This window comes from Pristis pectinata, chromosome 27 (genome assembly GCF_009764475.1).
Source record: "Pristis pectinata isolate sPriPec2 chromosome 27, sPriPec2.1.pri, whole genome shotgun sequence".
In the NCBI taxonomy this organism is placed as follows: domain Eukaryota; kingdom Metazoa; phylum Chordata; class Chondrichthyes; order Rhinopristiformes; family Pristidae; genus Pristis; species Pristis pectinata.
Window position 1 is genome coordinate 20,576,988 of NC_067431.1, and position 55,221 is coordinate 20,632,208.

The following is a 55,221-nucleotide window of genomic DNA, read 5'->3' on the forward strand; positions in this document are numbered from 1 at the left end:
GGCCAAGGGATAATATATTTGCTGACAAATAGCAGTTTGGGATGGGGCCTCACTTTAACATTTCACCTCAAAGGGTGCCATACAGCTTAGGTGGCCAGTCTCTGCAGGAGGACTTAAACCCACAGTCTCCCAAATGAAGCTCAAGAATACTCTCAACCACAGAATATTTCTGCAACAGCAGGGGAAGGAGCCAATCACTGTACCTTCTCAGGGAGAGTTTTAAAATAGGGTTTACATCAATTACAAGAAACTCATTGTACCATGGTTTATGTTTTAGCCAAACTTTCAAGTTTCCCAACTTGCATTTAAAAATATATCATCAGCTATTTGGATCAGCCATTGTGAGAGTGGGAATCTGAGGCTATGGCACAAGAGGCTTCGGCGAGGAGGCATGGGTGAGTAGCAGGTATGAACAGGTAAGGATTTTTTAAAGTAGTTAAATAAAAAGACACTAAATTACTACTAATTAAGTAAAGTAGGGATGCAGGATCAGGTGATGTGTTGTTGTAGCTGCATGATGTGGGAGCTGGTGGACCCCTCTGTGGTTCCTGGTGACCACATTTGCAGCAAACATTGGTTGCTTGAGGAACTCAGGCTCAAAGTTGATGACCTGGAATCTGAGCTTCAAACACCGTCACGCATCAGGGAGGAGGAGAGTTACCTGGACGGTAGTTTCAGGAGACAGTCACACCCATCAGATTAATTGCTTCAAATTTGGTCTGTGGTCAGGGACAAGAGGGTGTGACTGTGAGTGAGGCAGATAGGGGAATCCAAGAGGTAGTGCTGGAGGAGCCTCAGCCCTTGAGCTTGTCCAACAGGACTGAGATTCTTGCTCCCCATACAGATGAGAGTGGGGGCTGTAGGAAGGATTAGCAAATGAACCATGGCACCGTGGTTCAGGGAGCCATTCAAGAGGGGACAGAGAAGAGAAATGTAGTTGTAATTGAGGATAGTATAGTCAGGGAAATAGACAATTCTCTGTCGCAAGGATCGAGAGTCCCGACGGCTGTGTTGCCTGCCCAGGTTCGGGACATCTCATCAGACCTGCAGAGGAATTTGGAATGGGAGAGGAAACATCCAGTTGTCGTGGTCTATGTAGGTACCAACGATGTAGCTAGAACAAGGAAAGAGGTTCTGCTGAGGGAATTTGAGCAGCTAAGGACTAAATTAAAAAGTAGAACCAAGAAGGTAATAATCTCTGGATTGCTATCTGAGCCATGTGCAAATTGGCACTGGGTCAATAAGATCACAGTTAAATGCATGGTTCAAAGATTGGTGTGGGAGAAGTGGGTTTGAATTCATGGGACATTGGCACCAGTATTGGGGAAGGAGGGAGCTGTTCCAATGGGATGGGGTCCACCTGAACCATGCTGGGATCAGGGTCCTGGCGAATTGCATAACCAGGGCCTTGGATAGGGCTTTAAACTAAATAGTAGGGAGGTGGGTTCAACAGATTGGAAAAGTATGGATAACGTAAAAGGGAAGGAGAGTGCAGGAGAGGTTACTGAAGTCTCCAGAATAAAGAATAAGACAGAAAGTTTAGAAAGGGATAAGGATTTAACTTCAGGCAACATGGAGACAAACTTGAGAAGAAGGGTGGTGAATTCGGGACTGAAGGTGTTATATTTGAATGCACACAGTATACAAAATAAGGTAGATGAGCTCATAGCACAGTTAGAAATTGGCAGGTATGACATTGTGGGCATCACAGAGTCGTGGTTGAAAGAAGATCACAGCTGGGAACTAAACATCCAAGGATACGCATCCTATCGAAAAAAAACAGGCAGGTGGACAGAGGGGGTGGGGTGGCTCTGTTGATAAAAAAATGAAATGAAATGAAATTAAATAGGATCAGAAGATGTTGAATCCTTGTGGGTAGAGTTAAGGAATTGCAAGGGTAAAAAGACCCTGTTGGGAGTTATATACAGGCCTCCAAATAGTAGCCAGGATGTGGGGTACAAATTACAACAAGAGATAGAGACGGTAGCCTAAACTTTCTTCTCTGTCAGTTAACCAATAGCCTAGCTATGTTAATATATTAGAGTCAATAAAATAACCCTTATCTCCTGAATAACAATTTACATAGTACCTTATGAAATGCCCTTTAACCTTTCTGTTCTGATATCATTTTTATAGTTTTGATTTGCAACAATTCCAATAAATCATTTTTTCTCTTTACTGGAGACCAGAATGTTTAAAGTACTCCATCACTTAAAGTAATGTTAATGAAAACGTACTCTGCTTTGCAATTAACTAGCTTCAAGAAATTCTCTCCAGAGTAACCCTCCAGAAATTAATGGGGTGCTTGTTTAATTTATGAGACAATTTGTTACTTGGTTAATTGATTTTGGTTGATTAATAATATAGTGCTTGGTTGATTGGTTGCATTACAATTGCATGGATAAGTTTATTGATTAAATTAACAACTTTGAATGGTTAGTTGGTTGAATGAGCAAATTCTATTTATAAACAAATCTGATAAGCACTCTGTGATGTTAGCCACCATTTGAAGAGGTGACTGAATGTGAAAGGTCTTATCTGTTCAAAGCATGAATAGCTTCTTGTCCCACCCACCTATTTTTAAGTTTGTTCTTCTTCCTGTCTCAGTAGCCCTTTGTTAATGTCATAAGATGCATGTGGTTTTCAAAAAAAATCTTTAGGTAAGAGTTACTGGTAAGTGAAAAGAATTTTATTTATCCTTTCCCCTCTCCCCTCCTTGCACCATGCAACTACTTCTTAAAATGTCACTTACTCCCATGGGTTCAATGAGTGTTGGATTTCCCAGTCCCTGGCCACTACCAATCACTTCACATCTAAGCCTATGCAGTGATATAATTTGAACATCTTGACTGCCTGATGTTTACAATCTTCCACTTTTCACAGCCTCGAATGACAGACCATTCCAATGTTACATTCTGAGACAAGCAAGTTAAGTGTTCCAGGTAGGCTCAGTGCCCTACAGGATTGAAGATTGTAGGTTTGCACTTAAAGGGTTGAGTGCATAAACCAGTTGTAACCTTCCATTGCAGTAGTGAGGAAATGCTGGAGTATTGGGCATATTTGAAGTCTTTGCTTTTGTTTTCTTCTAAAGGTTCAAATGCACCTTGAGGATCCCATGGCACCACTGGAGGAATATTTAAATCCATGTGCCTCCTTCCTCCAGCTTGAATAGGGGGAGGCTGTTCTAGCCCTTAAACCGGTGTCTGTATTCTAACTCTATTTGGTTGCCATGACTCTCTAATCTCTGGCATCTTTACCAACAAAAAAAATCTCTCAATCTCTGATGTAAAATGATTATTTCTGGTTTCTCTGAAGAACTGTTCCTAATTATTCCCAAATGGGATGCAGCCTCTTGGCTTCCACTCTCACCACCAAAAGCAGGTTTAGTGGTTGTTGATCTGGTTAGTGTCTGGAGATAAAAAAATGGCTGCTTAGTTTTTCTACAGAATCTTGGTAACGATTATGAATATATACAACTCTCAGCAGATTGTTCAGTGCAAGAGCCCCAATAAAAGTACATTATACCTCTATTCTAAATATATTTGTTAGTTTATTGAACTGACATGTTTGCAAATTACACCTACAGGCCCTGTGAGACATGCTTTCTGGTTAGCAGTGGTTGGATTTGTCATCAGAAACTAGAATTTGTCGAAGTTAGAGTTGTATTTAAAGGCTGTACAATCCTGTTTGTGGGAATCATGTGACCAGCTGAGTTTTTTTTATTGATGGGAGCTTCTCCCTAAACTAAAATTGGCACAGTAGTGTTTTTAGTGAAATGCAAAGAAAATCATTGTCCATTGTATCCATGAAAAATCAGAATCAGATTTATTGTCACTGACTTAAATGATGAGAAATTTGTTGTTTTGCAGCAGTAGTACAGTGCAAAGATAAAGTTACTATAAATTACAAAAATAAATAATAACGAGGTAGCATTTATTGACCCTTCAGAAATCTGACGGTGGAGGGGAAGAAGCTGTTCCTGAACCATTGAGTGTGGGTCTTCAGGCTCCTGTACCTCCTCCCCGATAGTAGTAACGAAAAGAGGGCATATCCTGGGTGGTGAGGGGAGAAAGGTGGGACTCTTAAACACAAAATAAAATGTCCTGCACTGACCTTTGATTAATATACTACAGAATGTATGTTTACCTCGAGTTTAAATTGTGGCAAAATAACTTTTTATTCCATACTGTCTTTGATTCTCATTGGGTCATGTTGATGCATAATTTCCCTCCTTTTTGTTTCATTGGCAGTTTGGTTTTGCAATTGCATAAAGCACGCTGTCTGCAGCAAATGTATCAGTGGAATGTTGTACATCTGTCATCTCTGCAGAGAGGTGGAGTGAGATGGAGACACTGTTACCTGTGTTTTAACAACAAAAGTCCACCTGCAGACAATGGAATGCAAACGACACTGAAAAGGGAAGACCGGCGGCAGGTAGAGTGTACGGGAATGATGCCTTCGTCACTTTTGAAAAATGGCAGAAAGATTTATGTGGTTAGGAATCAGCAAGGAAGCATTAAATTGGGCATTGGTTGTAGAAACAAACACCCAAACCTCTTTGCTTTTAAATGTGTGTTGAATTTTCAGAGGGGAATATTAATGTTGTGCTTGGCCAAACTCCCTTGCAGGGTGCGCTTATAAGGAACATAGGACAGTACAGCACAGGAACCGGCCCATGATGCTTTGCCGAACTAATTAAACGAGTAATTAAATGCCTAACTAAACTAATCCCTTCTCTCTGCACAATGTCCATATCCCTCCATCTCTGCATATTCATGTGCCTGTCTCAGAGCCTCTTAAATAGCTCTATTGTGTCTGTCTCCACCACCACCCCTGGCAGCACATTCCAGGCCCCCACCACTCCCTGTGTGCTTTTAAAAACAACTTGTCCAGGAAATCTCCTTTGATACAATGATTGGTGGAGGTAGAAGGGGATTAACCTTGTACCTTTCATTAAAAGTTATATCCAGTATGTGGGTAATAAGATTGCATTTGAATGGGTTTTTGAGAAGTTAAATGGCCACTTTTGTTTCCTTGCTGATTTATAACCACATAAATCCCCAGGATGAAGTGGGGAGAAAGTGGCCTCATTAAACGTTCCCCCAGCAAGGTCAAAGGAGTGACTTCATAAGTGGACAATCACTTGTCGCAGTTTCGCTTTGGACTCTGAATTGCGTTTCCCAGGTGGCAGGGGATCCATTACCACAGCCCCCATTCTTCAGGGAACAAAAACTGCAGGAACGCTGGAGGCATCACGTTGATCTTGGTCTTTGTCACTTGGCACATAGGAAACCAAGAGATTCTGCAGATGCTGGAAATGTGGAGCAACGCACCCAAAATGCTGGAGGACCTCAGCAGGTCAGGCAGCATCAATGGAGGGAAATAAACAGTTGACGTTTTGGGTCGAACCACCCATCAGGGCTGGAGAGCAAGAAAGCAGAAGCCAGAATAATAGGGGAGGGGGAGGGCCACAACCTGGCAGGTAACAGGTAAGTCCAGGTGAGGGGGGGGGGAGGTAAAAGGGAGTGATGTGAGATGCTAGGAGGTGATAGGTGGAAGAGGTAAAGGACTGAAGACGGAATCTGATAGGAGAGGACAGTAGATCATGGAATAAAGGAAAGGTGGTGGGCAGGTCGTGAGGGAGGGGGAGGGGAAAGAGAAGGGGTGAAGAGACCATAGGAATGAGGGAAAACAAAGGAGTGGGGTGAGAGGAAGGAAAACAAGGGAGGGGTTACTGGAAGTTAGAGAAATTAATGTTGATGCTGTCAGGTTGGAGACTACCGAGATGGAGTATGAGGTTGCTCCTCCAAACTGCGTCTAGCCTCAACATGGCGGTAGAGGAGGTCGTGGACAGAAGTGTCAGTGTGGGAATGGGAAGTGGAATTGAAGTGGGTGGCCACCGGGAGATCCTGGCTATTGCGGTGGACGGAGCAAAGGTGCTCGAAGAAGAGGTCCCCCAATCTGCGTCTTACCTCACTGATGTAGAAGAAGTGGCACCGGATACAGTAAATGACGCTGACAGATTTGCAGCCGAAGCGCTGCCTCACCTGGAAGGCATGTTTGGGGCCCTGGATGGTGGTGAGGGAGGAGGTGTAGGAGCAGGTGTAACACTTAGCACTGTTGCTGGGATAAATGCCATGAGGGTGATCGGTGGGGAGGGGCAAGCGGACAAGTGAGTCATTGAGACAGTAATCCCTGTGGAAAGCGGAGAGGGGAGATGTGCCTGGTGGTGGGATCCCGTTGGAGATGGTGGAAGTTGCAGAGGATGATGCGTTGGATGCAGAGGCTAGTAGGGTGGTAGGTGAGAACAGGGAACCCTATCCCTGTTTTGTCTGGTGGGGGGGGGGTGTGATGGAGTGAGGGCAGACATATGGGAAATGGAGGAGATATGGGTGAAGGCTGCACTGTTAGTAGTGGAGGGGAAACCCTGTTTTCTGAAAAGAGGCCTGGAGTGGAAAGCCTCCTCATGGGAACAGATGCAGCGGAGGAACTGGGAGAAGGGGATGGCATCCTTGCAAGTGACAGGGTGGGAAGAGGTGTCATCAAGGCAACTGGGGGAGTCAGTGGGTTTGTAAAAAGATGTCAAGGTAACGGGGATTATCTACCAACCAAACTGAACTTCTGTCTTTGTATCTCGACTCTATTTTGTCCCCCTTGGTTCAGTCACTTCCCACCTACATCTGTGACACTTTGCATGCTCTCCATCACTTTCAGTTCCCCAGTCCCCACCTGCCTACCTTCCCCCTCTCACCTGGACTTGCCTCTCACCTGGACTTGCCTCTCACCTGCCAGCTCGTGCTCCTCCCCCCCCGCCCCCCCCCCACCCTTTTATTCTGGCTTCTCTCCTCTTCCTTTGCAGTCCTGATGAAGGGTCTCGGCCCAAAATGTCGACTGTTTATTTCCCTGCATAGATGCTGCCTGACCTGCTGAGTTCCTCCAGCATTTTGTGTGTGTTGTACCTAGACCATTTGCCTCATTTATGGTTGTTCCAGCTCTTTGGTATCAGTGGGTTAGTACTCAATATACCACTCTTTTGCTTGGCTCTCCAAATTTTTCCCATTTTAGTATTGAACCATTGTCTTTTGAAAGTTATTATTGAATCTGATTGCACTACCTTTCCAGTTCAACACAGCTGTGTTTTAAATATAACCTTCTCGTTTTCTGGTTCATGCACCAATTATCTTCAGTCTAAGCCCTCTGGTTAACTGCCCTGTTGTCTGTAGAAACAGCTTATTTCTGTTTGGTTTGTATCCCCACAGGAGGATGAGGCTAATTCCAGCAGCCCTATTTGCCACCCAGCTGTGATTAGATGCACATTAGGTTAGATGGGGTGTGGGATAGATGTCACAGGGTCTGGATATCTCAGTACTGCAGTGCGTTTACCTACAGCGTTCAACGTGAAATGTGACAGCAGTTTTACTGAATCATAAAGGGGAAAATAAAACAATCCAGAAGCACTCTGTAGGACATTAGTGGAAAGGTGGTGGTTGACTTAGAGATTTTGTAGATGGACAAAACCTAAAGAGATTCAGAGAAGGGGAAGTGGGGGAGAGAGAACCTGGCTCTGCTTCCAGACGGCTGTCAAGTTCCGTTCCATTGAATACGTATTTGTCTCCAGGGCAATAATGTCTGGTTGAGTCAGGTTCATGCTTTGACAATGGCATGGCAACATTAACCCTTGCACTGCTGTTACAGCTCACTCTGAGAACAGCACTGAGCAATTTCCCAATCTGTGTCTCTATGGCAGTGAATGATTGCAACAGTGGGGTTTCTTTTCATTATATTTTTTCATGTACTTAGTTGCTTCCTTGCCTCCAAGTCAGAAGATATGTACACTTAAAGGAAGACTTTGCTTGTAATCAAACAACACCCCTAAGTGTTTTGCAGCTAATGGCATAGTCTTAAAATGTGGTTACTGTTGAAATATTGGAAACATAGCAGCCAATTCATGCTGATTAAGGACCAATCGTCTACTTTGGGACAGTATGTAAGGTATAAATATAGTCCAGGCCACCAGCGACATCCCTGATGTTGTTTATGATGTTGTGAAATTCTGTACATCCACTTGAGAGAGCAGATGGGGTCTTAGTTTGCTGAGGCATCTGTAAGATGGCAATTTGGACAGTGTTGCATGTGTACTGTCTATATTTTGTAGGTCGTCTGCTCCCCTCCCTTCCCCTCTGTGATTCCTGATTTAACGTGAATGTATCCAGGAGGGGTAAAACTGATCAAGGCTTGCAAAGCAGCACAGCTTGGTATTACTTCAATAAACAGAAAATTCTGGAAACCCTCAGCAGATCTGGCAGCATCTGTGGAAAGAGAAAGTTCACATTTCAGGTGTGAACCCTTTGTCAGAATGTTCCAAGGAAAGGTTTTGGATCTGAAATATTAATCCTTTCATTCCACAGATGCTGCGTGACCTACTGAGGTTTCCAGCATTTTTTGTTTGTTTTCAAATTTCCATTTGCAATTTTTTTTCCCTATTTGGTATTTCTTTAATTATATATTGTACTTGCATATACTAATCTGCAATTCTCTTTAACATATTACTCATCTGTGTAATTCCATTAAACTCTAGATAAACCATACAGCACAAAACAGGCCCTTCAGATCACTTGCCTGGGCGATCACTCGAAGGAGTCTGTTCCCATGCCTACAGGTGATCACTCTGGTCTGCAGTGACTTTGCAATTGCCAAAATTTGCCCTGAACTCTCATCTATAAACTCAAAAATCAGACACAACTCACCTTCTGATTGTACCTTCTTTATCTGGACCTGAGTTTCTAGGTCTTGTGAACGAGTCCATTGTCATCACTGAAATGTCATTTTGTTTGACAGTCAACAATTATAACAAAAATGGTTTGGAGAAAATCTGAGTTTATTGGCATTCTGCAAGGTTGGTGAATGGATGTTAGTCCTGTGATGATTCTGATGCCCTTATAGATTCAAAATCTGTTGGTGACAAATCCAGATTTGGTGGAACCACATTTGTTACTTCTATGTTGACTTGTGAATCTTACTGACAGCTACACTACATTTCAGTGCAGCAAACACAGATAAATTCTCTGAAGTGCATGCCATTGTGTTGTCTGTTCCTTGGGCGAGTGAAGTCCATCTTGTTTGATTCTCCAAATGAAAAATTCTTTCACTTATTAAAAAAGAACTTGCTTCTTATGGCATGTTGGGGTATGAAGCTTGGCCAACTTTTGTTTGCGAAGGGCACAAGCCTGCCTTTGCATAGCCTGGTTCATCTTGGCTATTAACTCCAATTATAGACCCAGGTCTCTGAAGTGGGGGCATGAAACCAAAGTCATTTGACTCGGATTGAAAATGCTATTGTTAACCTCTGAGTCACTGCTGCGTCTGTTCTATTTATAAAATGTTTCTCTACCTGTGGCTACACGTACATAACATGTACTTTGTGTTGTGCTGCAGTGGGTGGGGTAGGAATCCAGGGCTGTCTTAATCCTGGCGTACTGTCATGTTACTTGGTATACTCTGCTCACCTGGGCTTTCCTGCAGGAGTGTGACATCATCTTCTTGTGCTGGAGCTTAGTACGAAACTTCCTGCCTGAAACTTGGAGGGAATCTTTTCGTCCTGAGAACTTCTGCAGTCGCAATAATGGTTAAAAAGTCTCGAAAGGTATGTGGCAGCTTTCTTGTTCTTATCACTGGAGCAGGTTAAATTGTCTTTCGTTTATATTTTTTCAAATGAGCTCAAGCTTGTAGGAGACCAAACACCTACGGCAGTCTGTGCTTGCTAATTCTGTCTCTTTGTTATCGCGCAAGATGAGAAGGTGCAGGCTGGTTCTGGATTGTTGCTGCTTTAAACGTTGATGTGTTCCAAAGCATTCCTGAGTCATTTTAACTGGGTTTTGTGAAGTCAAGGATAATATTGGCCTTAAGTCAACAGCTTCCTCCTTGCTGTTAGTTCAGTGGCAATTTGGACTCTTAATCATTAACCTGTCTTAATTCACCTTACACTTGCTAATTCTTGTCTTGCCCTTGCCCCAGGTGTGGATCCAGGTACTTGAGTGATAGACCATGGCCTCCTTAGGTGGTACTTGCTTTTGTGTGTTGGTTCTATCATGGAGGTTTTGCAGCAGAGCGTGATGGACTTATCGACCTCACTTACAGACACGGGATGCAGATGGTCATGTGATCAGGAGGAGGAGACCTGGGTGATTCTGTTTACCCTCCACCTGGTCAGTGTGGTACAATGGGACTGACTGGTCAGGTGTAACATTGAGACGTGTATCACAGGCAGTGGAATATAAATACACATGCCAGCAGCAACCTGCAACGAGAAGCAGCGGGTTAGTATTTCTGGGCGTAATCCAGGAAGGAGATTTACCACTGGGACCCCAAACAAAACAGAATAGATGAGAGAGCAGGGGTTAGGGAGGCAGTGAAGAGCAGGGGATTTTAGAGAAACTGAGTGAGGGCTGGTAAAATGGTGACAGTGGGGGATGGGAGCACATCGATCTGAATGGGAGGGGCTACTCTCTTTAAAGGAGTACACAAACATCCTGTATCCCTGCCATCCAGATCTCCTGACACTCCTCTAGTGAACAGCTCATCGCTCTATTCCTGAAAGCCATTTTAGTCCCTGTGATTTCCTGTTGTGGCTGGGTACTGGCTTGTGTGCAAAATAAAAGAAAGACTTGCATTTCTATAGCATCTTCACAGCCAATGAAGGACACCATACTGTTGTGATGTGAACAACGTGGCTGCTAATTTGTACGGTAGGTTGGCAGTAACATATTGCTCAGATAATTTGTTTTAGTGATGTTACATGCAGACTTGTATTTTTCTTAGTACGCTGGGGTAGCATTGAGAATGACTCATGGGGCCAATATTTATCCTTCAAACATCGCTAACAAATGACTAATGTCATTTATCATGCGAAACAAAAGTCTGTAGATGCTGGAATCTAGATGAGAAACAAGATGATGCTGGAGGAACTCAGCAGGCCAGGCAGCATCCATGGAGAAAAGCAGGTGGTCAACATTTCTGTTCAGGACCCTTCAGGACTGAAGATGAGGAAAGGGGAAGCCCAATATATAGGAGGCAAAAGCAGAGCAGTGATAGGTGGACAAAAGAGGGGAGGTGGGGTGGGCACAAGGTGGTGATAGGTAGATGCAGGTAAGAGATAATGATAGGCAGGTGTGGGGTGGAGGGGAGAGCAGATCCACTGGGGGACGGGTCAAAGCTAAGGAGAGAGGAAAAAAGGTTGGAAAAAAAAGGCTAGGAAAGGGAAGAAGCATGGTGGGGTTGGGGCTTGTAGGGAAGGTGTGGGAGGATTACTTAGTGGGAGAATTATTCCTAGCCTATTTTTCCTACCTCTTTTCCTTTCTTTCCTTACCTTTGACCCATCCTCCGGTGGATCTGCTCTACCCCCCTCCCCTGCACCTGCCTATCACCATCTCTTACCTGCATCTACCTATCACCACCTTGTGCCCACCCCGCCTCCCCTCTTTTGTCCACCTAGCTCTGCTCTGCTTTTCCCTCCTATATATTGGGCTTCCCCTTTTCCTGAAGAGGGTCCTGACCTGAAACGTTGACCACCTGCTTTTCTCCACGGATGCTGCCTGGCCTGCTGAGTTCCTCCAGCATCATCGTGTTTTTCATTTATCATGCAAACTTGCTGACCTTTTTGTAATATTACCAAAGCCTGTACTAAGTTGCCCTGGCAAAAGTGAGCAAATAGTAAAGAAATGGGCTATCTTTTAAATTAATAACATTTAAGCATAAAAAAGGAAACTGATCAAAGAAATAACTGAAACAACTTGCATTTGTGCTGCAAATTTAACATAATAATATTTTCACCAAGAGTGTTGTCACAAATAACTTAATACTAAGCCATGTAAGTAGATACTGGTGTGGCATTCCAAACACTTGGTCAAGGACAGAGGTCTTTGGAGGAAGGAATTCTATTGGACAGATGGAATTGGGTCTGTTCAAGAGCTAGAAGAGCATGCTTTACTTGGAGGGTTGTAGAGTCTTTTGAGATTGCAGAGAGTGGGAAGGGATTGACCGTAGAGGAAGCTAAAAGCCAGGAAGATTGTTTTAAAATTGTGGTTTTGCAAGACTGGCAGCCAGTGTAAGTAAACAACAATATAATTCTGTCTGCCAAGCCCTCTAGTCCCTGGCAGTGCCCACCAGTTCTTAGAGTTGCTGTCTGATTGGGCCAATTGCTGGAAGTTTCATTGCCTGATTTCTTCCCTCAAATTACTCCTCCTCTACACTCCTGACACTGTTTATCCTTCAAGTATCCTACCTCCACAGTAATGGAAAAATAATCCAATTGGATCACCTAACCATTAAGATTTCAAAAGAAAAAGCAAAAAATATTTTTTAATGCCCTCTGATTTTTTTTCTTGCCCCCTTCCCTGCCCCACCACTTCCCAATTCCAGCATGTTTGTTGGAAGGTGTCCTGGTGAATTAATCCTGAATTGCTGGAGGGTCCAGGTTATTTTATGAAGGTTTTCCACAAGATGTATAAAGGCCCAAACAACCTGTGGTCTCAGTCACACACTCCCTCTTGCTGGCCACTTGTGCAGGGACAGAAAGATGTGCTGTAACCAAGACCTGAACTCATAACCTTAGCACTCCTCTGTCGATATTGTCCTGTACCCTGACCCATTGTGTCTCTGTACAACAGTTGCCTGTAGCATTTCTTGGGATTTCTTTGTAGACTTTGTCAGGTTTCTGTAGCTGACATTTGAGCATCTCCTCCAGTTGGGCTTTTGGTCAACAATGGGTTCTCCCTTTCATTGGGATTTGTAAATGAAAAGCTTTTGTTTAAAAACACAACTAGTTCACTAATGTCCTTCATAATTAAAAAAAAACAACCAGCTGCCCTCAAGCAGTCTGGTCTTGTATATGGCTCCAGTCCCAAACAAAAAAGATTTCTGAGCCACAATGTTGTATGAAACTGCTGTCCTAAATCTCAATTCCTTGCATTTACTCTTGTATCCATGGCCATTCATTGGAATTCCGTCAAACTTTGGAAATCTATTCCCATTGATTTTGCTCGAATTAATCATTTAAGCTCTTAATTTTTTCCATACACTCCCCTGCTCTAATGAATCCAGCCCTAAATTACCAGACCCTTTTTTATTTCTCCTTCAGACTGGGCATGGTAGATGTGAATCTGTTCCCTCAACATCCTTCATACAGTGTGGAACCTAAAAGTGTCCGTTCTCCAACCATGTACTGTCCAAAGTGCTGTATTGATTCAACAATAGATTTTAGCTTTGATAATGATACAGGAAGCTATTCAGTGAACACTGGCTCCCACTTCACTTCTCTGTACCCCTGCAGTTTATTCTCTCACACATGCCCATCAACTCCCCCTTGATTTTCTTTGCCAATAAATTTACCAGGGAGATGTAGAAGAAAACAAATACACGGAAGGAACCCATGCAGTCACAGGGAGAATATGTAAAATCCACACGCATTGCTTCATTGTTTTAATGCAAAGTATCCAAGATCCTGGGCTACCTCTGTGGGAATTTGGATAGACCTGGTGGAAGAAGGGAGTCGGTTTCCCTGCATTGTGTATTGAAATATGTGAATGAAATGATTTTCCATGTTATTTGTACATTGTGTAAATTGTGAGAAATTAATGATTAACACCCTGCGTTATCAAATTACTGAATTACCTGCAAAGGAACTATGTAATATGCAAATTTGGATCACGAGTGGAGGGGGATGGGAGAAGTGGGAGAGGAAATACTGGAAAATAAATGTGGTCAGGCAACTTTCAAATATCAGGCAGCTTCCACCAACTGCTGAGTTCTCGAGCCTAAGGCATCTTTTACCTGCTGCTGAGAAAGATCTTGAAGCCGAGGAACTGCATTAATGAAAAGTTGAGGTATGGTTGTAAACTTTTGCAGAGAGGCAAACTTTAGCCCACTGAGTCTGTGCCGATCATTAAATACCCTTTTCCAGTAATCCCATTCTGTCCTCTGCACATTCCTGTCAACTCCTGGAGATTCACCCACACATTTGGCCAATTATGAATGTCCTTGGGATGTGGGAGGAAACCAGAGTGCCCAGAGGGGACCTGTGTGATTGCAGGGAGATTGTGCAAACTCCACATAGATACCACTGAAAGTCAGGATCGAATCTGAGTCACTGGAGCTGTGAGGTAGCATCTCTACTGGCTGTTACCACAGCTGCCCCAGTTTCTTGGAGAGCCTGGGACAATCTGGATGTTTGGCATCCTCATACCAGATGCTGGATGTTGTAATCAATTTGTATGCGCAGAAGCAACCTGACACAATGCATGCTCTTGATAGGAAGAGGGCAATACCTGGGAATCCGAGATTATTTAAAACCATGTGAAGTGAAACTCCAACTTTGCAGCTGTGTAAATTGAACTCAGAACTTGGGTTAGAACTTTCAACTTTCTGTCTGATGACACTTAATTATCTTTCACAAACATTAAATCTTTGTATCAACAAAGACTGATCAGTGCAAGAGAATGCAACTGCAACCAACAAGGTGCTGGAAGTAAGTACTCAGTAGGTCAGGTAGCATCTGTGGAGGGAAATGGACAGTTGACCTTTCAGGTTGAGACCAGCAATTGCTTTATCTTCTTTCTTCCATTTAAAATGCATTCTTTGATATATTTAAGAAACGTGTGTCTATTTTCCTGTCTGTGCTTAATCCAAATGAAATCTGTACTAGAAATGTTCAAAAGACATTGTATGTTCTTTGATCTGAAATGCTTTAAGGAGTGCAGGTAAGTGCCTGAGAACAGTACAGTTTGGAGAGCTTTCCCAAACTAGCAAAATCTCCCCCTGAGGGTTTTTGGACAAGGCCTAATTCATGCAGATTGAATCTGAACCCAATACAAAATATGCTCAATGGAAGTGCTCACGTTGTTTTTGGCATAACCCTCTTGGATTTAAAGCCAAATGCAAAATTCATTAGCAGGATGTTTTTTGCTAACCAGACAACTTGGGCTTAGATAAATGGCCAAAGAACTGGAGGTGAAATAGGGAAAGCTTCTCATACCATGAGTTATAATCCACAACTCAATGACTCTGTAGCTGAAGCAGATTGAATGGTAACGTTCAGTTGAATGAAAGCTTGAAGTGTTTGGGGAAAGAGCTGAGGTGGAGGTGGCGGACTAATTAGATCGTGCTTTCAAAGAGCTGGCACATGTACAATGGGCTGAATTGTTGCTTTCTCAGCTTAATGACACATTTCCACTGGTGAATCTCAACCTTGTCAAACGTTTCCTCAGTGGTTCAAGCATCTCCAATTGATTATGTGACAAGGTTGTAAAGTGGCGCAGTTAATTTCGATGGTTTAGGTTATATGTCAAAGTGCTTGGGCAAAGTCCGGAAGTTAATGCTCTACAGGTGCGAAGAAACCATAGCTTCCTCATTCAAGCCCTCGATGCAGCTGGTATGGTTCACCTCCGTGACATTTAAGTGTGAAAGGAAAATATTTCTTGTCTTTGCTTTATTAAACTTCTGTAAATGAGGAAGCAGTGATAAAGCAATGGCAAGTTTGGAATTTCAAAGGTTTCAGATCGTAGAAGGAACTAAGGTTTTAAATTGAGGTACTGTACTAACAAGCAAAGGGAAATTCCGAGGAAGGCCATCTTCTGTGGTGATTGTAAGTACAAGTCAGGCAAGCTTTTGTTCTTGTAGATACTGCAGAAGTTTTGAAAATTTTCCAAATGTGGGAGTAGAATTCAAATCTTGAGCAGGGGAATAGCTGTGACACTTTACTCTGTACTATTGTTTTTACCTTTACTGCATCAATGCACTCTGTACTAACTCAATGTAACTGCACTGTGTAATGAATTGACCTGTACGATCGGTATGGAAGACAAGTTTTTCACTGTACCTCGGTACAAATACCAATAACTGTTCCTAAGAATTGAATTAATATGGAATAATTTGGTTTGGAGTCTGTGAGCCTGAGTCTGAGAATCAGATCATTTGTGTTTCTCAGTTATCTTGAGTGCCGCTTTCTTCAGACCTAAAGCATCGCAATACACACTGTAGTTGGGTAACAAACGTCTGAGTTAAGGACACCTGTCCATATGACTGAGCTTTCGTAATATTAAATTCAAAAGTCTGACGTATGTACATTCATCCCAACAAATGGCAGAACTAGTTTCCTCCCTCCACTTTTAGTAATTCTTTCTTATGAGTCTTGAGTGTTTTGATGCCATTCATTGCAACATTGTTGAGGTATGGTTACCATATCCAGTGATTCTTTTTCTTGTGTGTGTATTTTCCAATTTATGGCCAAAATCAACTTGAGGTCTGTAAAAAAATGAACTATTTGTAGCTGTGGACGGCATGTAGCTTTATTTCATTGGTCAGTTCCACCGGGTTAACTTTCAGAACCCAGTTCGATGTTACTGAAGTCAGTTTTGAAAGGGGCCAGTGCGGAACTCCTCACCTCTGGACTGATGAGGCTGTGTCTTGTAGAAAGATTGGAATCCCTCCGGTAGGACATGGATGTAAGGGGAGTAATGATCTCACTGATCCTGTGTCAAAGCCTCCCTGTCCGTGGATGATGTCACAGCCTTCTGCTTTGACCCACTGCTGGTCCATACATTGAGTATCTTTGAACTGGTCTCAGGAGCCAGAGTAAATCACTGCAAAAGTGAGGCCACATTCTTTGGTCACTGGTCTGACTTATCCTTTATTCCCTTCACCATCCAGTCTGGTAAATTGAAGGTGCTGGGAATGTGATTCAAAGGAGCCAGGGACACACAGAATTGGGTGGAACATGTTGCCATGGTGAAATGGAAATTGGGAATGTGGGTGGTGCTTCCTCTCAATCTCTCAGTTGTGGGGGGTGGGGGTCATTAGGGGCAAGATGCTCTTGGTGTTGCTGTACATGGCACGGGTCCAAAGCACCTTTGACCACAAGGAATATCCTTGAGGATCTGTAGGAGAAGGAGATGGTTCCCTGAGCAAACTGACGGTTACTTGGCAGAATTCTTCATCACCAGAGGTTTCAAACAAGGACCAAGACCTTAGTTGGTGATGAGAAGGAATCTCTCTATCAGGCCAGTCATGCATAGCTGGAGCCTCAAACCTTGTGGTGTAGGTGAGACCATCATCAATTTCCCTTTGGTGTGTTTGCCCTGAAGGAGTTGAAAGGGATGCAACAGCCTTTGTTGACAATCATCCAGAGCGGCTGCATAACACGGGACTCTGTATCCTGGCAGCAGCCCATAAACCATTGAGACAACGTCAACTGCTCCAGATGATCATCAACTTGATGGATGTCCCCTGGTCTACCTGAAACTTGCTGGGCTTCTGGTACAAACCTTTGTCTACAACAGAATGCTGCAGGCTGGCATGTTCCATGGTGCAGGACTGCACTGAGGGACTATACTTGGTGCAACCACTGCAAAGGATCTACAGGGAAAGCTCTCAATGGTGTTTACCTCCCACTGGACAGGGAGGGGTGGCCCTGTGTGAAGCTTGTCACCGATGGAATGCTTATGATGAAAGAAATGATCCCATGTTGGCGGCACGGTAGCGTAGCGGTTGGTGTGACGCTATTACAGTGCCAGTGATCGGGGTTCAATTCCCGTCGCTGTCTGTAAGGAGTTTGTGCGTTCTCCCATGTCTGTGTGGGTTTCCTCCGGGTGCTCTGGTTTCCTCCCACATTCTAAAGACGTTCGGGTAGGTTAATTTGGGGGTTTAAAATGGGCGGTGCAGACTTGTTGGGCTAGAAGGCCCTGTTACCACGCTGTAAACAGAACTTAAAATTTAAAAATTTAAATATAAATACTGAAAGCATGTGGAATGATATGTTTGGTGCAGTAAATTCTTGTATAGATGCAAAGTACATTTTTGGAAAACAACACTGGGAAGTATTGAACAATTCGCATGGTTTGGGGAATGCTGCCAAAGTCACGTGGACAGTCTCATTCTTAGTGACAATAGTCAAAGAAATCTCAGCAGTTTGTAGGTCATGGTAGGGAGGAGTTGAGATTGGTAATGGAGGGAAGGTCCAGGGATTATATTTGATGTTGTTGTGGCAGGGGAGAGCAGTGTTGGTGATATAATTTGTCAAAGTCAAGTGTTGTGGGTATTAAATGTATTGTGGGTCAATGTGCTTTGTCTCCTGGTCATAACAGTACCATCAAGGTGTGGATGGGGATGTTGAGTGAGCAAAGGGTTGGCCTACTTGCACTTTCTACTGAGCTCAAACCTGGAGAAGATGTGGTCCAGTGAATAGTCTTCAAGGGACCCATATCCCTGCAGGAGAGGTGCAGCAAGATTTTCTGGTGAACGAGAGGACAGTGTGAGATATTTAGAAATCTGGAACTTGCTTTCATGTCGTATCTTTCACTATCTCTGATGTGCCACTTTTATGGTACTTAAAGCACAGTTACTTGTATTATGGGTAAACTTGCAGTGTCACCAGGTATATCCTGTACTTTGTCTTCCTCTGGGTGTTGACCTACTGTCTTTTGTGCATCTGCTGTTTTCAGAATCTTCCATTGCAGCAAGTGTTGTCGAAATGGCGGAGCAGAGTTGAGTAGAAAATGCATGGCCACGTTTTTAGGTGTGTACTGGAAATCGTAGATCCTTTTGTTCTTTTCTCCTTTAAACCATTTAAATGTGTACTGAATTTGATACTCGTTATGTGGTCTCTTTTTATATTGGAGAAACCAAATGTAGATTGGGTGACCAATTTGTGGAACAGCTTTGTTCAGTTGGCAAGGGCAACCTGAGCTTCTGTGACTTTAATTCATTGTTCCACCCTCCTGACTTCTCTTTGGTCTCCCTCATTGGTCCAACAGTGCCCAGTATAAATTTGAGACAAGGCATCTTGTCTTTTGGGTATGTGCTGGGAAGGTCACTGATCAAGAACTGGGAAGGTGGGCATGTGCAGTCTCTGAGTAGCTTAATAGGAGGAAACAAGGGACAATGAAGGTTGAAGTACTGGATGGGATAAGTATTGTAAGAGATATTCAAAGATGCAAATCCCCTTAATATTTGCCAGAACCAGATGAAATGTGTATCAGGTGATTAAAATTGTAGAAGTCTTGGCCATTTCTTAGTTTGACCTGACTACTGGAATAGTAAAATTACTCAAGTGACATTGTTTGAAAATTAAGTAATTCCAGGCCAGTTAGCTTAACTTCATTAATGGAACAATTCTCGGAACCAATTCTCAGTGGCAGCACAAACCTTCACTTAGAAAGACCCATATTAACCTTGGGAAGCCTGCATGGATTTGTCAAGCAAAGTCTGACTAGTGATTTGAATTTTTTGTCGAGCAACAAGGAGGGTTGATGGGGGTGGACATCTGAGATGTCCAACTTCTTTTCTAACCAGGGCTTCCCCACACCACTCCCCCCCCACCGACAGTGGTCAAGAGAGCTCGCACCCGTATCTCTGCCATTTCCCACACCTCTGCTCTCACCCCCACCCCTCCCAGACTCAACATGGAGTAGGGTCCCCCTTGTCCTCACATTTCATCCCACCAGCCTATGTATCCAACACATCATTCTCCAGCACTTCTGCCATCTCCCATGGGCCCCCACCACCAAGCACATCTTCCCCTCCCCACACCTTTCTGTCCTTTTTAGGGACTGCTCTCTCCACGACTCCCTAGTTCATCCCTTCCCACCCATCCCGCTCCCATCCTGGGAACTTTCCACTACCTCCTTGCCAGAGGTGCAACACCTGCCCCTACACCTCCATCCAGGGACTCAAACAGTCTTTTCAGGTGAGACAGAGATTCACCTGCACCTCCCTTAATATCATCTACTGCATTCAGTGCTCCAAGTATGGCCTCCTCTACACTGTGAGACCAAACGTGGACTGGGTGACCATTTCGCAGAACACCTGCACTCTGTCCATAACCGTGACCTGTGTCTCCCCATTGCCAGTCACTTCAACTCCCTCTCCCACACCATCACTGATACGTCAGTCCTCGGCCTCCTCTACTGCCAGGAGAATTCCAAGTGCAAACTGAAGGAACAGCACCTCATTTTCCGTCTTGGAATCTTGTAGCCTAATGGCATGAACATTGAATTCTCCCACTTTAATCTCCACCCCACCCCACCCCCCCCACCCCCATGCTTCTTCTCTTCTTCCCTTTCCTAGCCTCTTTTTCTACCCTCTTTCTGTTCTCTCCTTGCCTTTGACCCATCCCCCAGTGGATCTGCTCTCCCCTCCACCCCGCACCTGCCTATCATTATCTCTTACCTGCATCTACCTATCACCACCTTGTGCCCACCCCACCTCCCCTCTTTTGTCCACCTATCACTGCTCTGCTTTTCCCTCCTATATATTGGGCTTCCCCTTTTCTGATCTTCAGCCCTGAAGAAGGGTCCTGACCTGAAACATTGACCACCTGCTTTTCTCCACGGATGCTGCCTGGCCTGCTGAGTTCCTCCAGCATCATCGTGTTTTTCATCTAGATCCCAGCGTCTGCAATCCTTTGTTTCTCCTGATGGGGGTGGTGTTTTTCAATATGGACTTCAAGGCTTTAGACAAACCCCACATGGTAGGCTAGTCAAAACAAAAACATGGGCATATGGGATCCAAGGTGGGAAGCAGAGGGTAATGATGTTTTTGTAATTGGAAGGGGAGAGGTAGTTTGTGGGTGAGACACAAAATGGCTACAAGGTTGATAGGGAGGGGACAGATGGGCTGGTTAGTTGTGCAGAAAGGTAGAAAATAGAATTTAATCCAGAGATGTGTGAGGTGATGCATTTGTGAAGGCCAAAAGAGGCAATGGAAAATGAAATATTAGGCATATTGAGTAGTGTGGAGGAACAAAGGGACCTTGGAGTGTTTGTCTGCAGATCTTTAATATTGTAAGGCAAAAAGGTCAGGTGGTTTCTTTCTTAAAAAAGAAAGGAATGAGTTCAGAATGCATTCCTGTATTAGCCAAGGTGTAAGATGCAAGAACAGAGGTTATGCTGGAACTGTAGGCTATTCTTGATAGGCTCGGGCTTCAGTATTGCTGACACTTCTGGTCAGCACATTGGGAATGATTGCATTGGAGAGGCTGTCTTTTTAAATGAATTTGAGGATGTTGTTGAGACTGGAAAACTTTGGCTGAGGAAAGATTGAATAGGCTGGGGATGATTTTTTTGGTACATGGGAGGCTGAGGGGAGACTTCTGCTGAATCAAACTGAGGGCCCTAAATAGAAAGGACTTGTCTCCCTTTACCAGTGCAAAAATCAAAAGGGCAGAGATTTAAAATAATTGGTCAAAGTCTAGAGGGGAGATGAGCATTCTTTTCACCCAGCAGGTGGTGGGGACCAAATCCTTGAAAGGCTGGTAGAGGCAGAAATGCCCAGCATTTAATGTGACTGAACAGTATAGAGGGATTTGAGTATTCTTGTACATGAAAAACAAAAGGTTGGCGTGCAGACGCAGCAAGCAATTGAGGGTAAATGGTATATTAACCTTTTGCTTGGGGGCTGGAGTTTAAAAATATAAGCATAGTTATAGTGGTGCAGGGTGTTGGTGAGGCTACACCTGGAGTATCGTGTGCACTTTGATTTCCTTTCTAATAAAGGATACGCTGGCACTGGAAACAGTCCAGAAGAGAACCACAGGACTAATTTGTGGGATGAAAGGATTGTTTCATCATGCATAGCTAAATATATTCGATCTATATTCTTCGGCATTTGGAAGAATGAGAGGTGATCTTTGAAATATACAGGATCCTTGGTGGTCATAACAGAGTGGACGTGTAGATGTTTCCACTTGTGAAAGAACCTAGAAATAGGTGGCATAGTGATGAGATAGGGTGGCAGCCATTTAAAATCTATGGTGCATTTGGATTCCTCAGGGTGGTGAATCTCTGGTATTGTCCAGCCCAGGAATTGTAGAGGGTGGATGTCTGGTGGTATCCAAAGAGGGGAATAGATAAATTCTTTGAAGGTGATGGAATTGACTTCTGTGTGGAACTGCCACAGCAGAGTTGAGGCTTGGGCCAGGTCAGCCATAATCATATTGAATAGTGGGGCAGACTTGGATGGTCTACTCCGTTCTTGTGTTCATGGGTGGCTGTCTACTTGAAGAGCCATGATATGCTAGGCTGCAGATTAATTGTTGAAAAGTGGGAAATGTTGGTTAGCTCTTGAATGGCACAGGTACCATGGGCCAACTTGCCACCACTTTGGTCACTGAGTTCACTTTTTCTTGCCGAGAGTGGTTAAGTTCACATGTGACTTGTAATGGTGTTTTGTGACAGAATGGATGTGGGAGAGGATGTTTCCCCTGGCTGGGTGTTCAGAATGAGGAGGTTTCAGGATATGGGGCGAAATATTTAGGATTGAGATCTTTTCTCTGAGGAAATTCTGTGGAATTTTCTACCCCAGAAAGTGAGTATGCCAAATGACTTAATGTATTCAAGAAGATAGATTAATTTCCAGACGCACATGGCATCAAGGAGGGTGGGAATATGGTATCATGATGGGAAATCAGCCATGATCTTATTCTGTGACTGAGCAGACTTAAAGGGCTGAATTGTCTACTTATGTCGTCCTGTTTCTGTGAGAATTCAAGCCATAAACTAAGATTGGAGTTGGGAGGCTTTGGGTTTAAGTTCCTTGCAGCATTAGTCAAAGCTGGCGTTGGCAGGGAGACTTGACCAATAACTACTGTAAACATAATAATTGTTTGGAATGAGCACTGACTAATCACATACTTGCGTATGGAAATCTGAGAGTTTGCTCAATCAAGTTGCGTTCAAGTGGATTAGGAAGAAATTTGGAATAATAATTGGGGACTTTGACGTGGGAGGAGCTGTGCTGAGGTTATGTGGACGGAAACTGACTACAGCAAGAAGGGGAAAGTGCCAATGGGGAGAAGCCATGGAAAAATCCTGGAGGGATGGGAACTCTTATCTTCCTGAGTCCAATCAGGAGGGTGGAGCATAGAACATAGAACAGTACAGTATAGTATGGGCCCTTCAGCCCACAGTGTTGTGCCTACTCCATGATCAATTTAACCCTTCCCTCCTACACAGCCCATAACCCTCCATTTTTCTTGTACCCATGTGCCTATCTAAGAGTCCTGTAAATGACTCTATTGTATCAGACTCTGTCACCACCCCAGGCAGTGGGTTCCAGGCACCCACCACTCTCTGTGGGGAAAATCCTACCTCTGACATCTTCCCTGAACTTTACTCCTCTCATCTTAAATAAATCTCCTCTAATGGCCATTGCTGCCCTGGGGAAAAAGGTGCTGGCTGTCCACTCTATCTATGCCCCTCATAATCTTACATCTCTATCAAGTTGCCTCTCATGCTCCATCGCTCTAAGGAGAAGCCCTAGCTCACTCGACCTTGCCTCATTAGACATGTTCTCTAATCCAGGCAGCATACTGGTAAATCTCCTCTGTACCCTCTTTAAAACTTTCACATCCTTCCTATAATGAGGTGACCAGAACTGAACACAATATTCCAAGTGTGGTCTAACCAGAGTTTCATAGAGCCACAACATTACCTCACAGCTCTTGAACTCAATCCCTTGACGAATGAAGGCCGGCACACTGTCTTCTAAACCACCCTATCAAATTGCGTAGCACCTTTGAGGGATCTATGAACTTGGCCCCCAAGATCCCTCTGTTTCTTCACACTGGTAAGAATCCTGCCATTAACCTTGTACTCTGCCTTCAAGTTCGATCTTCCAAAGTGATCTCTTCACATTTTTCCGAATCAAACTCCATCTGCCATTTGTCTGCCCGGCTCTGCATCCTGTCTATATCCTGTTGTAACCAACAACCATCTTTTACACTATCCACAACACCTCCAACCTTTGTGTCAGCTGCAAACTTAGCAACCCATCCCTTCACTTCCTCATCCAAGTCATTTATAAATATCACAAACAGTGGAGATGATGGAAGAATAGGAAGAAAGCAAGTGGAGTAGCTGGTTGACAGAGCCGCATCCAAGTAATTATTGTGTCTTGATTATGCATGAAATGTTGAACATTATCCAAAGGTTAACTGAAAGTAGTGCCATGGGGTATTTGAGAACTGTCAGGAATTAACCTTGCAGGTTCTTAGATCTTTTGAAAGGGCAATGTAGAGCTCTAAAAGGTGTGTCTGATTTATTCAAGGAGGTTCTGTGTAATGCATACACAATGTTCCAAAGGCAGTTTCCTGTTTAAAGAAAACTAGTTGAACAGCATTTACAATTTTATAAGATTAAATGATTCGTTGGTCTTTGACACCAGTGTCACTTGGAGTCTGATCAGGTGTTGTAGTGTCTATCAATGGGTTCATTGAAGGTGCCACACCTGCATCCGTGCTCTGTGTTGAGCCTTCATGAGCTTCCAAAGTTTCCCAGATTCTACAAGGATCCTAGCAGTTGGGAATGCCACGGATATAAAGCCTCCGTTCAAGAATGGAAGAAGACAGAGCACGAAATGATAGGCCAGGTAATCTGACATGTTATTTGGGGATGGGGGGCGGAACTAGTGGGGAGGAAGAACAAAATGTTTCATTAAGGATGCGGCTCAAGATTTAGAAAATCATACAATCAGGCAGTGTAAATGTGGTTTTATGAAAAGGAAGGTGTTTGACAAGTCTGAGCTCTGCAGATAATCGGCAGTTGGAAAAGTGGAATCTGTAGATCTAATGTACGTGGTTTTCCAGAGGGCATTTGAAAACGTGCCACATATACATAAAACAAACTCCTGCATGAGGTAAGATCACTTTGTAAAGGAGGTAGTATATTCATATGGGTACAGAAGTAGCTGCCATTGTCAGGATAGATGGGTTATTTGAATTTGGCAAGAGGCATCACTGGGAGTAGTGCAGTGGCCAGTACTACTTACAATCTATATTAATGACTTGGATGAAGGGACCAAGTGGATTGTATTGATCCAAAGATAGGTGCGGGGGGTAGGTGGTGGGCAGGTTAGGAAGCAAGTTGTACGGAAGATGGAGTTTGCAGAGAGGTGAAAACTTTCTCAGGAATGAATGAGTTCCTCTTTTTTTTATAGATATCCATAAGTCACTTTTGTCCATAAATTGGAAAATGCACTAAAATCTCTCTATGGTAACCATACCTCCACAGTATTGTAATGAATGGCAACAAAATCACATCAGACTGATAAGAAAGAACAAAAGCAGAGAGAGAAAACTAGTTCTGTTTGTAGGAATGAACGTATGGAATGAATGGACTTTTGAATTTAATAAACTGGGAGCTCATTTGTATGTACGGTTGTCCACAAGTCAGCTGTTCGTAACCCAGGGATCGCCTATTTTAGACAGGTTAAGCCAGTGGGCAGAAATTTAATCAGTGGATTGATGGTGCCTGAATTTAGTAGCTTTCAGGAAGGCTGAGCAGGGATCTACAAGTCTTGTGGTTGCTTCTTTAAACATTCCTTAATCTGCTCTAGAATTTTGAAACCTCAATTCCTCTTTTCATTGAATGATCTTTCTAGAGCCAAGAGTTTGCAATGACTTGTTTTTAAATAAATTCTCAGTGTAAACACTACTGACAGGCCTGGTATTTATTGCCCATTTTTTTGCTCCTTGAGGTGATAGCACCAAATTGTATGTTACTGGGAGCATGGATGAGGTTCTCTCCGCTTTCATTTGTGCTCTGTAAGGCTGTCTGCAGCCCAAGAAAGTAGGTTATGTCCAAGATGGGAGCCAGAAGTGGATTGACCATAGCTGTAACCAAGGCTGGATTTATTGCCGATTTGTGGCTTTCCCAATGACAGGTGGCATGACGACTTATTTTTAGGGAACTAAAATATGGGCTTAGAGTAACAACAACGTGACAAAACAAGGAAGAGCAAGTTGCTTCTGAAGAACATGAAAGATATGTAGGTTTTTGTAATGAACTAGTGGTTTTCTTGATTTTTTTTCCTCCCTTGAGTAAATTGAGGTGTAATCAAATTTATTGAACTTACTACAACAAATGCACTTTGCCGGGGGCAGCAGGTAACTGATACCCAGGAGGTTTCAGGTGAAGTTCTTCAGGTGGGAATCAATATTATTTGCACACAGAGCAAAATGCAATGTGGAGGTTGGTGAAATTCCAACGCTTAATTTCTCCTGATATCATTTTTCTGGTGACTTTGAGAATTCCATGGGATGTGCAGTGCAGAAATGCGTTGTTTGGCCCAGCTAGTCATGCTGGTGTTTATATTCCACACAGAGTTCCTCCCATCCTGATGCACCTCATCTTGTCCCATCAAAATTCCATTTTTACTTTTTTTGGCTTTGCTTATAAGGCCTCAGTGCTATACATTTCATAGATTCATAGTTTTATGGCATGGAAACAGACCCTTCAGCCCAACTTAAGATATATATTTATTAGTCACATGTACATTGAAACACACAGTGAAATGTGTCTTTTTGCATTACTCAATGTGTTGGGGGCAGCCTGCAAGTGTCACCACTCTTCTGGTGCCAACACAGCATGCCCATAACTTCCTAACCTGTATGTCTTTTGAATGTGGGAGGAAACCGGAGCACCTGGAGGAAACCCACACAAGCACAGGGAGAATGTACAAACTCCTTACAGACAGCAGTGGAATTGAACCCGGGTCACTCGTGCTGTAATAGTGTTACACTAACCTTTACACTACCGTGTAATGACCATCTGCACTAATTCCATTTGGCCCATATCCCTCTAAACCTTTACTATTCATGTACCTGTCTAAATGTCTTTTACCCTTTGTAATTGTACCTGCCTCTGCCACCACCTCTAGCGGCTCATTCTATATACCTGCCACCCTCTGTGGGGGGGAGGGGGGGGGACGTTCCCTTTAGATTCCCTTTAAATCATTTCCCCCCTCACCTCAATTCTGTGCTTTCTAGTTTTAGACTCCCCTAGCCTGGTAAAAGACAAAGATTACCTACCCTACCTATGCCCTTCCTAATTTTATAAACTTCTGTAACATCATTTCTCAACCTCCTTCACTCCAGGAAGAACAGTCCCAACCTATCCAATCTCCTTATAACTTGAGCTCTCCAGTCCAAGCAACATTCCTGTGAATCTTTTCTGCATTGTCTTCAGCTGCTCCCACTGCTAATGTCTCGCATTCTAACTATTTACTAGGTAGAGGTTTCCTCTGACTGTTTCCTGTGTTGGAATCTTCCCCTTAAATAGAAATATTTTGTCAGTTTCTATACTGTAAATTCCTTCCTAGTTATGAAGATCTCCAACAGGCCACCTGTCTTTCCTTTTCTGGAGAAGAGTCCCAGGCTCTTCATGTGATTCAATAGCTGCAATTTATAAATCTTTATTCCCTCTCCAATGCCTCTGTCATGTTTTATAATATGATGACCAGAACTGTGCATGAATTGTTTAGTTTAATTAAGATTCTATGTTTAATAAAACCTGCCTTTCAACACCTTTTTCCCTCAAGGAATGACACCTGGTTATGTGTGTCCAGATCCTTTTCCCATGCCACGTGGATTCTTGTTGTTCAAGCTCCTAAAAGCCTTTATTCTTTCAACGGCACCACCTCATTGCAATTATCTTGTCAATTATACCCCCCATGGGGAACCCTTGCCTGAAGGAGTGGATGTATCAATCCCATACATGGTGGCTGGGCTATTGACCCCAGATGGTTTGGTGATTCCCCACCACCACCCCACTTCCCCACCCCTTTGGCACTCCTGGGTTAGGGAGGGGAAATCTCAGTCCAAGGATATCAACCCAATACAAGCTAGACACAGAATTCCCTGGTTGAAATTAATTTATGCTACAAGCCTTAGTAGGTGGTGTAAAACTGATTCACAACTGAATCCAGGAAGATATTGAATTGGATTTTGTTGTATCTACTTATTCCAGTCCCTGACACAGGAAGAATTCTGACTATTTGTTAATTTTTTTTTCAGGCACGGCGAAGTGCAAAATCAAAGGAGGAGACAGATGTGTTTGTTGATCTCCATCCAAGTACAACCATTTCAGTGGATCCAGGTTGGACAAATGACTATAGTACCTGTTAGTACTTGCATGTCATGTGTGTGGACAGAATGTCATTTTGCCTACCTTTCCTCAGGGAAACATTATTTACTTTAATCCTTTGCTCTACTTAGCTAAAGAGTTAAAGCAGGTGGGCCATGGAATAGTGGGTTAAAAACAGAATGTGATGATAAAAATAGTAACAGCATGTAGTGAAGAACAGTTTGAATGCATTACTGCTTCAAATCAGAACAAAAACCCACAATAAACCTTTACCAACTTTTATTTAGCAATAGATACTCATGTACGTGGTGGGTCACATGATGCAAGGATACAAAGGTTGAGAGTTTTGTACTCCGCACAAGTGGAAATCAAGCTTTCATTATCTTGAGACTTCTACTGCATCATTGCAATGTTCCCTCTCTTAGAGGAAAGAGTTTGTTCTTTCCAAATATTTACGACCACTTAGTTTTACTCTCTTACCAGTGCCTACTATTGCTCATTTTCTTTTGCAATATGGAGTTTAAAAAAGCATGCACAGTGCTGCGAGTGTAGTCCTGCCAAGTATTTTTTTTATAGATTTAACGTTCCTCCAGATGTTTTTTTCCCTTGATGGCCTTTACATCTCATGCCCTTGTTAACAGACGTCACTACTTCCACTGAATTTCAGTACTAGGATGCATTTTTTTCAGTGATGCTGTAAACCTACAGCTTTTAGTTGTAAATCAATACAGAGCATTGAGCAATATACAGTCAAAACAAAGTACTGGACTGAATTTCTGGGATTGAAGTCTGCATGTCATCAGACTTTTTAGGAGTGGATAATATTCAGATGAAGTTAATGGGTAAAGAGACTAATGATAAACTCCTTTTTATAGACTATTTTTGTGACCTGCTCATAACACTTTGGCAGTATGTGGCTTTATGGATAATTTCACTTGGAGCATTTCAGTTAACTCCCAGATCTGACATTCCAAAAAATGCTTTCCTTTTTCCATAATTATCTTGCTGCAGCAACAAACAAGTTGCAGGGGTCATAAAAGGTTTATTTAAATACAAGCATGTCAAAGTCTGTGGCTAGTTCTTTCTGCTCTGAGGGGAAAATCACTTCAAAGAATCAACAGCAAAATCTAGATCATTAGTGCAGTGATATTCAACTGAGGATCTCTTATCCTCGCAGGATCTAAAAGATACTGCGTCACAGGTGAGTCCCGGCTAACAGTTGGCTCCCAGTTCCACTGGAAGGGTTAATCTGAGTATTATTTGTAGGACTTTGTACAAATTGACCTCCACACTTCCTACATTCTAAAATTGACTATATCTAAGTGGTTCATCGACTTCAAAGCCTCTTAGGATGTCCTAATGACATGAAGTGCTAGGTGAAGAGATTCCATTTTTCTGACATCTGAACTTCCTGGAAGTATGGGCACTTGTAGCCCTGTTGGAGAAAGCTCAGGATTTGTTTTCTCCCTGCCCTCAGCCTTCCAGCCCAACTACTGTTGTTGGGAGGGGAAAGTAGAAAGATAAGTGTGGCTCTGTTCCTTTGTGCTGTTTCTTATTAAGACCTCCTAGACCTTGCACCAACACAGGTTGAATGTCAAATGCACTCTTGTGTATTGAGAAGGACCCAGATAAAATGAATCCAGAGCTAGCTCTGGGGTCCAATCCCAATTCCTTCTGAGCTGGTAGGTTTGAGGATGGGTGAGGAATCAAACTGATAAGATATCTTTATTAGTCACGTGTACATCAAAACACAGTGATATGCATCTTTTGCATAGTGTGTTCTGGGGGCAGCTCGCAAGTGTCACCACACTTCTGGCGCCAACGTAGCATGTCCACAACTTCCTAACCTGTACGTCTTTGGAATGTGGGAGGAAACTCACGCAGACACGGGGAGAGCATACAAACTCCTTACACACAGCGGCCGGGTCACTGGTGCTGTAATAGCGTTGTGCTAACTGCTACACTACTGTGCCTACCTGAATCACATGCACTTGCACTAATAAATCTCCATTTTCCATAAGGCACCAATCGAACCACATGTGAAATGAACAAACAGAAGAAGATCATTATAACTGTACTCATAGTGCTCACTGTTTTGGCAATCATTGCTGTTTCTGCTTATTTTGGTAAGCTGACTTCCATTTTTTTTTAAGAAATGTTATTGAGGTGCTTCTCTGTCCTTCAATATCACTGAAGTTCTAGCTTGCTGTCCTACACTGCTTCCTTCCATTGTTCGCGGATGAGTCGGCATCAAATGTCCAGCAGATGGTTGGTTATGTGAGGTATCACGCTTGAAGTTTATAAAACTGCATCCCGCAGCTCATTGGGTGGGTTGTAAGCCTACAGCATCATTCCTAGGTGTTCAAACTGGGGTGGCGTTGAAAGGGGGCACATAATTATGGATTGTATACAATGAGTCTGAAGGACGATTGGAGTTGGAGGATGGTGGAGAGAGAGGAACAAGTCTCTTTAAAGTCAGAAAGAGAAAAAAGGTTGTTTGTGAACCTCTGAACTAGATCCTTAGTGCTTGCCACTCCCTCACCTTGCTTAAATGCTCTTAACTGTTTGGAATTTATTGCTGACTCTCTGCCTCGAGCTTTCCAAGAGAGAGCATCGTGGAGCTTCTCTGCCCTTTGTGTGAGAGCTTCCTGACATCACTCCTGAATGCCCTGGCTCTAATTTTAACACATACCCCCTGCTGTGCCCTGTCCCATTCCAGGAAGTGACTTTTCACTAATTCATGATCGTTTAATCATCTTGTACACTACCGTCAAATCACCCCTGCATCAGCCCTCAGGAGTCTGACCTAATTGTTGTTTAAAGGTGAGGTTCAATGTTTTTTTTAAACAAAATTTTCTTATATGTTGGCTCATCAGTTCCTCCCTGGTGACAAGGCAATGCTGATAATCCATCAACTTTGTTTGTGATCACTGGTTGTTCCTCTGCACACTTGTTCCAGTGGGAATCCCTAGACAAGGATTGGAATAAGGCGACCTTGGTAAACTTCCCACCCCAACAAGATTAGAGGGAGAGTTGGTTTTCTTATTTGAGAACAGTTGAGGTTAAACTGGTGTACAATGGCCAGGCTGGGATTCTGCTGCTTTCTGTTGATTGTCCCATTATGATTTGCTATGATGGAACACAATGGGGAATCTCTATATGAGCAAGTTATTGGATCTTTAGCTTCATTTTGTGCAACGTTGCCTCAAGTCGTAGGTTGGAGCCATTGTTCAAGAATCATGAATTATCTCACCAGTGACAGTAAGCAGCCTTGAGTTAGTTGAGCTTGTGCTGATGTCTAACCAACATCTTTTACCTTTTGCAGTGAAGGTTGCCATCGACACGTATTATTTCTTCTGCCCCAACACCTTTAAGTTTATTTCTCTTGATTTGCAATGCAATGGGATCACAGACTGTTCAGAAGGTGAAGACGAGGTTGGCTGTGTGTCAAATATTACCTTCCAGGTTGATTATCCAGGTAGGAAAGTCATGGGCTTCTGCACATTTTTCTTCTGTGATTACCCTGTTGAATGAACTAATGTATCCTGCCCTTGTGATCCCTTTCCAGTGCGGATTTACGGAAGCGACTCCATTCTTCAAGTGAAAGATCTAACCACCCAGCAATGGAAAAGTGTGTGTTATGAGAACTGGCAATCTAATCTCGCACAAGTAGCATGCAACCAGCTAGCCTACACAAGGTACTGAGAAGCAGCTTTTGGGGAAGATATTATACAAATCAAAAAAAACCTACAGATACTGGATATCGAAAATAAAAACAGAAAATGCTGGAAACGTTCAGCAGGCCACATCTATGGGAAGAGAAACGGTTAACATTTTGGGTCAAAGACCCTTTGTCAGACATTGTTCTCGTGAAAGATCTTTGACCTCGTGTTAGCTGTTTTTCTCCCCACAGGTGGAGCTTGACTTGCTAAACACTCCAGCATTTTCTGTCTTAGATTCAACTGTGACCCCATCTGCCCCCCTTGTGATAGAGCTGTGTGCTTTCTGAACAGTAACTGAAGTGCAATGAGACTTGGGGTTCATGTACATGGATCATAAAAATGCAATGGACAGATGCATTAAAGCATCAAAAAGCTAAATAAATGCTATCTTCTATATCTAGAGGACTGGTGTACTAAGTGATGCTACAGCTGCACAAACCCCTGGATAGATCATACCTGGAGTTTTGAGAGCTGTTTAGGGAATCAAACCTTGAAGGATATATTGGCCTTGCTGGAAGTGTGGATTAGATTTACCAGAAGGATACCTGGACCCTGTAGGTTTAATTAAAAGGAGGAATTGCAAGAACAAGGGTTATATTTTGTACGAATCAAGGAATGATTTGATTAAAGTTTCCAAGATATCATGGAGGATTACTAGAGTAGTGAAGGGTTTCTTTCTGCTAATTGGGCATCTAAGATTAGGAGACTTGGTCCTAAAACAGGTCCTAGTCCTTTCAGATGCGAAGATGAGGGTAGGAAATTCTTTATGTAAAAGAAAAATGGCACGATGCTGGGTTAATGGCCAAATTTAAATCTGTTAGATTATCGTCAACCAAACATATTAAAGGAATTTGTGGAGGGGGGAAGGAATGGATCATAGTTCAGTTGCTGAGTGACAGAACAGGCTCAGGGAGGTAGGTTGTCTTGAAGGTCTGAGTAGAATGGGGAGCTGTCAATGAGTGCTACAAAGTAGTGCCTCTGATGAAATGGTAGTGGTGTATGTGATAATGGATACTTTTAGGGAGACTGGTGGGTAGATCAGAGAATACTCCACAAGTAGGGCAACAAATGAGCTCTGGGTTACGTGACTAGAAATGTTGAGTACAAATCAAAGTGCCAAGTGAATCCCCACCTCTCATCCCAGGTACGATTCTTGACACTGTATTAAGAGCAAGAGACCAGACATCAGTCACTGTACTGGGAGGGGGGAGTTAAACAATTGAACTAGGAGAAGAGCTGCAGCAACAGAGAAGAAATTGGCTTCCCACCCTCTGATATTTAACCTGCCTCAACTAGTCTTCAACACAAAGCTGCACTGTTGCTGAATCTAGTTATGCTGTTAAATCATATTGCCTTGGATTCTTAGCTGAGTAATTATCCTCAAACAGTCCTGTGGCGACTGATGTGTTGGCCACACTTACAATTTTTTTTTCTTTAACAAGCATTGTTTCTCTGCAGGGACCCTATAAGTACCCCACTGAGAAAGGACCTCTGGCCTTCCTATAAGATAATCAATGTCAACAAAGTTACAAATCCAAGCTCCATCCAAAGCGTGTTAACAGAAGGGTGAGTAGCATCTGGTGGCCTGTAAGCTTGTGATATTCGATAAGGTGATATTCGATAAGATGATATACAGCTTTCACTCAAACCTTGTCCATGGGATCCCCTCACCCTGAAAGCTGATCCAGAAGATTAATGCATTTGGTAGACTGGATTCAAAATTGCTTTGGCCATAGAAGACAGAGGGTAGTGGTGGTGGGATGTTAGTCTGACTGGAGGGCTGTGACCAGTGGTGCTCCACAGGGATCAATGCTGGGACCTGTTGTTTGTGACGCAGATAAACATGTAGGTGGGCTGATCAGTAAGTTTGCAGATGACAAAAAAAATTTGGCAGAGTCATGGATAGCACGGAAGGTTGTCAAAGGATTTGGCGGGATAGAGACTTGTTGGAAATATGGGCAGAGAAATGGCAGATGAAGTTTAATCCAGACAAATGTGAAGTTTCGCACTTTGGGAGGTCAAATGCAAGGGGAATATGCAGTAAATGGGATATCATAAGTAGATAGGGTTGTAGTGAAGATGCACGGCATACTTGCTTTCATCAGTTTGGATGTTGAGTATAAAAGTCAGTCATGTTGCAGCTGTATAAAATTTTGGTTAGGTCACATTTAGATTATTGTGTGCAGTTCTGTTTTCTGCATTACGGGAAGGATATGGGGGCTTTGGAAAGGCTGCAGAGGAGGTTCACCAGGATGTTGCCTGGATTAGACAGTATCAGCTATAAGGAGAGGTTGGACAAACTTGGATTTTTTTTTACTCTCTGGAGGCTGAGGGGCAAGCTGTTAGAAGTATATAACATTTGAGTGGTGCAGACAGGGAGATGGATCTTTTTCCCAGGGTGGAGATGCCAAATCAGGTTTATTATGACTGACATTTGTTGCGAAATTTGTTTTGTGGCAGAGGTACAGTGCAAGACAAAAATTACTATAAGTTACAAAATAAATAGTGGAAAAGAGGAATAATGAGGTAGTGTTCATGGACTGTTCAGAAATCTGATGGCGGAGGGGAGGAAGCTGTTCCTGAAACGTTGAGTGTGCTAGATATATAGCTGTAAATACTAGAGGGTGAGGGGGGGGCAAGTTTAAAGGAGATTTACAAGGCAAGTTATTTTTTAACAGTGGTAGGTGCTTGTAATATGCTGAAAATCCACTAGAAAACAATTGTATTCAAAGCACTTTTTTTGAGAGCAGATTGATGGTTTTGCAAATTTCAGTCAACATTCAGTGAGAAAATGAACAATTCCCCATTCTGGGTTAGAGGAATGTCTTTCAGGTAATACAGCGCATCAGCCAGCAGGACAGCACTCAATGCTGCCTGAATATACAGGATTGTAGAATCTGACTGGAGGCATTCCTGGAGGTTTCATCACATGACCACCTGCCTTCAATCATTGTAGTGGGTCCTGAGAGGTTGCAGAAAAGACTTACTGGTGTGGCTCCAGGGATTAAGGCTTTCAACCACAGTGGTGAAGCAGGATAGCGAGTGGCCCATCTAGTAGAGCTGCTGCCTCTCAGCTTGAGTGAACCAGGGTTCAATCCTGACCTCAGCTGCTGTCCATGTGGAGTTTGCATATTTTCCCTGTGAATATGTGGGTTTCTGCTGGGTGCTTGCATTTCCTCCCACAACAACAGAAGCACAGGTTGGTAGATTAATTGGCTGCTGTAATTTGCCCCTGGTGTGTGGATCAGTAGGCAGAATCTGGGGATGAGATTGTGTGGAGATTAAAATGGGATTAGTGTAAATGGGTGTTTGGTCAGCACAGAGTTGGTGGGCTGAAGGGCCTGTTTCTCTGCTCTGACTCGGAGCACAGAAGGGTGAGAGGATGTTTGATGGTAGCGTACAAGATCATGACCAGTCTAAATAGGGTAAACTCGGAAGGCATTCCCATTAACAGATGGTTCAAATGACAGACGCAGATTTAAAGCAAAGGGCATGGATGCTGGGGGAGGGGGCTATGAGGTAAAATGTTCTTTATTGTGGGAAGTGGTGGTGATCCAGAACTTCTGTAAGGGTGGGAGATGGAGAGTCGATCAGGGCTTTCAAAAGGGAATTGTGTAAATGATTTGATAAGCCAGAGGGAAAGAAAAAGGAAATGGAACAACTCATTCATGCTTGGTCCCTGCAGAGCAAAGTATTCGGTCGCATCCAACTGCCCTTTACCCCAGTGGTGTTACACTTCTATGATTAACTGGTGCTTTAATGCATCAAACAGACTATTTGTACCATTTTTAAATCCTTAAAGAATGTAAAACAAAAATCAAAGTATTTTCAAATATTTGTTACATTTCTGTGTTGTGGAGGATGGAGATTCCTGTGGCGTCCAGGACACCCCCAGTGCAATGTCTAACCTCTGCACATTCTCCACCATTCCAGCGGGAGCTTCCCTCTGCCTTGATTGAAGTTACCCGTTTGCTTTGACTTGGTTCCATTCTTGGACCATGAGTTCACATTGCCATTAAACTTGGGAATGATAGAAAATTTATGGCATAGAAATGAGGCCATTCAGCCCATTGTCCATGTGCCAGTCAAAAAAGTGCCCTGCCTGATCACACCATCCAGTACTTAATCTGTAGCCCCACAGGTTGTAGCTTTCCAAGTACTTTCTAAATACAGTGAAGAATTCTGTTTCTGTCACCCTCTGGCTGTGGTTTCCAGAGGCCCATCACATTCTGCTAGGGGAAAAAACCTCTTTCTCTAATCCTTCTAAGTCGGTTTCTATCCTTTCTGCTTGAGAAATGGATCTTTGCTCAGGATCCTTGTTATTTTATATACTTCATCAAGAATCTGCTCAGCCTCCACTGTTCCAAAGAAAAGAATCTTTTCTCATGTTTAATTTTTTTTAGTCCTGGCAATATTCTCATAAATTTCTCCTGCAGCTTCTCCAGTGTCTTCACCACTTTCCTGTAATGTAATGATTGGAGTTCTGATCAAGCTCCAGCCTACCTCCTGTTTATAAGCAGCTCCAGCATAGACTCCCTGCTCTTCTCTATGCCTCGACTAACAAAATCACATAGTTGCCCTTCAACCATTACCCTGTGCCTCCTGAACCAAAACCAAGTTTGGATTGTCAGGGTGGTGCAGCTCCCTCACAGCACCAGTGACCCAGATTTATTCCTGACCTCTGGTCCTGTCTATGTGGAGTTTGCATGTTCTCCCTGTGACCACATGGGTTTCCCCCAGGTGCCCTGGCTTCCTCCCACATCCCAAAGATGTATGGGTTGGTAGATTAATTGGTCACTGTAAATTACCCCGACTGTGATTGTGGGTGGTAGAATACTGAGAGGGTATTGATGGGTCCATTCCTGGAATCATTCTAGTGAATCTTCTCTGAACCCTCTCCAAGGTCAACACATCCTTTCTTAAAAAAGGAGCCCAAAACTGCACACAGTACTCCAGTGAGGTCTTACCAATGCCTTATAGAGCCTCAACATCACATCCCTGCTCTTATATTCTATTCTGCTAGAAATGAATGCCAACATTGCATTTGCCGCCTTCACCACCGACTCAACCTGGAGGTTAACTTTTAGGGTATCCTGCACGAGGACTCCCAAGTTCCCTTGCATCACTGAATTTTGAATTTTCTCCCCATTTTAAATAATAGTTCTTCTACCAAAGTGCATGACTGTACACTTTCCAACATTGTATTTCATTTGCCACTTCTTTGCCCATTCTTAGTCTATCCAAGTCTCTCTGCAGACTCTTCGTTTTATCAACACTACCTGCCCCTCCACCTATCTTTGTATCATCGGCAAACATAGCCACAAAGCCATTTATTCCATAATCCAGATTGTTGACATATAACATGAAAAGAAGTGGCCCCAATACAGACCCCTGCAGAACACCACTGGTAACCGGCAGCCAACCAGAATGGGATCCCTTTATTCCGTCTCTCTGTTTCCTGCCAATCAGCCAATGCTGTATCCATGCTCATAACTTTCCTGTAATTCCATGGGCTCTTATCTTGTTTAGCAGCCTCATGTGTGGCACTTTGTCAAAGCCTTTCTGAAAATCCACTACATCTCCTTTGTCGAGCCTGCTTGTAATTTCCTCAAAAAATTGCAATAGGTTCGTCAGGAAGGATTTTACTTTAAGGAAACCATGCTGAGTTCAGCCTATCTTGTCATGTGCCTCCAGTTCTCCATAACCTCATCCTTGACAATCGACTCCAACAGCTTCCCAACCACTGATGTCAGCCTATACCCACTTGCCATCAGTTGTTTGAGTTACTTCATTTCAGCACCAATCATCTTAAACTTGTGTCCTTCACATCAGACATTAGCCACCGGAAATGTTATCTCACTATTTACTGTCTAAATCCTTCAGGGATTTAAACATAATTTGACCTTTTTTCCATACCCATTTCAAACACACAGAAGCTGGTGTGAGATCACATGACCCTGCCTGTAAATGTCTTGAGATGTTAAATCATTTATAATCTGTTGTAGGAAGCTCCCTGTATTAATTCAGTATAATGACAAAATTTTAATCGTCCCTGGCTCAACTGAGTCAACAATGAATTGCAAGAATGAAAGTAAATCAAGATGAAGTTAACTTTTAACTGAAAGTGACCTCTCCTTGAACTAATGTTTCCTTCTGTTCTCTGTTCAGGACCTGCAATTCCAATCAGATCGTGTCCCTTGTTTGTGCACGTGAGTTAATTATTTAGCTAAATGCTTAATAAGTGTTTGGGAAAACTGTTGTTTATTCTCCCGATTCTCAGTGTCTTCTGTGAAACCACGAAACTTTCTCATAGGCAGGGGCAGATGAATTACGTCAAAGACAGAGTTCTATTTAGTTTACCTCCTGGCCGTTGTCCTGTTTAAAAAGGCAAATGTTGATTAATCAGTGATCACTCATCAGTTAGTCTAATTCAGGCTCAGGCATTGGGCTACTTGAATGCTTCATGTTGCTGGTTGGTTCTTGGGGTAAAGGGGAGATCCAGTTAAGGTCACTGACCTGCTGTGGTTTCATGAGGATTTGTATTGTTTACTACCCAACTGTTTTCTCAGTTTTTTTTGCTCATTGAGCAACCTTGTCCTGTTTCTCAGCGACTTGTGTTATCTCCAACTGTTTTCTGAATCATTTGTGGGACACAGATGTCCCTGGAAATGCCAGCACTTATTGCCCTTCCCTAATTACCCTTGAAGATGATTGGTGGGGCACCATTTGGGTGGTGTAGCACCATTTTGGGTGGTGTAGCCCATGTGAAAGTGCCCCCAACCTTCCACTTCAGGGTGGTGTGTGACTTGGGCATGGTGATATTCCATTGCACTTGCCTCTTTTTCCAGCTGGATGGCGAACAGAGCTTTGGGGCAAGTGAATCTTGCAATTTTCTGCCCTACATCCTGTTGATACTCTTTGCAGCAATGGTTAGGAAAGCAGATGTTTAGGGTGGTACTTGAACTGACTGAAGTGAGCTAATTTGACTTTAGTGCTGGGCTACAAGTGTTAACAGAATTACACTCGCCCAAAGTGAAGAGTATTCCACATTCCTGATTTGACCCCTGTTGATGAAGTGTCAGATAATGATCCTCCGATTCTAAACCTGCTCTAGTTTGTGGTTGGTTCATTGGGGGTAAGGTTGAAGCAAGAAGGACTAAACCATAAGTGCAATTTGTTATAAAGTTGATTGAACTGGATTAAAAGACAATTCAAGTTGTTTCTGCTTTTCTTCTCCCCTGGTTGTACCCATCGCTAATGAATACCTCTAATCCCTAACTATACATTTGATAATATGATGATTAGTTTCGACTTTGAGATTATTTGTAATGTGATTGATTGTTTCAGGTTGTGAGCGCAGTGGCATTGAACGTATTGTGGGAGGGGAGGATGCCAACATTGACGAATGGCCCCTGGCAAGTTTAGCCTCAAGTACAAGGATCAACATCTGTGTGGTGGCAGCATAATAAATCCCCAGTGGTTGATAACTGCTGCACATTGTTTCCCAGAGTAAGTACGCACAAACACTCCTCTCCCCCGCAGCATTGTTCCACTAATCGTTCCATAGCTCAGGTTATAGCTCAAGGAAGACAAACCAGGGTAGGAATTGCACAGTGAATGGTAGGGCTCTGAGGTGTACAGTAGAACAAAGGGACCGGGGGAATACAGATCCATAGTTCCTTGAAAGTGGCGTCACAGGTAGATAGGGTTCATAAAGAGAGCTTTTGCACTTTAGGCCTTCATAAATCAAGGCATTGAGTTCAGGAGTTGGGATGTTGTGTTGGAAGTACAAGAAGTTGGTAAGGCTGAATTTAGAATATTGTGTGCAATTCTGGTCACCTACCTACAGGAAAGATATCAATGAGCTTGAAAGAGATGCAGAGAAAATTTATAAGGATGTTGCTGGGACTTGAGGACCTGAGTCATAGGGAAAAGGTTGAATAGGTTAGGACTTTGTTCTCTGGAGCGTGGGAGAATGAGGAGATCTTGTAGAAGTATACAAAATTATGAGGGATATAGATAGGGTGAATGCAAGTAGACTTGTTCCCCTCAAGTTTGGTGAGACTAGAACTAGAAGACATAGGTTTAAGGTGATATGTATAAGGGAAATCTGAGGGGAACATCTTCACTCAGAGGGTGATGCGACTGTGGAACGAGCTGTCAGCGGAAGTGGTAGATGCAGGTTAAATTTTAACATTTAAGAAAGGTTTGGATAGGTATATGGATGGGGGGTGTTTGAAGGGATATGGTCTGGGTACAGATGGGACTAGGCAGAAGATCAGGTTGGCATTGGATGAGATGGCCAAAGGGCCTGTTTCTGTGCTGTATGACTATGATGTCAGAAACTGTAAAGCATCTTCCATATTATCCTGTTAAGTACTTTCAGTGCAAGCACAACATGGGTTAGGGAGTACATGCTAAGCACGGGGAGATAGGATGGATGAGGTGGTGTATGGGATACTTGCCTTCATGTGCTGGGGCACATTATATAAGAGCTAGGGAGGTTATGGCACAACTATGTAAACCATTAGTTAGTCCACGGCTGGAGTCCTGTGTACAATCCTGGTCACCACACTAATAGGAAGGATGTGATCTGCACTGGAGAGGGTATAGAGGAAGTTGCCTGGGGTGGAGTGTGTCAGCCACGAGCAGAAAACTGGATAGGCTGGGTTGGTTTACTCTGGAGCCGAGATGACCTGAGGCAGAGATGGGATAGAGTCAGAGTAACAGAGCAAGGAAACAGGCCCTTTGGCCCAACCATACCGGCCAGGATACCCATCTAAGCTAATCCCATTCACCTGCATTTGGCCCATATCCCACTAAACCTTTCCTATTCATGTAATCTGTCCAACTGTCTTTTAAATGTTGATATTGTACCTGCCTCAACCACTTCCTCTGGTAGCTCGTTCCAAATACACATCACACTCTGTGTGAAGAAGTTGCCCATTGGGTCCCTTTTAAATCATTGCCCTGTCACCTTAAACCTATGACCTCTAGTTTTTGATTCTTTCCCTGGGGAAAAGACTGTGTGCATTCACCCTAATCTATGCCCTTCATGATTTTATAAACCTCTTATAAGGTCACCCCCTCGGTCTCCTACGCTCCTATGAATGCCTAGCCTGTCCAACCTCTGCCTATAACTCAGGCCCTCAAGTCCTGGCAACATTCTTGTAAATGTTCTTTGCCCTCTTTCCAACTCAGGTGACATCTTTCCTATAATAGGCTAACGAAAACCGTACACAATACTCCAGGTGGTCCTCACCTATGTCTTCTACATCTGCAACATAATGCCCCAACTCTGATACTCAGTGCCCTGACTGAAGGCCAGTGTGCTAAATGCTGCCTTCACCACTCTATCTGTGGCACCACTTTCGGGGAACTATATACTTGTACTGGTCCCTCTGTTCTAACAACACTGACCAAGGCCCTACCGTTCATTGAAAATCCTACCCTGGTTTGACTTCCCAAATTGCAACACCTCACACTTTCTGGATGAATGCTATTTGTCAATCCTCAGCCCACTTACCTAGCTGATCAAGATCCCCCTGTAATTTTTGCTAACCTCTACTGTCTATGATGCAATTTATTTTAACACCATCTGCAAAGTTACTACCATGCCTTGCACATTCTCATCCAAATCATTTATATAAATGATAAGTAAAATGGGCCCAGACTGATCTTTGTGGCATACCACTAGTCACAGGCCTCCCAGTCTGAAAACAACCTTCTGCTATCAGTCTCTGCTTGCTACCATCAAGCCAATTACATATCCACTTAGTTAGCTCTCCCTGGATCCCATGTGATCTAACCTTCCAGACTAGTCTTCCATGCAGGATCTGGTCAAGGCCTTACTCATGTCCATATAGACAATGTCCACTGCCCTGCCCTCATCAATCTTACCAAACTGTAACAGATTTATGAGACAAGATTTCCCATGCATATAGCTGTCCTGACTGTGGTTAATCAGTCCTTGTCTATCTAAATGCTGGTGGACCCCATCCCTCAGAATCCCTTCAGTAACTGCCCACCACTGATGTCAGGCTCACTGGCCTGTGGTTCCTTGGCTTGTCTTTGCTGTCCTTAAATAATGGTACATTAGCCACCCTCCAGTCTTCTGGAACTAAACCCATGGTGAAACTGATGCAAATATCTCTGCAAGGGCCTCTGCAATTTCTTTCTTAGCTTCTCACGAGGTCTGAGGATGCATTTGGTCAGGCCCTGGGGATTTATTCACCTTGTGTGCTTTAAGACTGCCAATACTACCTCTATGATAACTTGTATACAGTCCAAGATATCATAACTCATTTGCCTCAACTCCTTAGCTTCTATGATCACCTCCACAGTAGAAACTGATGAGAAATATTTTAAAAATCTCACCATTCTCCTATGGCTCCATACATAGGTGGCCATGCTGATCATTGAGGGGACCTTGTTCTCTCCCTAGCCACCCTTTTACTCTTAATATTCTTGGAATCTCTTGGGATTGTCCTTAACCTTGCCTGCTAGATCCTTCTCATGCCTTCTTTCTGCCCTCTTGATTTCCCTTTGTGTACTCCTACACGTGTACTCATCAAGCTTCAATATCTCTCATCAACCAAGGTTCCCTAAACTTGCCAGCCTTGGCCTTCACCCAAATGGGGACATACTGTCCCTGTACTCTTGATATCACACTTTTAAAAGCCTCCCACTTACCAGAACATCCTTTTACCTGCAGATGTTTTCACCCAATCAACCTCTGCAAGTTCCTGCTAATGCCTCCAAAATTGGCCCTGCCCCAGTTTAGACCTTAAATTGTAGACCAGCCCCATCTTTCTCCATAACGGTTTTAAAGTAATGGAATTCTGATCACTTGGTTGCAAAGTGCTCTCCCAGTGACACTTCACTTGCCTGCATTGCTACCTAAGAGGAGGTCCAGTTTTTGCACCCTCTCTGGTAGGGCCCTCTATATATTGATTAAGGAAGCTTTCTTGGATACACTTAACAAATTTCACCCTGTCCAAATCCTTTGCGCTACAGGTGACCCAGGTCAATATTGGATAAGTTGAATCTCCCACTAATACTACCCTATTATTCTTACAGCTATCTGCCTTGAGCAGGTGTTTGACTAAAGGCCATAGATTTTAAGATGAGGGGTAGGAGATGAATTCTTCCTCAAATCCTTTTACCCAGAGGGTGGTTCTGAAGGGCTGGTGGGGACAAGTACTCTCAAAATAAGTATTAAGATGACACTTGAAATACCATGGCATAAAAGGTCATAAGCTAAGTGCTAGGAAATGGCTTGGTGTAGAATGTTACTTGATGGTTAGCATAGACATAGTGGGCCAAAAAGCCTGTTTATGTGCTGTATGACTTTATGAAAATTTCCCCTAAATTTCCCTATCCAATGCCCCCTGAGCAGGAACCAAATACAAATTAAAGCTCATTCTATGTCATCCTATTGACCACTCTTTGGATATAAAGTAAACACTTCAATTTGCCAAACTGCAGGTGTCAAAAGTTCTTTTTTTTTGGAATTATATGACGGAGATTGTTTGTTCCAGGGAATATCAACAGATTGCAAACTGGAAGGTGTTTGCTGGAAGTGAGAGCCTCTTCTCTGGAGGGAGCACATTTTCTATCAAGAAAATCATCACAAATGGTGGCTACAAACCCAGTAACCAGTGACTATGACATTGCACTGGTAAAATTGAGATCATCCTTACCTTACACAGGTGAGGCATGGGTCTGGCTTAACAATGGGCAATATTAACTAATGTACTGTGTTTATTCTTTAGACAGCCAGTGTTACTCCTCTTTCAGGGAACTTTTCCATTTGAGCCAATTTACATTCTATGGATGGGGTCCCAATTCTCAGTAAAATTAGTGTAACAGTCCAAACCTTTCATCTTATTATTCAAAGCAACAAACAATCTGCTGGAGGAACTCAACAGGTCAAGCAGCATCTTTGGGAGGAAAGGAATTGTCGATGTTTCAGGTCAAAACCCTGCATCGGGATTTGGGGACTCTTATTCCAGCTAGTCGTGGCAACTATTGGCCAGGCACAGTAGTGTAGCGGTTAACATAACGCTATTACAGCACCAGAGACCCGGGTTCAATTCCGGCTGCTGGTTGTAAGGAGTTTGTATGTTCTCCCTGTGCCTGCGTGGGTTTCCTCTGGGAGCTCCGGTTTCCTCCCACATTCCAAAGATGTACGGGTTAGGAAGTTGTGGGCATGCTATGTTGGCACCGGAAGCATGGTGACACTTGCGGGCTGCCCCCGGAACACTCTACACAAAAGATGCATTTCACTGTGTGTTTCAATGTACATGTGACCAATAAAGATATCTCCTGTCGTTTGGGATTTCAGAGTTTAATCCCATCCACACCCAATGGACAGTTGTGGTCATACACACACTCTAACTTGCACCCAGCCCAGTTGGAAACATGGTTGAGACATCAGCTCATTGTTCTCCAAACCAAGAGGTGCCGCATCTAATGACAGGGCTACTGTCTCTCAACGTGGTTGAGGGCACAACAGATTAAGGCAGGAACCTGAAGGGATAATGACGCCACCTACTTATCATAACAAGAAATAGAACACTGGGAACATTCTGGCATTATGTATGAAAGAACTGAGTAAAGGAGTTCTAGATATTTTCACAAAAGATTAATATTTGCAAACTGACCACTTCAATGTTTTTGATTATTAAATAGTATCAGTTTACTATCTCTCTGAGGTGGTTTAATACATTATTGTCATTGCATGAGATATGTCCCTGGGTTTTACTGTCATTTATCTTGCCGTGAACACAATTTCTTTATATATAACTCCTTTCATTTCTTTCTCCAGATTACATCCGTCCAGTTTGTTACCCAACTCTGGCATGCCGATTCAAAAGGACAGGGCTTGGGTTACTGGCTTGGGGCTACAGGAAGGAGTATGGTAATTGTAACTTGGTTACTATTAGCTATGAGCAAGGGTGAAAGTAACTTAAATTTCTTATCTGCATGGCTGTATAGTTAGCATTGCCCATCTGCCCCACTTCCTTACAGCTAAGCTGTACCAACTTGTTCTGCTTTGGCGCCTTTCAAACACAGCTGAATACGATTCTCAGCTCTCTGCCCCATGGCTATACTATTCAGCTGTTCAGTTATTTAGCCATCGGGTGCAGCCGTTAGTGCTGTTGGCTTAACTTCAGCAATGTGGGTTCGATCCTGACCTCCAGTGCTGTCTGTGTGGAATTTCTATGTTCTCCCTGTGACTATGGGTTTCCTCCCACGTTCCAAAGCCATAAGTTAATTGGCCACAGTAAATTGCCCTGAGTGTAGGTGGGAGAATTAGATGAAGTGAATGGACATGAGAAGGAGAATACATTACAGCGAACCAAGTGGGGGAGGGACATTGGTATTGGTCTGAGAGCCAGCACTGATTTGATAAACTGAATGGCCTACATTGTTATGAAATATTTCAAGCTCTCCAATAATTTCTGGCACTTCCTAATACAGATTTGTAGTTCTTTAATGGCTAATTGTTGTAATGAACAAAAAGTAGACCTTTCTATCGTTACCTTGCTTCAGTGGATTCTGGGGAAATGTTATCAGGTGATTTTTCCCAATACCATGCCACTGACAACTAACAGTAACCTGCACTTATGTAGTGCACTTCAAGTACTAGAATACTTATGGCCAAGAGTTTATAACTCAGTAGTCCTTTATACAACACCAGTCAATTTTATTCAAAGATTATTTAAAGAGCAGAGAACACATAAATGACAGAAGCTTCTCAGTAAAAGAAGAGTAATTTCTGCACTGACTGAAGGATAGTTATTTATTTTGTACATTACCTAACATCTCCAATCTGGCTATAGCATTTTCACTGTATACAACTTTAATGTATGAAATATCTCCAGATGCTCCATATTCCAGCAGGATTCTGAACTAATAAGGAAACTTATAATTTCTTCCTGAGCTGAAGGCAGCACTTATTAAACACCAGAAAAACAACTGTATTTTGGCAGAGCACAAGAACCAATTCACTCCTCGTGTAACAGGTCAGGGCCAAATCAGATCAGGTGACTTGTGGGGAAGAAAACTTGTATTAATGGCACCTTCATGACCTTTTAAATGTCACTAATAGCTAATGAGGTAATTTTGAAGTATAGCTATTGTTGGGATGTGTGGGTAACTTGTGGCACCTAATTTGTGCTCTGCACAATCAATAAAACAGTATTGTGATGAGGACCAGATGATCTGCTATGGTTGTGTTGGGCTAGGGCCAAGACCAAAACATCTCAGCTCTTCAAAGGAGAGGGTGCATTGGTTACCACCTCGGTCAAAAAGAAGACAGCTCTGACAACACAGCACTCCCTCAGTGTGATACTGGGAGAGATCTTGGATTATGTGCATCAGGTGGGATCTCCTGTTCTGACTATTTTGTGTTTTTTTTATTTGTATACACAGGTCAAGTGTCACCTATTCTGCAGCAGGCCAATGTAACAATCATTAATCGAAGTGTTTGTAATCAAAGGCAATATTATGCTGGGAAGATCACAGCGCGCATGCTGTGTGCAGGCTATCTTACTGGGAAAGTGGATGCATGTCAGGTATGTGTAAGGTACATGATTCCCTTGTGCATTTGAAGCAGTTCTGAGAAGCTGTACAAGACCAATACCTGGAATGGATGGGTTATCTTGAAAGACTGGATAGGCTAGGTTTGGCGTTTAGAAGAGGGGACTTGATTGACACACAACATTGAGGGTGGATGTGGAGAGTGAGCTTTCTCTCCCGGGAGAATATAAAATTTGGATAAAAATTGGGGGTCACCCATTTAAATCTGAGATTAGGCCAATTTTTTTTTCTCTTGGAGAGTTGAGTCTTTGGGGCTCTTGCTCATTCTTTGTTTTTTTTTAAGTATCTATCAACCTTTGCCTTATACTCAGAGGTGAAAGGTTACCATAGTAGATGAAAATGCAGAGCTGAGGTTACAATCATGATCTGATTGAATGTAGAGCAGGCTTGGACCGAGTGACTTGCTTCTGTTCCTAACTTGTACATTGGAATGAAAGCAGAGCTCAATCCCATAACTCGACTGTTTAAAAAGGTGATTGATCTCGGCACAAAGTTGAGGTTGGCTGTGTAATTACTGGGAAAGTACTTGTGTATAATTCAGTGCCACTTCCCTTGACTTTCCAACACAGAAGCAGCCATTTGGTCTAACTGGTCTATGCTGGTGTTTAGGGTCTCCACAAAGCCTTCTCCTACCCCTACCCCTTCTCACCCCAATTCCTTGGAAAATCAGTGACCTTATTCTCCATTCTCCCCCTTCAAATGTGGAAACGTTTTTATTTCCCTATAGCCCCTTCATGATTATTAAGATTATTGGGTCACCCCTCAGCATTTAGTCTCAATTTCCCCAACCTCCTTTTCATCTGACCAAAATGCATCAGCTTGCCAATGACACACTCGGTGTATGCCTGTCTTTGGGACTCAGTCTTTGAACATTTTTAAGACAGAGATAAAGAGATGTTTAAAAAGCAAAGGGTGAAAGGTTAACACAGTCGATGGAAATGCGGAGTATACACTACATAATGGGTTGAAGGATGAGTGGACATGACTAAAGAATTGCTTCCTCCCTCCTACGTGGTCCTGCTGATGCAACGCTCAAAATTGGCCTTGAAGTGAGGTTATCAATGGTGTCAACTTCATGTTGGCCAATTCCTCATAACTGAGGATAATTTGTTTCTGAAGTTTCAACAGCTCATTTTAATTTTGACCATAATTGTTTAAGAGTGGAGGAAGAAGGGTGGGAAGGGGTTTGGGAAAGTTAGATCAGGGTGGGAAGGGTATGAGTATTTAAGACAGCTGTAATCAAATGTGGTAGGTAGGGAAAGTTAACAGACCCAACTGACTGGGATAGCCTCAATGGGCTGAATGGCCTCCTGTTCCTGCGCCCTTGTTTGTCATTGTACACTGTGCCAGGACCATGCCATGATTCTGTCAGTTAACCCGGTGAATTTGTTGTCCTGTCTCTCCCCAGGGGGATAGCGGAGGCCCGCTGGTCTATTGGTATAAGTATTGGCAACTAATCGGCATTGTGAGCTGGGGTACGGGCTGTGCCCGGATTGGTCGGCCCGGAGTTTACGCCGATGTAACTGCACTACTTAACTGGGTCTACAATGCCATGAATGTAAGTAGGGTGGGGGAGCAACTTTTTTTTCTCCCCCGCTGCACACAGGTACACCTGTGGGTCATCTCCCTCCATCCACCCATCCCTCTTCAGAGTCCCTTTCTCTCCTCCTCCATTTCTGGCTCCACCTCTGTTCTTGGCATCTTTCTTCCTCCAATTACTCTTCCTTTTTCAGCCCAAATCTCTCCGCTCTTCCCTTCCTGACTCCTCTCCTCTCTTTTCCCCACTCAGCTCCTTCCTGCCTTTTGAATTTTAACCCCACTCCACCACCCTCCCTCCCCATGAAAGGGTGGTGAGTGGCTTATAAGGTGAGGCAGGAGGGAGCACTCTTGCATTCTACATCTTGATTTGTACTGGATAGACTCATGGTCCTCTCCTGCCACCTGGTGACGAGGATCAGAAATGGAAAACCAAACACAGGAAATGACTCAACTGGAATTTATTTATCATAAGATGAAAGAAATGACAAACCGATTTTGTAATAACCACAAAAATGATTCATGGTCAGAGTTGGTTAAAGCCATGCAAATCACGAATGGTACACTGGGGTTCTAAACGAGGTGCTCAGTCGTAATAATGCCGGTATGGAGAGTGGGCTGAATGGCCTCCTTCAAGGCTGTATCTGTGCTGTGTAATTTAAGAATTTCATTATATGATGGATTTGGAAGGGAGAATACAGGGTCAATTCACCGCAGAACATAAAGCATAGGAACAGGCCCTTTGTCTGTACCAACCATGATCCCAATTGAAACATCCCATCTGCCTGCACGTGGTCTATATCTCTCCATCCCCTGCTTGTTCACGTACCTGTCAAAATGCACCTTAAATGTTGCTGTTGTTTCTTCTTCCACCACCTCCCTGGCAGTGAATGCAATGCACCGACCACTCTCATGCTTTGCAAATTTCCTTTAAACTTTTGCCCCTTCACCTTAAATCTATACCCTCTGGTATTTGACATTTGCACCCTGGGAAAAAGACTCTGATTATCTATGCCTCTCATTTTATATACTTCTCTCGGGTTGCTTGTGACAATACAGCATCAATCAGGGTGAGAAATGATGGGCAGCAATTGTTCTGAGAAGGGAGTTGCCTTGAATATCAAGGGTCTGGAAGCCTTTGTCTGTTCCTAAAGCATCTGCTCTTCAATTCCCTCCATGGCTTTCTCCCCAATTCTCAGCCATCCCTGTAACCTTGGCGAGACCGTAGTCCCCCAGCTCTGCATGATTGACCATTGCTTTAACAGCTGCAGAGGTTCTAATCCTCTGCGCATCTGCATCTTGCTCTTGTTTAAGTGTTCCCTTAAACCTCCTGCCTTAATTTTTTTTCCTATCTGGCTCAATGACAAATTTATTTTGATAATTCTTGGGATATTTTACTGTTAAAGGTGCCGTATAAATGCAAATTGTTGTATTAGATGGCCATTGGTTACTTGGATGGGCTTTGATTTATTTTCCTGAAATCTCTATAACAATACTTGTTTTTTTTTCACACTTAAGATGTTAAGTATCATGAATGATATTGATCGTGATGATTTTATCACATCGCACAGAAACAGGGCTTGAATGATTTAACTGCTCTGTTCCATACATGTCCCCTAATGCACTACCTCGTCCCACCCAACCAATATATCCTTTCTACTCCTCACTCTCGAACTTGTCTAGTTTTCCATTAAAGGCATCTATACAAATCATTTCAACTACTCCATGTGGTCAGTCACACAGCATATAAACAGGACCTTCAGCTCAGTCCATGTGACCATCAAAGGCCCAATTACATTAATCCTATACTAAACCCACTTTATGCTCCCCACATTCTCATCCACCCCCACCCCCCTCCCCGATTCTACAACTCACCAACACACTAGGGACAATTTACAGTAGCCAATTAGCCTGCCATTCTGCACGTCTTCGGGATGTGTAGGGAAATTGGAGCACCCACAGGAAGCCCACGTGGTCACGGGGAAGATGTGCAAACTCCACACTGACAGCACCAGAGGTCAAGATTGAACCTAGGTCACTGGAGCTGTGAGATTGCTGTGCTACTAGCTTTGCCTCCCAGTGAGACAATCACATTCTCTGTTTTGTGCTTAACATCTTGCTGCTTTCAATGGCTTTCCTCTAGAAATGAACCCAAATGCTTTGATTTATTTATAGTCACGTTATCCCCTCTCTCCTTTCAATGTTTAAAAAAAATGCTTGCTTTTTCTTATAGGTATGATGACACAAAGTTTGGGGGAAAAATTTCATACCAGTCCTGGGTTTCATTTCCTGGATTTCCAAGAGAATATTAAAATCTGTAATGGACTCTCTGACTTGAACTGAACTGCTTGCATGAGTTGCTGCTGTCGTGTGACCTGGGCTGGAAGATTAGAAGAAATACAGCTCCAGCTGACTCGCTGGCCCTCTTCAATGCTCACACCAAATAAGGACAAAGGCCAAAATATGTGTGTGGGTTTTTAAGATGATACGAACTTTGTCAAATTGAAGATTGAATACAATCCTACAGTGCACTTTTGGGTATCGATATTTACAAAGATATTGAAGGTGCTGAAGTTTTTTTAAGACTACCACAAATGTTGGTGAGCCAAATGTCAATCTCTCCAAGTCAGAAAGTGATCTCCAAAATCATTAATTTTTACATCAAAAATATTCACAGACAACTAGGTTATTATTTCATTCTCCTTGCTTTGCTACTTTAATTATGAATCAAATCAGATGACTGGATTTTTGCACAGAATTTCAGGACTGCCAGTCAATAAATCCCATTTTGGGAGTGAAGACTTGATACGCCTGACAGGTCAGTGATCACAACCCATTGAAGCCCTTCCTAGAACCAACCTTGCTACTAGAAGTAAAAGAACTAATTTGTATATAGCTTTAAAAATCCAATGTATACTTGATGAGGATTGGTATTCAGAGATGCAGTCTTGCCTTGTTTTATGCACCTAGTGTTGATATTAAAGCCCTAAAAAATCAATTATCTATACAAAGATAAATCTGATTTTGCAGGTCCTCAGATGCAGGGTTCAATATACCTCAAATTGTCCAACACAAAGGGTAAATTTTGTCCAAGTGAGATTTATCAAGGTGAGATTTAGTTTTGGGCTGTGGATTTGTTTTTTAAAAACTAGACCATACCTGCCTAGAATGATTACACATACAACAGAGCTAGATTTCATCCCAGGGACTGGAGCTGAATGTCAGTGTAGAAAGTGGCCTTCTGCAGTTAGACTAAGAGATAACAAACCTCAATCTGGAAAATTGTATCCTTGGGGTGCAGTCCCACCCTGTTTCAGTGTCATTATGCTAATTTTTGTTGCCTCTACAATCTGTAATGTTGAAATTTGATATATATTTCAATGTGTTCTGCTTTCAGGACAGTATATTTTTTTAAAATGTCACTTTAATTTGTAAAAGCTTTTATTTTAATGAAAGTCTATCTTTCATTGAGATTTTATTAAATTGCACAGGAGAGGATGTTGAAGATGCAATGTCTAGGCTCAGTGGGAGGGCATTGTCTGGTGTGGTGCTTGCTCTCGTTTACCAGCCAGCTCTCCAGTCTGTAGTGGGAGCTGATCTGTGCCAGTGCAGCGGGAGGGAAGCGTTGAGCTACAATGAATTGCAGTGCCCCTTTTGATCAGATAGCTGAAAGACATGCCAAGATTTCCTGTGAATCCTGGCAAAAAGCTGGCACAGGACAAGTTCAGGATCAGGTTATGATATGCTTCCACCTCTCCAAGTATCCTGACAGAATTTGCTATCTGGGTTTTCACATGCTTAACAGCCAGTTGTGGAAGTGCATTGAAGTGCCAGAGGGTGATACCTCAAAGTGTCCCTTCTGTTGGATATGAAGTGTATTCTACATATTTATATTATGCCAAGCACTGAGAATTTTTGTTCTGTGTAATTGGTGCCTGAAGGTGATTACAAAGGGAAGGAGAACCTCCAATTCGGTCAGTTTTTGTGCTTGTCCCTCTTTTATTTTCATCACTCCTCCATTGTTAAGTTGCTGTAAGGACAATGGTTAAAAGGCTGGCATGATCCACCTGGATTTTTATTTTCCCTTGCCGGCAATGAGTGACTCTTGTTTTGATCTTGAAAGCTTGTGACAACTTTATATCAAAATGTTTTAGATTACTTTTAAATAAATTGATCCTTTTAAGATCTGTTCATGATATGTCTGCAATGCTTTGAAGGTGGGAGCCCCTCAACCCACGATGTAAACAACCTTCTATGTAGGGGAAAAACTCAAATGAAACTGCTCCAAATTGGTTGGTTGGGTGCAGAAAGCTAGGAATGAGCCAGAACACTCCTGAATCCATATAAAATTCCTCAACATTGTCATTGAGAAAAAGTGAGTTTATGATTGGAATGTGTGGTGGGAATCAAGAAACTCAGAAGACTATTTTTATGTATTGTGTTCCAGTTTTGGTTCAGTCTGTAGTGCACTTGTCTGAGTCAAAGTTTGTGTTCAAACAGTTTCTGAAAAGTTGAATACAAAATTACAAGACTGACACTCCTGGTGCAGTGGGGGGTGGGTGGGGGCGGGGGGGGGGGTTGTTTGGAGGGGGCTTGTATTTCTAAAAGTGCAGTGGATTTTTAAACAATCATCTGAGAAACCCTCTCGTGGACATAGATCCCATAGCACTATCCCCTCCAGTGTCTCAAAATTCAACCCTCAACCTCAACATCTCAAAGGAAAATCATTAAATAGCAGCAGCAGACAATTTAGCCTCTCACTTACTCTGCTGTTCAACAAGATCATGGGTCTTCTGTCTCAACACCATATTCCTTTTAACATTCCCAAATCTCTCTCCCCAGTTGATTATAGGCTGCCTGCAGGTTAAGAATGCCTGACCTTTGGACACCTGTACATACAATTAAGCTCACATAATATTAAATTCAAAAGTCTGACACACGTTTATTCCTACGGATGGCACAGCTAGTTTTCTTTCCCTCTCTTAGTAACTGTTTTGTACCAGTCTTGTGTTTTTAATGACATTCATTATAATTCTGTGGAAGTGTGGTAATCATATCAAGCGATTGTTTTTGTTTTTTTTTGTTTTTTTTTGGTTTCCCCAACTTGTGTTCAAAACAGTTTGTTACCCAGGGATGTCTGTATCTAATTTCAACAAGAAAAAGATCACCTCCAGCAAAGTGTTGATTTGGCTGAAGAGAACAATTCAAATACAAAAGGATAGACTGAAATGTTTTTATTTCATTTGTGACAGATTTTGCTTTCAATATAAAATAGATCTATTACCAGCATACAAAATTAAATACAATCTAGGATGTCAATCCTTGTACATTAGCAACACATGCATAGTTTGTATTTGACATCTAAATCAAAAAAAGGCAATGCATATTTTGTAAGAGTTTGAGAATCACAGTACCTGCCTGCTACCTTTGTCATGTTGAACCATTCCTTCCTGCAATGTGGCAGATGTCAGAGGACCATGCACTCTGTTATCTACAAGGCACGGAAGGGGGTAGGAGGAAGAGCCAGGGTAGGATGTGGCCAGCCTTTTATGATATCAATGTGATAATGTGCTTTGAGCTGCACTGACAACTGCATTCAAGCACAGCAAGCTCTATGACTTGCATTAATAATTTAAGAGCTAACATAAAGAGAAATATCATTGATTCATCACTTTGAATTCACTTTGCCAAAGAGCACTGACTGCAATAAAATCAATCCCACCCCCTCTTGACTGGCAACATCCCTCTTTGACTCCCTGACCTTTCCTCCAACAGTTAGCCAAGAGATGTTCTGCAAGCTGATATCTAGCCCTAGTCCTGCCCATTTTGCTGACTGACAGCTCCTCTGGACTAGGGCTAGACATCAATTTCCAAATGAAAATTATATTTTTATTATCTGTGGGATGTCACCACCACCATCCTCACACCCTGAATCACTAATCTTAATTTCCATTGGCTACATTCATGTTGAAGTCTTTTTACTTAAATGTATGGAGAGCACCAGGGTGAGAGGTGTTGCAATGCCACTCTGTTTGTCTTGCTGTCTGTCCTGTACCAAGAGGGACCACCCCATCTCCAATCCCCGTTCCCAACTCCTGGGCCAACGATGCAGACAATTCTCTATCCAGTTCTTCCAAAGGATCTCAAGTTGGGGCAATTTGCTGGGATCTCCAAGAATGGTCTCCTCTGGTGACTTGGGAAGGAAGGACAAGATGTGAAGGTGAGTTCCTTCAGCAAGGTTGCTGGCTACAGGTGCTGTGGATATTGCAAAGACTCTTGGCTTTTTTTGTAATGCCTGAGATCTTTGGCAAATCGCGACTCAAGGTCAGATGAGTGTATTACACAAAGAACTAGAGTAAGGTAATCAGCAATACAGCAGCCTAGTGATGATCAGCTCTTCAAAGCCACATCACTTCCATTAACAATTTGGTTAATAGCCATCAGAGTGGTACCCAATATCAGGAAGCATCTAATATTTAGAACTGCCCCAAATTCCTCCCAATTACTGATAAAAAGAGTTCATCTCCAATGTTAGGGCACACGGAGTTATTGACTCTCCTCTACACTGATTGGCTTTGTGCATGAGGATGAGAGGTCTCTTCAATGACTTGAACACCATTTTCTCTCTAATCCCAGCTCAAAACCTCTCTACTCAAGGCCTAATTTTGATCTTGTTCCTTTCAAATTCCAGCAACATCTCAATCTTTGCCAGAGTGCTCCCTACTTTGACTGAGGAAGCACGAAAATCTCAATGACCAGGTCTCTGTGATTCAATGAGTTGGGAACCAATGTATTTCACCAAGGTTCAGTGAGTACTGTTGGCCCCCTGTTCTATTTTATTCTGAGTCAGTCTCCCCAGTTGGATCATGTTGCCTGACCTGACAAGAAATGGACTTCATAGGGGTGTGGCAATAGGGCATGGGTCCCTGGGTGAGAATCATGGTCCAATCAATAATCTCATCAGTTCCTCTGATATGCATAAAGGAGGGAGGCATCTTTTGAACAAGAGCAAGTGTGACTCATAAATTCAAAGTGTAACACAATAAGGTTGGGCTGCTGTTTGTTCAGACTGATTATTTTGCCTAAATTTGACACTAGCTCCCTCTCCTGCCAGGATTATGTTTAGCCAGTTTATCAGGCAGTCCTATATACTTTAGATGCTTCCTGTTTACATTGTTATGAGGATTAATAAAGGTGATCATAATGGGTGCTTACTTGGGCTAAATTTTCAGTTCTGATGCACCTCAGAAAAACTGAATCCCAGCATAAGCCAAGGACCAGATCAGGCTGTGGATTGATTTTCAGCTGGTTGCTCTACCTACATCACCTTACACTCCAACCCCAACACAAGGGCAATAGAGTTGAAAATAATGCCTCAATGACTGTTTATGGCTACACCAATATGAGGGCAAAGTTGCTCAGCAAGCAAAAAGGTTGGATAATGTGAA

General features: G+C 42.9%; 1 protein-coding gene across 10 annotated transcripts; it reads left to right on the top strand.

The window, feature by feature from the left end:
- The first annotated feature begins 9,511 nt into the window (after positions 1–9,511).
- LOC127583636 (transmembrane protease serine 4-like) lies at positions 9,512–43,320 on the top strand. Of its 10 annotated transcripts, XM_052039823.1 has the most exons (10): positions 13,864–13,880; positions 18,492–18,565; positions 27,839–27,920; positions 29,930–30,034; positions 31,234–31,386; positions 31,477–31,606; positions 33,089–33,196; positions 37,799–37,839; positions 38,978–39,139; positions 43,171–43,320. In XM_052039823.1, the coding sequence occupies exons 4-9, from the start codon at positions 29,953–29,955 to the stop codon at positions 39,094–39,096; spliced, it is 633 nt and encodes a 210-aa protein (XP_051895783.1). In that variant the 5' UTR covers positions 13,864–13,880; positions 18,492–18,565; positions 27,839–27,920; positions 29,930–29,952; the 3' UTR covers positions 39,097–39,139; positions 43,171–43,320. The 10 variants fall into 10 exon arrangements, with proteins under 10 accessions (XP_051895777.1, XP_051895782.1, XP_051895781.1 ...); XM_052039817.1 differs by lacking the exons at positions 13,864–13,880; positions 18,492–18,565 and adding an exon at positions 9,512–9,643; XM_052039822.1 differs by lacking the exons at positions 13,864–13,880; positions 18,492–18,565 and adding an exon at positions 10,564–10,745.
- Positions 43,321–55,221: the final 11,901 nt, after the last annotated feature.

What these genes read in the sequence shown, in the direction of transcription:
- LOC127583636 (XM_052039816.1), top strand. Translation starts at nt 15,335, where the DNA reads ATGTCAAAGTGCTTGGGCAAAGTCCGGAAGTTAATGCTCTACAGGTGC. An exon ending in AACCATTTCAGTGGATCCAG is followed by an intron (nt 27,921 to 29,929) that starts GTTGGACAAATG and finishes ATTTTCCATAAG; the next exon opens with GCACCAATCGAACCACATGT. An exon ending in AACCAGCTAGCCTACACAAG is followed by an intron (nt 31,607 to 33,088) that starts GTACTGAGAAGC and finishes GTTTCTCTGCAG; the next exon opens with GGACCCTATAAGTACCCCAC.